The 72,089-nt window shown below is 41.7% G+C and overlaps 1 protein-coding gene across 1 annotated transcript; it reads left to right on the top strand.

Annotated features, from left to right (window-relative positions):
* The first annotated feature begins 31,638 nt into the window (after positions 1 to 31,638).
* Positions 31,639 to 57,097, top strand: LOC149219023 (serine/arginine (SR)-type shuttling mRNA binding protein-like). The gene is made up of 6 exons (XM_089384224.1): positions 31,639 to 32,096; positions 32,751 to 32,852; positions 32,965 to 33,249; positions 33,907 to 33,957; positions 55,854 to 56,150; positions 56,611 to 57,097. The coding sequence occupies exons 1-6, from the start codon at positions 31,728 to 31,730 to the stop codon at positions 56,665 to 56,667; spliced, it is 1,161 nt and encodes a 386-aa protein (XP_089240350.1). The 5' UTR covers positions 31,639 to 31,727; the 3' UTR covers positions 56,668 to 57,097.
* The last annotated feature ends 14,992 nt before the right edge of the window (positions 57,098 to 72,089 follow it).

Below are 72,089 nucleotides of genomic sequence, written 5' to 3'. Positions count from 1 at the left end.
ACTATCAAAGAGAAGACACTAATCAAATCACAAGCTGACTCATCCCCCTTACAGATATCTATATATGGATCCCTCATCCCAGAGATCCAGAGGCTGGAATTTTGCATATTGTAAGGAATTGTTGTTGGTTTCTAGAGACAAACATCAGATTGTTGGGTGATCTAAGCTTTGTTTGAGGTGAAGAGGGGCTTCTTTGCTGGGAGGTTGATGTTGGGTCGGAACAACTGGTTGTAACTCCTCGTGGCTCTTTTCTTGTTTATCAATAAAAGCTATTTGTGTTTTCCTCCATGCTTTTGTATCATTGATGCTTGTTACATTTGTATGGTCAATTTACATCTGATCCTAGATTGTTTATTATTATAGATCCATGTCTTTGTATAGTGCTATGCTTCTGTGATCTTACAGGTACTTTATGAAGTTGGGCGTGCAAGGGAGCAGGTAGCTGAGGACTATCAAAGAAGAGAGGGATTGAATCGAAGGATTAGCGCAAGACAGAGGTTGGTCTTTCTGTTCCACTCTATCTATAATTCATAAAGGAAAAACATAAGTAGTTTTCTCTATTTGTTTCTAAGGCAGCTGTCACACCTTAGTGGGATAAAGCAGTTCTAAATAGACACTTTTCCCTGTAACACCCCTCCATTTTCTATTGGATTGATTGGTTCTTGTTTGGGAGTTCTTTGTTTGTTTGTCATTGTTTTTAACATCATCACGGAAGATAGCCTAACAGTCGCGACGTCATCGCCATTTTCTAGCTTTGTACCTACGACGATCTCGGGTTGCTAGTTTAATTCCCGCGACGACTCTTGAAATCAGACCGTCGCGGAAAATAGGTGTACTTTCACGACCATCTCTAGTTGTTAGTGTAATACTAGTGACGTCAGCTCTAGTTGTCTGTGCATCACTAGCGATGGTCTCTAGTTTAGCGATGACAGCTCTAGTTGTCAGTGTAACACTTGCGATGATTCCTGTAAAGTTGTTTTTACAACTTTACCTCCTGAATTCATCAATCTTGTTTATCCCCTGTTGTTTCTTGTCTCTCATTAGCTTGTTTTAATTGCTTTTGGTTAGGGTACTGTCTCTTTGATTTCATTGAGTGAGTCTTGTGTTTTTTGGACCATGTGACCTAGCCCTTTAGAAGTTTCGTCGAGAAACCGTTTTCTTGGGTTACTTGTCTGTTCAAGGTTCATCCACAACCGTCTTATTGATTTGCTTGAGGCTTTTTCACTGCTTGTTTTCTTTCTGGTTGATTTTAAGTGTCGATTATTGAACCAATTTTTTTATGTTGATTCGATTTCTTCACTACCAAGCATAGATCACAATTGTTTGGATCGATCAGTTCACACTTGCTTATTTGTCTCTTTAAATTCAAAACAAAAAAAAATTAAAGGATTGCATTCATTTGATATACGGAAGTGAAAGTATATGTGCATTTCAAATTTTAATGTTTGAGAAATTGAAAAGCGAACTCTAAATCTTTCATTAGTAGTATCGATGCATCATGAGATTAGTGTATTGACGCATTGTGTTTCTTAGTGTTTTTGCTTGTCTTGGTTTGGGAATGAGCTCTCTACCTTTCTGTAAGTAGGTGTTCATCAAAATGAAAGATGCTTTACTCATTCTAGCTGCATCCTAGGTTTTTTGATATACATTCGGTAAGGCCTAAAAACTGAAACATAATTCAAGATCAACTCTAAAATGAACTGAATAAACCTAACAACGCATTGGAACATAACGCTCATCATTTAGAGGTCTAGGCTAGAGACATGCTCCAGCGTCGTTAAACCTAGTCACTATTGTTTGCACTCAAGGTTGGGTGATTCCTCCTTCTGTGACAGAATTGTGCTCCCATGTACCATCGAGTATATGTTGGGAGACCCCACTAGGTTATCATCCTATATCCTTAGGAAGTCGTGTCTGCCACCTTGCAAACCGTAATGCACCGAACACAGCATTCGGGAAGATTGATTGTCGTACGGAAAGTCCTTGGTTTTCATATCACTGCCAAGGTGTATATGCAGTTTTACGGGTTGTGTGGTAAACCTTTTGCCTAGTTCTCTAGAGTAGTCACTTTCATTCCTTTTCGGACTCCCTAAACGAAAAGGTCCATCTGAGCACTTGTCCTTTCAGGCTCATTAAACCTCGAAAGCGATAGAATCACCTTTTCATCCTTTTCTCGACTCTTGAAACATGAAAAGGTCAAGTTTTGTTCCTATGTCATAAAAATTTATTTGCCCACGAAATATTCCTGGTAATAGTTAGAGTTCTTCATTGCAGTTCGAGTGTTTTTCAGGCTCGTTCCCGATGGCAACATTCCCCGAGTCTACCGGCCAAGGTCTTTCCCCAGATATGAATCCTAGTCTGTTTCCACCTTTTGGAAATGCCGGTGCTCCGTATATGGCAACACTGTCCTTGCTTGGGTTAACCATCAGTTTACCCGTTTGGTTGTTTTCAACCTTGGTGGTCCCGAGTGTCATGACTCCTGTTCCACCATCTCCTTCGTCTGAACCACGACATGTTGATTCCAAGGTTGAGCCTACGCCTTCTTCCCCTGTTTCTTCCCCTTCATCTCCTCCTTCGCTTGGTGACAGTTTCACATCTAGTAACCAAGAGACTAAGAAGAAGAAGAAGAAGCTGAAGAAGAAGACGAAGTCCGATAAACATGAGGCCACCTGTTCAGCTACTGCTCCGAGTACATCTCAGGTCGGACCACCTTTTGCTCCTCCGCAGAAGGTTAAGTTTCATTGTAAATTGTGCAAGGGTGACTATTAGCACTCTAGTAAACTCTCCTAGGCTGTAGATCGGAGATGCCTGGTAACATATAATCTTCAATATTGTTCCCTGAACTATTGGAATAAATGATGGTTTGGATCAAGCCAGATAACCATTTCAACTATGTTTTTACTCAAGACATGCATGAACACCCCCAATAACACAAGCCTTTAGACTACAAATGCTCAATAGTTTGTAGATGTAATGGATAGATGGAGAATATTGACCATACCAATAGATTGCATACATGAACACATATGAATGGCTAGCTATAAGCAACAAAGAAGCTTGCAAATCTACTATATCAAAGTAGAGATAAGATGACAGTTATCTGGCCTTAAACACAGAAAAAACATGAACAACCTGTTCAAGTGCAAGCTTAAAACAGAAGAGAAAATGGACATTGAACGTATAACAGCAAAAGAAGCTTGTATTACTAATGAGTGAATATGAGAAGCTTGAGTAGCAAAGTCTCATGAGTCTCCAGAAGTTGAACCCCTTTTACATCTTACTAACAGCTATTTATAGCCTGTTTACAATGCTCTTGAGCTCTCTAGAAGGCTCAGAGTCTTAATCTTCCTGATCCGTTCCCTAACTGTTTGATTCCCTCTATCGGCAAGCATGGCTCGGTGGTTTCTTCTTCTAATAGAAGACTAACCATATTCAGATATTTTAGGCTGTGTTGGCAGGGAGCTCTCTTGTGCCAGATATGCTCCATAATTGATTCTGTTGGTTTGCTGAGCTGTGCTGTCGATGCCCATGATCGCTTCTCGGCCTCTGTCTCCCAGAAGTTATTTCCCGGCCTTTGTTTATGTGATAGAATGGGTCTTCGGGCCTCTATTATCTTTCTCGAGCAGGTGGAGTGTTGTCTGAAAGAAGCTCCATAACTGATAACTGCGCTGATCTGCTCGAAGCACGTCCTCTTCCCCTCAGCCATACTGTTCGTGGAGCGAAGTTGTTGAGGAGGAAATGCACCTGGCACTGGAAATTGACTACCTTCATCCTTTCGGGAGCATAGAATGGTTACAGTACGTGGATTGTACGGTGGGCGGAGTGGTTGGATGGCGGAGCAATATTGGTCGTTGGATTAAACGAATGAACAGCGGGAGGCATCGGGGGAAAGCGGGGGTGAACAATCGTGAGCCATTGGATCTCGGGCGGGCAGATCCAACGACTGTCGGGTGGCTAACGTGCACGGGTGATAGCGAGCGGGGAATGGGCGAGTGGGAGATAAGCAGTATTCCCCGCACCGCTTACGGGAGTCGGGCGGTATTCGTACACAGGGGCGCGATCGCAATAGGAGGGCGACGCGTGGCAGATGGGACAGGGCTGAAACCGCTTTCCTTGCTGGTTAATGCGCGTGCATCTTACGGGCGCAGGAGGTGCGAATGCCATCCCATCGCTTTGGTGGATGATCGGATGGCGGAGATTGGTTTGCGGGGCGCGGGCCGTTGGATCATGGCGGAACTGAAATTTTATACACGAGAGCGGTGAAACATATCGGGTCCGGCACCCAATATCGCATCGCTAAAATGGAATGGTCCACGTTAACGTTAAGCCCTGACCCTGTGCGTCTTGCGATTGCGATGAGGGAAAAGGGGCTTATGAAAAGTGCGTGGTCACGCGATCACGGTCTTATGGGTTTAAACTTTGCGCCCAGGGACCTAAGGGGAAGTCCGTTTAACTAGGTTTTAAAGGAAAACAGAGATAGTGAGGACTAAGAGAGTATGAGGAAAATGAAGGGGAAGAAGGAAACAGATTGGTGCGAGCCCCCTTTGTGCAAAAACACACGGCCAAGCTGGTATTTGGTCCTCCAAATGCTGAAGTATGTAGCAGAGCTAACACTGGCTCCTTCTGGGGATGAGATCCTCCTTGTGAGGTCTCAAGAACCTGCAGATCACTGCCTTTCTGATGAAAACAAATTAGCAAAATTTCCTAGTGTTCCATTGGGCATGGAGTCTAACTGAACCTACACTAAAACTGCTAAAATAAAATATTTACAAATTTTAAGGCCAAAAGCCCTTAAATCACATAAATTTTCAGAAAATGCCCATTAACTGGGCCATCAAAAACTGCTTCTCCCCCCATACTTTGTAGCATGAAGGTATTGTTCCCTTTGATCTGAGAAATGATAAAAGGCCCTGTCCAGAAAGCATCAAACTTCCCATGGTTGCCTTTCTTTTCTTTTAGTGCATCCCATTTAAGGACCATGTCTCCAACCTGAAAATTGTATGTTTTTGTCCTTTTGTCAAAGGCTTCCTTGATCTTTTTCTAATGTGTTGCATACTTTTCAACTAGCTGCTCTCTAATTTGATGTACCTCTGCTAAATCAATGATTCTTTTTGCCATATCTTCTTCCTCATCCTGTTCTTGTTGCAGGAACTTTGCCACAGGGAGAGTTAACTGAATTGGGAACACAGCTTCGGTGCCATACACCAGCTTGAATGGAGAATTCCCTGTGGATATTTTAATGGTCACTCTGTCAGCCCAAAGTGCATATTTGAGCTTAGAATCCCAATTCTTTTTGTTGTCCTCCAACAGCTTCTTAATTATCCTTATCAGACTTTTGTTGGAAGATTCTGCTAGACCATTGCCTTGAGGGTAGTATGAGGTGGAATGAACCAGTTTAATGCCCATTGAATTACACATTTCCACCAATTCTTTTGCTTTGAAGGTTGCTATATTATCTGTGACTAATTTATGTGGACAACCAAATCTGGTGAAGATATGCTCAATCAAAAACTTCATGACCACATTATGATCAGCCTTTCTGGCAGGGATTGCTTCAATCCACTTAGTAAAATAATCAGTGGCTACTAATATCCATCTGTGCTGGCCACTGGAATGTGGATTGATTTCTCCAATGAAATCCAAGCCCCATTGCTGAAAAGGTCCTTTTGCATGTATTGGTTTTAAGGGCAGGGACTTCAATTGTTGTTTCCCTTCGAATCTTTGGCACCTGTCACAAGATTTAACAAATGAAAAGACATTAGAAAATAAGGTGGGCCAATAGTACCCAGCTCTGAGGATCTTGTGGGCTGTAGTTTTCCAATAATGATGTCCTCCACACATGCTGGAATGAAACTGCTGCATAACTTCCATTGACTGTTCTTTGTCCAGACACCTCAAAAGCATTCCAGATGGGTCCCTCCAATAGAGCAGATTTTCATGGATGCAATATTTTGCTGCCTTGAGTTTAACAGTTCTGGCCTGACTTTGAGTAAGGCCTGGAGGGATTTCTAGCTTCAGCAAGAAATTAGCTATTGCAGAATACCAATCACAAGAACCTAGATTCTCTATCAATGACTGTTTTTCTCCTGGTTCAGCTGCTTCCTCTTCTTCTGTTTGACCATTTTCTGAATTCGAACACATGAGGTTCATGTCCAATGTTCTGCAATTTTCTTTAGCTAATAGTCTGGCAAGACCCTGACCTCTGACAAGCTTAGTGGGCTTCAGTTCTATATTAAATTCAATTAAATTTGCAATCCATTTAGCCCTTCTTCCATCAGCATCAGGTTGTGTTAAGACATCTTTTATTGCAGCAGAGGATACATATGCAACTATTTTGGAATGCAGAATATAAACTCTGAAAGCTTTCAAAGACTTGATAAGAGCATATGCTTGTTTCTCAATAATATCATACCTCAGCTCAGCATCCCTTAAGGTTTTACTGAAAAATGCCACCGGATGTTCTGAGCCTTCTTCATCTGCTTGCAATAAAACTGTTGCAAGGGTGTCAATAGAGGCAAAAGAAAATATATGGAACTCCTTGTTGTAATCTGGACTGATTAAAGTGGGAGCCTCCATAATAGCTTGTTTAATGGACTCAAAGGATTTTCTTACTGTGCTAGTCCATTTGATTTCTGACCCCTTTTTCAACATAGAGGTAATATGCTTCACAAGTTCTGCAAAATTTGGGATAAACCTCCTTACAAAATTAATCTTGCCCAGAAAGGACTGGATGTCCTTCTTCGATCTCGAGACAGACAAGGTCTGTATCGCTTTTACTCTTTCTGGGTCAATTCGGACACCTGCAGCAGAAACAATATGTCCCAACAACTTGCCTTCTTCTAAAGCAAACTGTGACTTCTTAGGATTTACTGAAATCCCAAACCTTCTGCACTTCAAAAACACTTTCTTCAAATGTTGCACATGGTCTTGATGGCTACTAGAGTATACTGTTATATCATCAAGGTAGATAAGGACAAATTTATCCTTCTCTCCCACAAATGCTATATCCATAGCTCTCTGAAAGGTGGCTCCAACATTCATCAATCCAAAAGGCATCTTGGAATACATAAAAGTGCCCCAAGGAGTGGTGAATGCAGTCTTCTCTTGATCATCTGGATGCACAACAACCTGATTATACCCAGAAAATCCATCCAAGAAAGACATCACTTTGGCTCCTGAGACTTTCTGCAGCAAATGCTCCATCTTGGGTAGGGGATAATTGTCTTTCTTAGAGCATTTGTTTAAGTTTCTGAAGTCAACACAAAGTCTGATTTCTCCACTTTTCTTCCTTACCACTACCAAGTTGGCTACCCATTTTGAATATCTGAGAGGAACTATGATTTTGGCAGCCAATAACTTTTTAATTTCTTTTTCAATGAGTGGAAGGAGCAAAGGATTTATTGGTCTCAGCTTCTGCTTGAAAGGGATGGTGTCCTTCTCTAAAGGGATTTTATGCTGGATGATCTTTCTGTCATAAGTTTTCAGGTCACTATATTCCCAGGCAAAGACATCAGCAAATTGCTTCATTAAATTGCAGTATTCAGAACTTTGGTCAACAGACAGATGAGTGGACAGATTTATATATCTTGGCTGACCTGGACTCCCTATATCATACTTACAGACTGCAGATTGGTCTTCTTTTTGTGTAGCCTTATAAGGCACATCATTCTGATCAAAAAGTCTTTCTAGAGGAATTAGACCCTTAGGTATATGATTGCTGGGAAGTTGGACAATGCTATCTTTACCAATTTTATTTCTAAGCTGGGATTGGGGGCTTTCTTCCAAGGCTTCATTCTCTTGGTCAATTCGCATTTCAGAAAATTCATCAATGACTTGCAGGAACCTATTCACCTCATCATCATCTTCAAAAACTTTCCAATGCTGGACATTATCAGGCAAGGATGGTCTATATTTCATTTGAACTTCATAAACTAGTCTGGGAGGCATGGGAGGTATGAACATGCTAGCAGACACAGCAAGGGAATCAACAAGCTGATTTTTGGCTCTAGGGATATATGAAATACAGAAATTATCAAAGGAATCTTTGAGTCTCCATACCTCATCTCTGTATGCTTTCAGCCTTGGGTGCTTTGCTTGAAACGTTTTGTTTACCTGTTGAATGATCAGATCAGCATCCCCAAACACTTTTATACTTCTGATCCCTCTGTCTTTAGCTGCGTTAAGGCCCAATATCAGAGCCTCATATTCTGCTATGTTATTAGTTACTTGAAAATCCAGCTTAAAAGACAACTGTGTGCTTTCTTGTTTTGGAGATACCAGCACCACCCCTGCTCCTGCAGTCTCCCTAGAACATGCTCCATCAAAGAACATCTCCCAAACCTGACTTCCTTGCTCTTCCTCAGCCTGATTTGCTGGTTTCTTGATCTGGGTTGAGGCCTTCTGAGATTCTTCTATTTGGAGTATACATGCTCCAAAATCAGTGTCCACAGCATATATAGGATGATTGGAAGGATTCTTCTCATCACTGATGATATATGCCAGTTGTGCTTCTCTGTACAATCTCCTGCTTTCTCCTCCAAAAACTGGGATAGTGGCATAAGATAGATCATTCTGTAATGTCCCACCTAGTCTCTTAATCCATCCTCTTGACAACAACATGCCAAATTTGGGAGGGACATCTGCTACCACAATGTCCATCACCATACTCTTCATGGGAAGTTGAGTTAGGGTAAAGACTAAATCTTTAATCAGTCCCAGACATTTCACCTTTCTTGAATCAAAGGAGAATAGATCATGATATGGTCTGGTGACATCAAGGCCTAATTCTTCCATGACTGCTTTAGGCATCAGATTGTGGCTAGCCCCGGTGTCTAGCAGGCAATTGTGAAGGATTTTATCATGAATGGTCAAGGAGACATAAAATGATGGAGAATTATCATCAGCAGGTTCAGTCATTGGGCTAAGCACAACTGCGGGTTTATCATCTTGCAAATTGACAGAGTCAGTGGAGGTTTGTGTGGCTTTCAGCTCAAGGGCTTCAAGGATAGGCTTTCTAAACTCTTCACTCTTTACAAGTTCTAACAGAGGTACAGATATTTTTAACTTCTGGACTTCTGCTTCAAAGCTGAAAGGGGAAGGGGACTTGTCAGAACTTCTTACCTCTTGAGCTGGTGCTTTGAGGATGACTTGATCAGCTGCCGGCCTTTTCTGTCTGGTGTTTTGTGGCTCTGTTGGGACAGCAGCTCTTTGAGCAGGATTCTCCTTGACATTGTTTGCCTTTGACCTCAGATTATATCTTTGTTGTTCACCAGTCTGCAGAACAGCTTCACCACCCCATTCTTGGTTAGTCTGGTCATTGCATAATGACTTTTCATATGCAGCTGCGGTCAAAAAGGAAGCATTGCCTTTGTCTTCAAGGCAATGGATCTCATCATCTTCTTCAAACTGCTCTTCCTCCATGACTACATTCTGGAAAGGGGTCTTGACCCTTTGGTCTTCATTGGCATCTTTTCTTCTTTGCAATATCTGCAACTGTTCATTAGCTCTTCTATATGGATTTGGATTTCTAGGAGCAAAGGTATTGGGAGCTCTCCCTTTCCCAGGGTGCTGCTCAAACTTTAATTTGGAAATTTTGGAGGCTAATGACTCAATCATTTTGGTCATTTTATCTATCTTTGGATCAGAGGAGGATGAAGACTCACCCCTCTGTCTTCTTCTATCAGCATTTCCCTTGAGTTTTTTCTGCAGCCATGATGTTTGATTCTATTTCCAAGGCTGCGTCCTGCATGTCAGCCAAAGTAGCACACTGCCTCTCTCTCAACAGTAGGCAGAAGTCAAAATCAAAAGCATTAGCATAGGTGAGTTTAGTAGAGGTAGTAGTGGGCTTCACTTCAGCTGGTATCTTGTTGTACATGCGGTTAAATCTTTTATTAAAATCAGACAGTAGTTCACCATTTTCTCTCTTTAAGTTCCCAAACTCAGTGTGGTAATAGAGGAGATCCTTCTTATCCCCCCAATGCTTTAGGAATGCATCATCTAAAGCTTTGATATCCACTATAGATCTTGGGGCTTGTTCTCTAAACCATTTCCTAGCCTCCCCATCTAGGCTTTGGACAAAGACTCTCATCCACACATCATCTTCACTAAGATCTAGATTATCAGCATAGCTATAAAATGACTCAAGGTGTTCTTCAGTGGTGACACCTTCAGTCCCAGTGAACTTAGGTATATACTTCTAATATTCTCCAGTGGGCATAGCATTCAAAGGAGTGGGCAGTATCAGAGGTCCATACCTAGCGGCTATGATTCTTTCCATTTTGGTGGGTGCTTGCAGACCCGCCATAACTGTGGTGACTAAAATAGTACTAGAAATCTGAATGACAGAAGGCGGGGGAGTGATTGACGAGACTAAAGGAGTATGGTGAATAGGAGATGAGGTTCCTTTTGGGCTAACAACAAAAGGAGAAACTAAAGAATAAGGAGCTTTATGAATTTTTTAGAGCTTTTCTTCACTGCTAGCATTAGAATCTGTACTCTCAACATGTATTTGTTCTATTGCAGGACCTTCTTGAAGAGATATAGAATATTGTTTAGGTTTACCTGAACCCAATGCTCCTTTCTGCAATACTTTCTTCTCCTTGATGGTCTTTTCCGGGTCAGGTACTGGGTCAGCTTGCGATTTCTGAGGATTTCTCCGAGTATGCCTCACAAACTGAGCCAAAATTATGAAGTGGAGTCGCCAAGAGGTTCGGCCTCCAGTAGAGTCGCCAGATAGATGATTACAACCAAAAATGTGCCCAGACTTTGTCTATCATCAAAGCTGGGTTTGTGTTGTTTCCCAGGGAAGCTGAGCTTCAGTTTCCTCTCCCCCGCAATGGCGCCAATTAATGTTAGCACTCCAGGAAACTCTCCTAGGTTGTAGATCGGAGATGCCTGGTAACATATAATCTTCAATATTGTTCTCTAAACTATTGGAATAAATGATGGTTTGGATCAAGCCAGATAACCATTTCAACTATGTTTTTACTCAAGACATGCATGAACACCCCCAATAACACAAGGCTTTAGACTGCAAATGCTCAATAGTTTGTAGATTTAATGGATAGATGGAGAATACTGACCATACTAGCAAATTGCATACATGAACACATATGAATGGCTAGCTATAGGCAACAAAGAAGCTTGCAAATCTACTATATCAAAGCAGAGATAAGATGACAGTTATCTGGCCTTAAACACAGAAGAAACATGAACAACCTGTTCAAGTGCAAGCTTAGAACAGAAGAGAAAATGGACATTGAACGTATAACAACAAAAGAAGCTTGTATTACTAATGAATGAAGATGAGAAGCTTGAGTAGCAAAGTCTCATGAGTCTCCAGAAGTTGAACCCCTATTACATCTTACTAACAGCTATTTATAGCCTGTTTACAATGCTTCTAAGCTCTCTAGAAGGCTCAGAGTCTTAATCTTCCTGATTCGTTCCCTAACTGTTTGATTCCCTCTATCGGCAAGCATGGCTCGGTGGTTTCTTCTTCTAACAGAAGACTAACCATATTCAAGTATTTTAGGTTGTGTTGGCAGGGAGCTCTCTCATGCCAGATATGCTCCATAATTGATTTTGTTGGTTTACTGAGCTGTGTTGTCGATGCCCATGATCGCTTCTCGGCCTCTGTCTCCCGGAAGTTATTTCCCGGCCTTTGTTTATGTGATAGAATCGGTCTGCGGGCCTCTGTTATATTTCTCGAGCAGGTGGAGTGTTGTCTGAAAGAAGCTCCATAATTGATAACTGCGTTGATTTGCTCGAAGCACGTCCTCTTCCCCTCGGCCATACTGTTTGTGGAGCAAAGTTGTTGAGGAGGAAATGCACCTGGCACCGAAAATTGACTACCTTCGTCCTTTTGGGAGCATAGAATGGTACAGTACGTGGATTATATGGTGGGCAGAGTGGTCGAATGGCGGAGCAATATTGGTCGTTGGATTAAACGAATGAACGGCGGGGATCTCTCGGCGGGAGGCATCGGGAGAAAGCGGGGGCGAACAATCGTGAGCCATTGGATCTCGGGCGATAGCGAGCGGGGAACGGGCGAGTGGGCGGTAAGCGGTATTCCCCACACCGCTTACGGGAGTCAGGTGGTATTCGTACACAGGGGCACGATCGCAATAGGAGGGTGACGCGTGGCAGATGGGACAGGGCCGAAACCGCTTTCCCCGCTGGTTAATGTGCATGCATCTTACGGGCGCGGGAGGTGCAAATGTCGTCCGATCGCTTTGGTGGATGATCGGATGGCGGAGATTGGTTTGCGGGGTACAGGCCGTTGGATCATGGCGGAATTGAAGTTTTATACATGGGAGTGGTGAAACATATCGGGTCCGGCACCTAATATCGCATCGCTAAAATGGAATGGTCTGCGTTAACGTTAAGCCCTGACCCTGTGTGACTTGCGATTGTGATGAGGGAAAGGGGCTTATGAAAAGTGCGTGGTCACGCGATCACAGTCTCATGGGTTTAAACTTTGTGCCCGAGGACCTGAGGGAAAGTGGGTTTAACCAGGTTTTAGAGGAAAACAGAGATAACGAGGACTAAGAGAGTATGAGGAAAATGAAGGGGAAGAAGGAAACAGACTGTTGCAAGCCCCCTTTGTGCAAAAACAGATGACCAAGCTGGTATTTGGTCCTCCAAATGCTGAAGTATGTAGCAGAGCTAACAGTGACCATATTCTTCGTGATTGTCCTGGCATTCCTAGGATTTTAGAAGTATGGTCTCGCGATCCGGCTCATCCCTCATCGTACTTTAAAGCTCATGATGATGCTGCCCTATCAATTGGCAGCGGTAAGAAGAAAGGGAAGATTCGATTCCCCTATAGACTATGTGAAGGCAATCATCCCCTTCACCTTTGTCCACTCATGGATAAAGCTTCCACCGTTTTGGAAAGTCTTACAGCTTATTCACCCCAAATTCCCGTTGGTTATTAGAGGCTCTCTTCAGACCCTCTCCCGATTGACCAAGAGATTGACTTAGATTCTTCTCTTTTCCGTCCTCCTCTTACCGAACCTGGCTATGTTAAGCCTATTCCAGACCAACCATTGGTCGGAGAGAGTGTCGACTTGGGTTTGCCACCTTTTGATCACTCTGTTTCGGAAGAACATCATGCTCATGTTCTTCTCGTCTCATCTGATTCTCCTGAGTCCAAAAACGACCCTCCTATTCCCGCTGATCAAGGGGGTCCTCCTTCAATTCCTGTAGAGCAGGGGGGCAATCATACGATTCCCCCACCAAGTAGTTCGGTCGTTTCCTTCGACTGGAGTCATTTGACTGCATTCCGCCTTCCATCCTATGTGCCTTTCCAGATTACAGTACATGCCTATGATAAGGCAGTACCTGGCACTATCTTGGATGAGGGTGCGTCTGTCAGTCTTATGCCTTCCACTACTTGGCAAGCTTTGGGCTCCCCATAACTTGTGCCAGTCATGCAGAATCTGCTGGCGTTTGATGGAGGAACCAATCAACCTTTAGGGATCCTCCCGAAGCTTCCTGTTACTTTGGGGGACAAAACCATCTATATAGACATCATGGTTGTCCAAGGTGCTTTAGATTTCAGTCTTCTCCTTGGCCGTGACTATGTTTATGCCATGGGGGCCCTCGTCTCTTCACTTTTCCGTGTGGTTTGTTTTCCACACGATGGAAGAATGGTGACCATAGATCAATTATCGTTCTTTAGTCCCCCGGTGCCTCCTGCGTAGCCATCGTCCCCTATCGGTTCTTGCTTGCAAGTAGTACCTTCCTTGCCACAGGTCAATTATGTGGCTACCCGTTCCGTCTCCACCTCTGTTGATGATCATGCAGATGGTCTCGTACATCATGTACTGGGGGCATTGGAACCTGATCTATCATTGGTGCATCATGACATGTATTCCTCCCATAGTGTGTTTCTTCCATCCCGCGAAGACCTCTTGGGAGCAATGTTCTCGTATGGCCCATGAAATAAGGAGTGCCGAGGATAGTTTCGATCTTGTGTCGACCTTGTTAAAAACGGAACAAGGTGTCCAAGGATAGTTTGTCCCTATGTCAACCTCATTAAAAAATGAAACAAAGGGTGTCGAGCATAGTTCCTAATCTTGTGGCAAGCTCGTTAAAAAATGAAACAAGGGTTATGAGGATAGTTCTTTTCTTGTGTCAACCTCATTTAAAAAATGAAACAACTCCCCTTTCTAAATCGAGTCTTTGATTAAGATCTCGTAAATTCCAAGTCGAGTCTTTCCAAGATCTCGAACGTGAACCTGCATTCCATCCACCTCGTTGAATGCAATGAAGCTTGGGGGGCATGTACCTCGATTTTTGTCATTACGCTGGGGGCATGCGAATTTATAACAAGCATAGTTTTTCGTTTCAAGCTTGTGTAAACATGAAACCGAATCCAAGCAGAGTTCTCCATGGTTCAAGCTTGTGTAAAAATGAATCCATACCTGATTTACACCTCGTGATTGTCGTTGTTATCTGCTAAATTATGCTAGATGAGCCTTGGTTGTTTCATTCCATCGCCACCATCTCTTTGGCCGATCATATGCTTTCACTTGGTTGTTTTTTCCTTTCTTGAGGAACCGCAGCAATGAGTGGTTTTATTAGCCAAGCTCTTGACCATTACATGTTTTGAGCAGTTCCACCATTGCCGGAACCAGTTTCTACCCTTGATACCACTTGTTCCTCTAGGACGAGTCACCTTTGAGCTCTTTTCTAACTCATAAAATATGAAAAGATTGCCGAGTTATTCCTTTTGACTCGTTAAAAGAAATAAGAGGTGGTCGGCTTTAAGCTCTTTTCCGATCGTGTAAACACAAAAAGATTGCCAGGCCTTTGTCGTTTCGGGTTCGTTACTGGTTACGAAACGACGTGATTTCGATCACTTTTCTACTTTTTCAGGTCGAGGTCACTAATCACGAAAAGTACTCCTCGATCGTAATGGTCGAGCAGTTCTTTCGAGTATCGTTTTATACTTTTTCGGGCTCGAGAGACACAAATATACGAAAAAGGACCCCCCTGGAGTTTTCTTTTCCGTGTCTTTTTCAAACTCTCTAAACATGAAAAAGACTCTGAGTTTTACCTATGTCGGACTCGTTAAACCCTGACGACATTGGACTCGTCACCATGACGAGACTCGAGCTTCTCCTCCCTAGGGCTCGTTAAACTATTACTAGGTTGGATTCGACCGACAGTCGAACTTATATTACAAGCATATGCTATCCCCTTCAAGCTTGTTTTCAAAAATAATTGGGGTACTTGCCAGCAATGGTGGGGGAAAATTTGGAAATCATCATTTGGCAGCTAGCCACTCTTGAACATCGACACTTTTGCTTCTTGTCGGGTTGGAACATCCATACATCGTCATTTGGCCTTCCGCGGGTTTGGCTTGCCGTTTAGCCTCATTCCATCTGATTCGTGCCGCTTCTGTCAAAGCCTCTGATCCCTTGGTACCTGAATGTTGCCACCCTCCGGAGTCGTGTCGCCGATATGTTCAAGAGTATAATCCTTCTGCAGTTTACATCCTTGCCTCCTCCTCTGATACTCTATTTCGCCATCTACCACTTGTTCCTTATCTCGTGTCGTTGATGGGGGAAACATTATGGCCCTCCTATGACGGATCGTATCCTGTCGACATCAGCTCTTTATCCAGGAGATTGATCTAGAGATCCCCTTTGGTACCTTAGAGCTTGCATGCCTCAATGGCAAGTTCTTTGCACCTGACGGTCGACTTTCATCATTGGTAGTCGATTGGTTGATTCCATGAGTGTTCGACTTCAACTCCTTCTTCACACTCCGTGGATTGTGCTAGATAGTACCTTGAGAACCATTGGCATTATTGGCGGTTTCTCTCGCTCTTGTTAACGGTTTTCATCATTGGCCGGTAATCAAGCGACTTTCTGTCATGCTCGACCTTAGCACATCTATTCGCATGTTAGAATTTGTACTATGCTCGGTTGGGTTCAAGACCCCGAACTTAGATTACATGTGTTTGGGCTGCATGGATTGGTTCATGATTACATGACTCCTTGATGGATGGCTGCGACCATACCTGAGTCTTCATGGATGGTTGCGACCATACCTTTATCACTATCATGGTCTTATTAGCTGGATGGTTGTGTCCATACCACAAACCTAGTTCGTATGTCGTTTGGATGGTTGCGCCCATGCCTAGACTACATGTACTTCATTATCAAAGATATCAGTTGTACTTGCGTGCAGGTTCCTCTAGATGGTGTTCCAGCTTAGTCAGTTTTGTAAAGCATTTCACCCCTCCCACTCTCTCGGGCTTCATACTTTAGGGGGAATCTATTACACGGTAATTTGTCATTGTCTTCACTCCAGTCCTTCTACTGTGTCATGTGTACAAGTCAAACATGCTCATATTGAACAAATGCTCTCTTGTGCTGCCAAATGACCCACTTTTCCTAAGCTATCTGCCTCATCGCGACTATGGACTTAATACAAGCGCTGAACGGTGCTCATAAACAGTCCAGCTGCGCTTTCAGCGCAGAAGTACATTTGATCCCGCGATGGACAGATTTCATGCTCCAACGCGGGGAGATTTATTATCTTTAGTGATGATCTGACTGGCTACATTGCTCACTAGCGATGTCAGCGCTAAAGCTCAATTATGCACTCGCGATGATCCAGATTGGGCGAATTCGTTCCAACAGTCAGCCTTTTGGATGTCTCCAGACCTGGTTGTTGGCATAGTTTGTGTCGCCTTTCCTCCTCTGGTATGGTTGTTTCGTCATTTGTGCTACCTTCCTTGGAGATAAGCTCACTCTTCCACCTTTCATGGAGACTCCTTCTCCTATTTAAACTCTCACCATTGCTATGCTCTACTAGTTGGATAGTTGGCTAGTTGGTAAATTCTTGGATTGAGCAGTGCTGTTAGTGTTTGTGAGTTTGCTAGATAGCTGGTGTGAGTGTGACAAGTGTGGGATTGTTGATAGCTTGTGGAAGGTTGTGAAGTGCCCTTAACTTTGTGTAAAACTTATGAGTGAGAGAGAATCTTGTATGTTGGGAGATCCATCTTCAAAGAGTGAATGCTTGAAGAACATACTGGTTGGATCCCTCTGAGAAGGCTTGCGACATCAAGACTTTGGTTGTAAGCTTGCTCTTATTTCATTATTAATACAATCAATGATGTTTTCCTATGTCTTGTATGTAATTTACTTGATAGCTCATGACTTCTTGACTTTGTGAGTAAACAAATCATTGTTGTTTTCTGGTTACGTGCTTTGTTGTATTTCCTTTGCATTGTTTCAGGTTGATCACTCATTGGGAGAAGGAAGCGGAAGCTGGAGCAGCGCAATGGAACTCCATCGACCACCGGTTGAGGTAGGCCTCCAACTATGACTGTTTGAGGAAAGGTATTGTTGATCTGTCCTTGTTTGTGACTAGACCCACTCTTGGGCTAGAGGGGTTGCCTCTGTCCACAGAGGGAACACTTTCCTGCATCACACTTTTGTTCGGCGTCATCATCACTGTGTAATGCCTTACAGGGAGGTGGCCACCTATTTCATAATGAACTGAGTGTCAGTTCTCGTGAAAGTGTTTGAACGGTCGTTATTTCCGTTTAACTCCAAGATTGCCCATGAACATGATTCCTCTGTCAACTCATCATTCATGCCAGACTTCAAACTTTATACACTCAGCCTGTTTACCCCGTTGAATCCGGTCATCTGTCGGATCGTATGTCCACCGTCAATCTGGAGCCTCTAGATCCTACGGTCGCCATCCATATTAGGCGGGTAAATTGCATGACGTTTAACCGTTCGATGTGAGCAGTTTTCTCTTTCTTCCGTCGGATGTGTGGCACCCAGTGTGTGGCATCGGGCGAGACTCGGTTGAAACCGCTTATCGCTCGAAGCCCATTCGATATCCCGCTGGTTTTCATGTGGGACCCACCTTTGACGGAATCAACAAATTCCGTACGGTTTTTGACTTTTCGGGTCTGGGTCGCTCGGGGATTTTTCTTCTCTGAGGAGTTTGCCCGGCAATATGCGATAACGGGGGAGGTTTCTGATATGCGATTAGCGACTTGTCGCTAATCGCATATCAGAAACCTCCCCCATTTCTCAAAAAGGCTTCCCGTTTTGTTGTTTCATGGCAGCATGCGTTACCATGGGCCAACAGTCGGCGCGCTTGACCGAGGGTCCTTGTTGCTTGGTGCTGCTCACAAATTACAACTGTTCGAGGATATTTCTGATAAGCTCGACCTTTGTAAGTCTTTGAAACTTTGGCATGAATTTTACAGAGTTATGAAAACTTAGAGAGTTCTTTAGGATCCAATTCGGATCAATGATGGGAAGACATCACCATCATCCCATGGCAGTGCCCATTGCAGGGAAAGAGCTGAGGCAAACTCTCATCGCCATAATTACACCAGAGACAACTAGGAAAGGTATAAATAGTCTCAGTATTCGAGAGTTCATTTTGATTACAATCATGTTGTTTATGATGAACGTAGATCATGGCATCGAAAAACGTGTAGTTTTTGTGGTTCACATAGCCATGTGTTTGCTGAGTGCTGGAAGAGAATTGTAGCATGAAAGAGGATGAGGCTTGAAATGCCTTCTCCACAACAGGAAAAGAAGCAGGTTAAGCAAGTATGGAGGAAGAAGACTTATTGCAGTCATTGCAACAGAGGTGGTCATCAAATAGCCACGTGTTGGAGGCTTCATCCAGAGCAGCGCCTTAAAGACAAAATGCCCATGCAGAAACCAGTTGAAAAAGTTGATCGACAAGCGAATCCACCACACGGAGATGACCTGTTCACTTTGATAAGTGAAAAATTGTTTTTCTAGATGTGTTAGCATGTCACGGCCTTATTTTTGTAAATCATTTGTTGCGACTTTAAATTGTAAAAGTGATGATGTGTTTTCCATCACTTGTTTAAGCGATAATGATATTTTGGCCTTGTTTTGATAGCTGGGGTATTTGTTTCCATTTTGATGTAAACTTGACCACATAGTATGTGTTATAAACTCATGGCAAGTATGGGATGCTTGGGTCATTAATTGGTCATGTAAATTAAGCATGTAATTTGCAAAAAAGTACTTTAGGTTTACAGAGGATGCATGTGTTGACTCATCACTTATGGCTCTGAAGGACAAAGGTGAAGGAGAAGGAAGGGTGACCTATCAGGACACCTATGGTGCAAACAAGGTACACAACAGTTGTAGATTATTTTCATGATTTTGGAGGACCAAAAGCTCCTCAGCGGGGAGGAATGATCCAGGTGGATCTCAAAGTACAAGTGGCATGAGAAATGGCTCGAAATTCAAAGTGGTCAAATTACAACAAACTCAGCATCAGATCGAAGTGCTCGTCACCTTGAATCCAACATTGTGAATGACACTCAAATTCAAGCTCGTATGGAGGAGATAGAGCCAGTCAAAGTTGAGGGTTGAATTGGATAAGTGGTAGACTAAGGAGGCAGCGAATTGGCCAGTTCCAACATCGGATTCCGATCAACTTCCGGGGAAATTTGTGGGATCGTTAAATTGCCTAATATCACCTATGGTTCTAGAAAATGTTTAAGTGCCTATAGTTGGAGAAAAACCAAAAATAATGTTAAAGTTAGTGGGTCAGGTTGTCACCCCCGCCACCCCTGGGACTGTCAACTATCCACATACATATGACCATTTACAATGGACAGGGGGATGGCCACCCCCAGCGGACCCGATGCCCATGGTGGAATCAACACACCTCACTATAAGGACGGGCTGCATAGTAATACAACTCATGGTGTAAGGGAGTCGGTGGGGGTCGAACCCGCTCGACCCATGTGGCCGACCCCCAAGTGGTCGGCTCCAAAACAAAATAACCAATTAATGTAACCGTGAACCATTCACTGGGAAGGGAGGTAACCGCGACAAAATTACAAACTGTGCGCCTTTTATGAGAGGGGCAAGATTTGATCCCCCGACCACTCTCCAACCATTTACCAAGATTTCCATTGCGCCAACGGTCAGAACCTTGGCAACTTTGCCCGCCATTGGATATTTAAACTCACAGTCCGCAGTTGCATAGAGGAGGAGCCTGCGCAAAAACCAAAAATAATAATATTTTATTGCAGGGTAGCGGAACCCTGATTCCAAAAATTTGAGTAGTGCGGAACCATGACACAATTCCAAGAGGTAAATTTATGGCACGAATTTCAAGACAGAAAATCTTTTACAGAAAATAATCCTTGATGCTTGAAAGATTCCATGGGGAGGTAAATTTTCATTTTATCAAAATTGTATGAAGTTTACAGCCATTTTTCTCAGATTTTCACAGGGAACGCGATGGTGAAATCAGAATCACCATCTGAGGAACATATTTGCAGATTCCCAGCAGAGCAAAATCTTTGAAGAATCTTGAGGGAGTCTTCCAGATTCCTTGAAGGCTGAAATTCGCCATAGTCAAAATGTAGACAAATTTATACTCAAAAGTCTCAGAATATTACAAGGATCATGATGGTGAGATTAGATTTGTGATCTGAGTTACAGATATCCAGTCAGTCTAGAGAATAGAATCTTTAGAGAATCATGGGGAATCTAAAAGATTCCTACAAGCCCATATTTTGACGGTGTCAGAATTCGACAAATGGATAGTCGATTTTACACCTCTCAATGATAGAAATTCAGTGGTGTAGTCAGTTTTTGCAGCTGAGACTTCCATTTTTTGGCCAACTTTAGAAGTGCAGGTACATGAATCAGTCATGTCATGTTTTCCTTCATAATTAATGAGATGATGTATTATGTTTTAAGATCCCTACTTGAGGTTATGTTGTGGAATAGCTTTTGCCACATTATGTGAGATGTATTTATCTTGTCATGCTATGTATTGTTGTTGATATCCCTGTGTAACTATGTTGAAGGGATACTCATTGCCACATTGTGTGAGATCATGTAAGTTGTCATGCTGAGAGGAAGCCTTCTTGAGTGAGAATTCCTGTAAGCGGAATGTCTCGTGGAGAGACAAGCCACTCCTGTTTGAGGGTGTATGTCCTTGTTATGACATAGAGTCTTCCATGTACATCATCATCTCTTTCAACATTATATGAAGCGACCTCCACCATCTTGACACCGCCAGGCCCGGAGACATAGTTCAAACTGGATGAACTCTATTATCAAATGTGTCATGTTCATGATTTGCTGATCGTTGTTATGTTTCCTCTTGTTTAAGCATTCACATGAGTTATTTTTTGCTCTTTTAACTGCAATTCAAACAACATCACAAAAGTAAAAGATCTTGGTTAATTCTAGAAGCTGATGGAACCTCGATCAACGGTGCACCCTGTAAATTTACAGGGCACATCGCTATCAGTGCGAGCTGAACATATAGAATGCAACATGCAATGTTTTTTTTTTTTGAAAAACCTTGGCAAATTTAGGCTAATTTACAATTCTTATTCGCTAAAAAATTAAATTACATAGAAACATAGACATTACCTGGACATTTTATCATCGAGGAGGCATTATGGATACGTAATGGAGATTTTTTTTAGGACAATTTGAAAAAATTGAAAGCTCAAATAGTAAGCATGGTACACAAGGATGGTGAGCAAGAGAAGCACCAATGTTAGGGCACTTGCATGTGGCAAGAGTGGCACTGATGCTTAAGAGATCTCCCACACTGGAGATTGTAAAAATGAAAATTACGGTTGGTAGAGTTTTTTTATTTAACCCTACTTCGGTGTGAGATATTTCCGAAAGCACCACATTTTTTTAATTAAAAAATATCATGGTGCTTTTCTTGAGACACCATGTGGCGTTCCTCTATAAGTAACACACCGGCGTTGTGTTTCTACTATAGCACCACTATTTTGTTTAGAAGATGCCCCAGGGTGTTTTGTTAAGATTTCCGCACCAAGGCGTCATTGGAAAATAGCACCGCATTTCCACTAAAATTTAAAACTATAGTGGTGTCCTTACTGGTATGCACTGAGACGTTTTACTATGTGAAGGGCAATGGTGTTATCGGTTGTTCAAACACCGGTGCGTTATGTTATTTAGCGCACCATGTTTTTATTTTATTTTATAAAAATAAAATTTCGATGGTGCACCATGTTATCGCAACATCGTTTCTTGCATGGATAGTAAAGCACCAGTGCATTTGTGTATTTTAGACGCATCGTTAAAAAAACATCTGACCCCCCACCTCTGCTAGTGACCTCCGCTAAAAACATATTTTTGGGCTATTTTTATAAGGGCTTCCATAAAAACCTCTCCTAGAAGGTCTTTCCCTTGTATTGTTACAAAGGACCATCATACAGTTGAAAAGGAGACAATATAGATGAATGCTTAAAATTTTGGATAGCTGCAAAATACAAGTCACAACACAGAGGTCTTCCCCTAACTATAACTTGGGGGATTTGGATTGAAAGGAACCAATCCATCTTCAATAACCAAGGTCATTCCTTCTTAAATGCAGCACTGAACAATTTGGATCTACAAAATATCATGTTTTCTTCCCTTCAACCATCCAATCTTGTTTGTGCTTTATACTCTTTGAATTACAAGGATTGCCCCTAGGCCTTTTTTTGATGGTGCAACAAACCTCTCATTGTCCATGGGAGGGACGGGAGGAGTCATCTACTTGCAAGAAAACTTCTTCATAAAATTCTCATGCAACATCAGCCTGACAACCAACAATTTCACATAACTCTTTGCTGTCAAGCTCCTCCTTCAAATTACTTCTAGGCTTCATAATATAAGCCAAATCCATATCTACAAGGTCTCACAAGTGGTCATAAATTGGATGAAAGGAAAATCTAGGTTGAGGAACTACACTCTTCTATCTATCATTCAACGAATCTTGCATTGGATAACATCTTTATCATCCATTAATTTTGACCATATTTATAGGTCAAGAAACATGGAAGCAGATACCCTCTCAAAGGTTGGAATGGAAATGGATGAAGGCTTTTGGAATATTTCAGAATACAAAGAAGTCCAACTCTTTGAATATTTTCTTGACCCTTGGGAGGAACTAAATACTATAAACTATTTCTTTGCAAATTAAATTATTAGGCATACATGATATGGCAAGAGTTTTTTGTTGTTTTCGCTTTGTATACATGTGGCAACACCTATAGGTTCCTAATTAGTTGCATCATACAATTACTTTTTGATGGAGCACACAACTCAAACTATCATGGATAACACTAAAATTATGCCGAAACTTAAAAGAATATAGTATTGTTTGTCTATGTTTCTAAGTACTTGATAGTTGAATAATAAAATTTTGTAATTTGGGCTACTTTTTGGGCTGAAAACAACCACAAACATTTGAAAATGTAGTTTTATTACCCCACACATGCGCGCACACACATATATATCATGTTAAAAAATTATAGAACAAGTCAAAGAAAAATGTTTTAATTATAAGTCAAGTCAAAGGATTATACACACACACATATAAAATCAAGGTTTTGATAAAATTAAAAATAAGAATATTACTATATAGAAAGATGTGAAATTTATATTAATACAAATAATACTATTAATAATCAACATATATCCATTTTATCTCGAGATCTACCAAGCATCTAGAGGAATCAAATCTCTTGAGGTGCAAAACTTTTCTTAAGTTTTGCACTTAAAAAGAAGTTTGCATCTTGAGAGATTTGATCCGTATCGACACTTGGTAGACCTCGAGTTAAGATCGATCTATATTTATTTTAATTTTGAATTTATGATTTTTTTATCACTATAAATAGCCATACGATGTAAGAGATTTGTGTTTATTAAATTAAAATATTATCTTTTAAATAATTTGAGAATTTAAACTTTTATATTTACTAACTTTTAATTATTAAACTTTAAGTAAGGATGTGCCTTATTTCGTACCCTTGTACATTGATAAGTTAAAAGAGCATTTGGAAGATGCTCTTCTCCTTCATGTTGATAATTGTCAAGCAACTAAGAAAGCCACAAGGGTCTTGTCAAGCAACTAAGAATGCTCTTCTCCTTCATGTTGACGATTGTCAAGCAACTAAGAAAGCCACAAGGATCTTGTCAAGCAACTAAGAATCCTGCACAAGATGGGTATGATTGTTAATATGGGCAAATCTAAAGTCATGATAATTAAATCCAAAAAGATCACACATGATACTTTCATATATGACAACTACTGGGAGGAAATCCTTCATACATATATCTTAGAATCAACACATATCACAAACTTAGTTGGAATTATACCATTGCAAAAAGGATAAGTGGATGATAGAAAGCTTATTATGGGCTTGAAACAATTGCAAGTGAGTGAATCATTGGATGCGGGATAAAAAACTCTTCTTTGAGAGTCTCATCGCTCCTGTTATTTTAGATGGATGTGAGGTTTTAGGTTGCAATATCTCTAGAAAATCGTGGAGGAAGATTGAAAATATTTAAAAATAGTTTATAACCTACAATCCCAAGATTAAAGAAAATACCCCCTACCCTATACCAAAGCAAGTTTTTTCCCCCATTGAAAGCATGGAAATGACTACGCATCTTATGTATAAGAAGAAGTTGTTGAAAATCAAGAAATGCTAAAAATAGCACTGCTATAAATAGCAATTCAGCCAGTGTTGAACATAGCAACAAGGAATGAAAAATGGAAGTGCTAAAAATAACATTCTATAAATAGCATTTCAGGATACCTTCCTATTTTAGTCAGTCCCTAAACTAAAATAGTGAAGTAAAATTCGAATTTGATCTTAGCAGCTGTTTGTAAAATAATTAATTAATTCATCTTGAGTTAATTAGTTAAGGAAAATCAAACATGAAGTCTATGTGGGGACATGCAACAGTTTCTCCATTAATTGAGGAATTTATCCATCAGTTAAAGAGATAAGGATGAGTTGTAATATTGATTTGTAATTAGTTGGCTCAGTTAATTGAGTCAAGTCCAGTTAGATTAATTCAAACAGTTTGTTGAATTAATGTAATTTTAGTTAGTTAATGCTTGCATGCATGTAAATGTTGCACTTCAGATAACTGAATATTCTCTCATAAATAACTCATGCATGTCAGTTCAGACAGAGACCCAGTTGAGATCAGATGGAGGGGCAGTGTACTATCAGTTGCTAGAATATTCCATTGCGAATATTCCTGGCATGCAAAAGGAATTCTTTTCTTGAGGATTGCACAGTTACTTCTTCAGGTTTTGTGAGTGTGATGAGGCCAATTCACACATGTGGCTTCACTGGACCCCAAGAAAAACTGTGCAAGGAAATAGGAGGCTTGGAGGGCTTGAGGAGGACATATACAGTTTCTATTCAGTCTGTGAGCTGTATTATTCGATTGTAGAGAGAGCGGGATAGATTGAGAGCTGATTCTTTTTGTAACTTGAACAAGATTTCCACTTGTATGATAATACAGAGATTGGGGTTTTAGGCTGAGGCTTTCCCTGGGTTATTTCTTCTGTGTTATGTGTGATTGATTTCTCATTCTCAGTTATATGTGTTCTCTTGATCTTGCTCAATTCGATTAAGCTTCCGCAAAGTGTTGTAGAAGTAGATCTTGTATTGTGTTTTAGTATATTGCATAATTTGTTGATCTACAGTGGGAATTTCTACATGGTGTCGAAGCAAAGGTGATCAAGGTGAAGAACAATATACAAGAAGGAGAAGTTCGAAGTTTGTGATTCCTGAATATAGAAATCGATTTCTTATCACATCTCAATTTCACTAATGGTGTTCAGTGATTTAAGACTCAAGTATGCCCTTGATGACAGCTTGAATTATATAGCCTGGAAGGATCGCATGGAGGCAGTATTAGAGGATAACGGTTTAAAGGACTTCATTGATCAAGAAGTCCCCAAGCCGACTAATGCTACTCAAATGGCGGAATGGAAGAAATGTGTGGCTAGAGCAAGGAGAATTCTCCTGGAGGGAGTTCGAGACCACATTGTCTAGAGCGTCCATGGGAAAGAGACACCGTTTTCGATGTGGAAAACATTGAAAGATTTATATTAGAACAACAGCGATCAGAGGAAGTTGGCGCTGAAAGACAAGCTTCGTAAGATCAAGTGTGAAAAGGGCGACACGATCTCTACATATCTGAACAAGCTCACCACATGCAGGGATGAGCTTGGAAGTGTAGGGATCACGACCGCTGATGATGACATGGTGATTCTTGCACTCCTTGGTCTTCCTAAGAGCTGGCATAACTACCAAGACTCGGTTAATGGAAGAAAAAAACTGCCAGATTGGGAATGACTTTGGTCGGATCTGATGTAGGAGGAAATAAGAAGAAGCACCAGAGATGGATCCTCATCGAAACAAGATGATGAGGATAATCTAGCCTTAACAAATAAGGCGAGGAAAGGGAAAGGGAAGGCATCCCATCCCAAATTCGGTTCTTCCCATGGTGGGAAGAAGATTGACAAATCGAAAGTGCGATGCTTTCATTTTCATGAAGTGGGCCATTATGCTATGAATTATCCACAGAAGAAATCCAAGAAGGGTTCCTTGAAGGGATCTGATGGTGAGGCATTGGCCTCACAGTTTGAGCTAGATTTCTCGCTTATCACATGCATGGTTTCATCCATGCTGGGATGTGTGTGGTACCTGGACAGTGGAGCTTCATTCCACATATCAGGTGACAATAATCTTTTCAGTTCCTTGGAGGAGAAGGATCTCCAGATGCGGATCGAGATGGGCGACGATGGAAAGTACCGTGTTTCAGGTGAAGGTACAGTTGTGTTTCAGAGGGAGCATGGAGCTCCCCTCACCCTAATTGATGTAAAGTATGTACCAGGTCTGAAGAAGAATCTTGTGTCTGTCGCTATGCTAGAAGATAAAGGCTATGATGTAGTCTTTAGTAAAGGAAAGGTATTCCTGAGGCATATCGGTATTGGACAGACAAAGCGAATAGGGATTCGAGTTAAGAATCTCTACAAGCTGGAGGTAGACGACTATGCTGCTTTGAGTTCCAAAGCTGAGATGGTGCAGAGCCAAGATGTTGGCGAGCTATGGCATAGAAGACTGGGCCACTTGCACCATGGAGCCCTGAAGATCATGCAACAGATTTCTACCGGATTACCCAAGGGAAAACTTGAGCAGACGACTACATGCAAAGGTTGTACCTTGGGTAAGTATGCGAAATCTTCCTTTCCGGATTGAGACAGTAGAGCTGGAGCAATCCTGGAGCGAGTTCACTCAGATGTTTGTGGACCTTTCTCTATAGCCTCCACCGCTAAACAAAGGTACTATGTTATTTTTATTGATGATTTTTCTCGTAGATGCTAGATCTACTTTATGCAAAAGAAGGATCAGACCTTCTTGAGGTTTTGTGAGTTTAAAACCTTGGCAGAGAAAGAATCTGGAAAGAAAATAAAAGCCTTGCATAGCGACAATGGTGGAGAGTATGTCTCCCAACAGTTTAAAGACTTCTGCGTTGTAGAAGGAATTAAACGGGAATTGACGGCACCCCATAACCCACAGTAGAATGGGGTGGCCGAAAGGAAGAACAGATCGATTGTGGGAGCAGCTCGAGCGATGTTGCATGACCAAATCCTACCATTGCATTTGTGGGCTGAGGCATGCAATACAACAGTATACTTGCAGAACAAAAGCCCACACCGTATACTGGGAATGAAGACACCTATGGAGGCCTATTCCGGGAAGCGACCTGATGTAAGTCACTTCCGAATCTTTGGATCATCAGTTTACTGTCATGTGACCAAAGATGCCAGGAAGAAGCTAGACCCAACAGTTGAGTTGAGAATACTTGTGGGGTACACAGCTACACTCCACAACTATCGGGTGTACCTGCCTTCCACTCAGAGGACTGTGGTACGCAGGGATCTGAAGTTCGACGAGCAGAAAGCCATGCAAGTGTCACTTGAGAGGGAGCTCAAGTTGCATGCAGAGGAGGAACTTTCAGTTCCTAAGGAGGAGGAGCCTCAGATTGATGCAGAGCAACCGCATGCAGAGGATCTGGGAGTGGATACATCCACTCATGTTGAGACTTCCAGAGATGGGCGGAAACGCTCAAGGGAAGCTGACAGGTTGATGCTGGATGTGTGGGAGAATGTGGGACAACCATCTTCTCAGCACAGACAAAGGAGGTCACCCGAGCGGTACACTGGGTACATGGCCCTGGTTGGGGAGTGTGTAGATATCGAACCTTCTTCATTCGAGGAGGCAGTGCAACAACCAGTTTGGGTTGATGCAATGGTAGAGGAGTACGACTCTATCATTCAAAACAGTGTGTGGGATGTTGTCCCAAGGCCTCAGGGCAAGTCAGTGGTGAGTTCCAGATGGCTTTACAAGGTAAAGCAGGCAGCTGATGGTAGTGTTGAGAAACATAAGGCAAGGTTTGTTGCTTGGGGTTTCTCACAGGTCGAGGGGATCGACTACGATGAGACTTTTGCTCTCGTAGCAAGGTACTCATCAATTAGATCGATGTTGACACTATCAGCTCAAATGGGGTGGAAGATCCACCAGATGGATGTGAAGAGAGCATTCCTCAATGGGAAGATTGAGGAGGAGGTGTACATTGAGCAGCCAGACAGTTTCGAGACCTTCAATCGTGAGTCGCATGTGTGCCGACTCAAGAGGGTTTTGTATGGGCTGAAGCAAGCACCCCGTGCTTGGTACACCAGGATCGACAGCTATTTCACCGGGTTGGGATTTACCAAGAGTGAAGCAGATGCGAACCTTTACCACATCATGGTAGAGGGTAAACCATTGATCATTGTTCTTTATGTCGATGATTTGATTTTGACAGGTGATGATCAACTGATACAATCTTGCAAGGAGGACCTTGCAAGAGAGTTCAAGATGAAGGACATGGGCCTTATGCACTACTTTCTAGGCATGGAGGTGTGGCAAAAAGATGGTGAAGTATTTGTGTCTCAAGGCAAGTATGCCAATGAGATACTCAGGCACTTTCACATGGAGAAGTGCAAGCCCATGCAGACTCCTCTAGCTGGGAACTGGAGGAAGGAGGATGCTACTTCAGGTGAGGTAGTAGCTGCTACTGTTTATCGGCAGCTGGTGGGTTCACTTATGTATCTGGTGAACACACGACCCAACTTATGCTTTGCGGTGAACCAACTGAGTCAAGCTATGGTTCAGCCTACCAAGCTGTTTTGGAAGGCAGCGAAGCATGTGCTGAGATACCTCAGAGGCACATCTCAATTCGGATTGTGGTACAGACAGACAAATGAAGTGAAGCTTCAGGGTTTCACAGATGCAGATTAGGCAGGGAGTCCATCAGACCGGAAGAGCACTTCTGGAGGAATCTTCAACCTTGGTTCAACTGCAATTTCCTGGTATAGCAGGAAACAGAGATCAGTTGCACTTAGCTCAGCAGAGGCTGAATACATGGCTGCTAGTCAGGCTGCATGTGAGGCCATTTGGATGCGGAAGATTCTAGTGGGATTGTTTGGTCAGAGGATGGATCCTACAATGATCTACTGCGATAACTAGAGTTGTATCAAACTCTCTGAGAATCCAGTTTTTCATGTCAGGTCTAAGCACATTGATATCTGGTATCACCATCTTCGAGACTATGTGGTCAAGAGGATCATGTTGCTGTTGTATGTTTCGACCAAGGAACATGATGCAGATATTTTGATGAAGGCATTGTCAAAACGAAAGTTTGAGTTCCACAGAGACAGGATTGAGGTTACTGATAATCCCTTTCTTGTTGAGAGGGAGTGTTGAAAATAGCAACAAGAAATGCTAAAAATAGAAATGCTAAAAATAGCACTGCTATAAATAGCAGTTCAGCCAGTGTTGAACATAGCAACAAGGAATGAAAAATGGAAGTGCTAAAAATAACATTCTATAAATAGCATTTCGGGATACCTTCCTATTTTAGTCAGTCCCTAAACTAAAATAGTGAAGTAAAATTCGAATTTGATCTTAGCAACTATTTGTAAAATAATTAATTAATTCATCTTGAGTTAATTAGTTAAGGAAAATCAAACATGAAGTCTATGTAGGGACATGCAACAATTTCTCCATTAATTGAGGAATTTATCCATCAGTTAAAGAGGTAAGGATGAGTTGTAACATTGAGTTGTAATTAGTTGGCTTAGTTAATTGAGTCAAGTCCAGTTAGATTAATTCAAACAGTTTGTTGAATTAATGTAATTTTAGTTAGTTAATGCTTGCATGCATGTAATTGCTGCATTTCAGATAACTGAATATTCTCTCATAAATAACTCATGCATGTCAGTTCAGACAGAGACCCAGTTGAGATCAGATGGAGGGGCAGTGTACTATCAGTTGCTAGAATATTCCATTGTGAATATTCCTTGCATGCAGAAGGAATTCTTTCCTTGAGGATTGCGCAGTTACTTCTTCAGGTTTTGTGAGTGTGATGAGGCCAATTCACACATGTGGCTTCACTGGACCCCAAGAAAAACTGTGCAAGGAAATAGGAGGCTTGGAGGGCTTGAGGAGGACATATACAGTGTTTATTCAGTCTGTGAGCTGTATTGTTTGATTGTAGAGAGAGCATGATAACTTGAGAGTTGATTCTTTTTGTAACTTGAACAAGATTTCCACTTGTATGATAATACAGAGATTGGGGTTTTAGGCTGAGGCTTTCCCTGGGTTATTTCTTCTGTGTTATGTGTGATTGATTTCTCATTCTCAGTTATATGTGTTCTCTTGATCTTGCTCAATTCGATTAAGCTTCCACAAAGTGTTGTAGAAGTAGATCTTGTATTGTGTTTTAGTATATTGCATAATATGTTGATCACAGTGGGAATTTCTACAGAAGTGATACAACATGGAAGCCAAAAGGTTTCTTAAAATTGCTTCTAACTCTAACCAAAACCTCCACCTTTGGCTCAAGCAAGAATGACATAAGGATGCCCACTCTTGGGCAAACCATTTGGGGGGATAAAGGAGAAAATCTTCTAGCAAAATAAGGATAATATTGTTTGAAAATTTAAGAAGAGTTGTGGGACCTTAAAGAGTTAGAGGGACAAAATAAACTAAGATATTACAGGAAAGTGATCAACTCCAATATTGAAAACAAAAACATCTATCTGTATTGACTAGTGTTAAGAAGAAAATGAACATTTCTAAAATTAGACCTAATTCTCATGAGCTTCATAGTGAAAGACTGTCTCATCCTTGTGATACTAAGAGGTTGAAAATGAAAAACAATTTCTTAAATTGCCCATTGTATAATCACATTCAATCTAATTTTCGAAATATTTATTATACTACCAACCTTCTTAACCTTTTAAATCAACTCAACTATAATCAACTATAATGACGTTGAAATGATTCTCTAGCTATTTAACTAATTTCCATACATTAAAATAAAATGTTAAAAAATTCCAATTTCTTTCTTACTTTCTTAAAATACAATTAACAATGAAATTTTAATAAATGTTAATAATTATTATTTTATATATATATATTTTTTAATTATTATTACCATTTCTCATAAATGGAAAAGAAACTTCTGAAATATTCATATTAACATTTTAGTATTCTCTAATTACATAATTTAAATATATATATTTTTAATACTTAAAATTATTTGTGCAACACAACTATATCGATATCTTTATTTATTTATTCTTAATCCAACACCCCAACAATGTTTGGACTGGAATTTTTCTGCAAACCCAAAGATATCTATATTGCTATTTATATCTTCTTAATCCAATGCCGCAAATTTACATTTTATGGAAACTGAGCATGAAGTTCAGTCCCATCGCACATAAATCGCCTTATCCTCTTCCATTTGTATAAGAACTGTCTCCATAGTTACACTGCTGCTGAGGAGATGGCAGCTTCTTCATATTATTGTATGCTAACAAACACCCATCTCAATCTTAATCACCAAAGCACTGTTCTTCCTCTGAGATTCTCCTCTGTGAAACTATCAGCGCGAACCCATTGCTCTCTCCAACGCTCCCATGTTGTCGTGCGAAGAAAGGTATTCAGAATCACAGCAATAGCTCAAGAAGAAACGCAAATTACGGAGCAATCAGTACCAGAGGAAGAAGAAACAAATAAAGAGCAACAGCCAGAAAATGAAGAAGAGTTACCACGTAGAAGAACTAAACTCTATGTGGGCAATCTCCCTCGGAGCTGTGACCATGCACAGCTTACTCAGCTGTTTCAGGAATTCGGAACCGTGGAGTCTGTAGAGGTACTTCTCATTTTCATAACAGAATGGGCACATATATGTGAAAATATATATGGATTTAGGTGTGTTCTTCACCTTTTTAAGGGTGCGCAAGACCTCCTCCTGTAAAAAAGAATCTTGATGAAAGAAGCCCAGCTTTAAACATCTTATTTAACGCTGTTTATAATATTTTTGGAGTAAATTGTGTCAAAAATGTGAAACATCCCGTGTTTAGGGTAGACAGTCCACCCATCCTTATTGTCATGATTTTTTTTTTTTGAGTAGACACTCTACCATTCTCAATTCCATGGAGTAAAAAAAACATGATTCACATTTACAGTGAACACTACACCCATGATAAGTGAACACTCCACTCATGATAGTACTCATGAAATAGAAAACATAACTGTCATGGTCAGGGATTATGTTTCTAGTCTTAACTATAGGTCCACTGGAACTTTTCAACATTTCACACATTTTACTCCAAAAATACTATGAACAACATTATTCCTAACCGTATAAATCTTCAGGATCTCATTTGATTTCCGTGGTTGAACATCTAGGATTCAGTAGGATAGAATATATTGAGAGTTATAATTGCAAATCATTTTGTTGATGGATTCAGGCGCTGAGGAAGTGCTTTTTGTCTTTGATGTCTAACAAACACATTGGCCACAGATTGTTCGTAACGAGGAAACTGGGATAAGCAGAGGATTTTCTTTTGTCACAATGAGCAGGGTTACAGAAGCTAAGTCAGCCATCGAAAAATTGCAAGGCTATGTAAGTGGCAGTTTTGTTCTTGGGTTTTTTTCATCGTATATGTTTATACGGTTCAGTGCAAATGCATCTTATAGATTGAATTCCAGGTGCTTGTTGTATTTTGAAAATAAAGGACTTGGATGGACGGGATATGATTGTCAACTTTCCAGCAAGAGTAATATCCAAGAAAAAGGAAACCGATGACTCCTATGTTGAGACTCCATATCAATTGTTTGTGGGTAACCTCGCTTGGTCAGTGAAGAAGGAAATCCTCAAAAGTTTGTTCAGTCAGTTTGGGAATGTGTCAGCTGCGAAAGTCATTTATAGTGCTAAAGGCGGAGTGCCTCGGGCTTTTGGCTTTGTTTGTTTATCCTCACAATCAGAAATGGAGGATGCCCTTGCTGCACTGCACGGGAAGGTAATCTTTCATCCTTTTCTTTTCTTTTTTTAATTGGAAATGCTTTGAGAAACATGCCCCAAAATGATCCAAAGGGTGGTCAATCCTTCAGTTTAGGTGTTAGGTCTGAGAGGTATCTGTTGTGCCAAAGTCGTCTGGGATTTGTCTTGCACAATACATAGGGTTTCATCCCTTTGAAACTCATGCTATGCAGGCAGGGCAGATCCAAGCCAGAGGGGAGCACTCCATTTACCTCATTAGTGAACCAATGTCCCGTTGGCACAATTTTAGACTTTGATTTTGTAAATTGACAGGAGATGAATATACTTCCCATATTAATTCCACCCTGTCAAAAATTGCTCCTGTGAATTAAAAGTAACAAGAAAGATACAGGAATTATGGAGAAAGGCAAAACAGTTTCAATAGTTCAATCACAACCTTTGTTGCTTCCTGTAATGGGCAATAGAACTTACTGTTGTTCTTTGCGTTCCATCAATCTTTTGTCTATGCTCCTAAGAAACTTTTAACATACACTCTTTCGGTTACCTAGCATAGTTAGGATGATATTATGCAGAGGGACAATCTGCTTTTTCTAACATTTTGTAGCCTTCAATTCCAGTATATGATGCTAATCGCCTCTACCATTTTCATTGAACTACATGTTTTGTGATGATGTAGGAGTTTCATGGACGGAATCTGATGGTGAGACGAGCCAAACCAACGAGCAAAGTATGATCACTTGCGCTGAATCCTAAAGAAGTACTGCATTTCATCAGACACTCTCTTTGTAAACATTATAATATATATATTAAACTAGAATCTAGAGAAGATGGTGAATAGGATCATTCGGTCCTTGTGATTGCAGTTCATGTTTTAGGCATCTACATGATTATCAAAGGGAAAAGGTCTGGTGTGTATTCTTCTTCCATTGCATTTATTCCTTAAGAATTCCGCTCATCAAATACAGTGTGGAAGTCTTCCACAAGCAGTAGGCATAAATCTACAACTAAAGATTGTTACAATACTGAAACATGACATGTTTGAAGATAGAATAGTTCTTCAGAATGGCGGCCGTGGTTTGTTGCGTAACCCCACCAGAATTTCAGCAAATGCTTTCTATGTAATATCAGCATTTACCTTTCGAGACATAATAACTGAATGCCTTTTCACACATGACTTCTGATATTTTTCATAAAGGTGTGGAAATTCATGATCATCTCTGCCAGTCAGTCTAAAGTTTCATCATAGCTTGAGCTTTGGTGCTGCCCTTCTTAAACATTTTTTTTGGACTAATTTCTATTACCCTGATGTGACAAGTTCACTCTTCCGAATCTGGGAATATGACAATTACTAAAGACAGCTTGAAACATCCTAGAATCCTTTGGCTAAGAATCAACAAGTGGGATGATCTATTCTGTCAAAAGTGGCCCAGGACTTGCACCTGGCCGCAACTGCAAACCAAGCACAAGTACAAGCAGTCCACAAGGGGAAAACATGTCTCTACGAAGACTTATACTCTGGTGGGAGCATTAGCAACACCCTGCTTTCATCAACCAAGCAAACCCCCATGGACCTGTTACCACAAAATCTGGCAGGCCTTGGAGAGGGAAACCCTACAAGACAAGAGCTAGACAAAGTGCTAACAATGGGGCAGTGTTGTAAACATCCCAATAACATCCTGATTTTATCACGATATCACGATTTTTTGGCCTAGCCGATATTTGTCGATTTTTAACAATATTTTGATGGTGTTGTCACTCATTGAAAAATGTGTTTTCAGCTGTCCAAAGTGCAAAATAGCAGAAAAGTTTGCTGCCATCTTCCAAGCCACACAAGCACTCAAAGCTAAATCGGACCCTCTCCATTGAAAGGTTCTAGAAAAAGCGACAACATCTTTTTCCCTGGGTACGACAAATTTTTACATTTCCTTTGTCAGGTGAGCAAGGGAAGTGTGGGTTGAAGATCTCTCACCTTGGCGACTCCACTGTCTGAATTTCATTATAAACACCCTGGCTACTCCACTGTCCGAATCTTATGGTAAACATCCTGGCGACTCCACTGTCTATATCTTTATTTGATCATCCTGGCTTTCAAGCGGCCTCATATTCGCTCTGATGCTAAACAACAAAAAACTTCCCCTACATCTGAACTTGAGATCACTCACCTAAAGGGGTTTTCAAAATGGCCATTCCTGCATTCTTGGCCAACAAATTTGCCCCACTAGATTTTTCTTCTATTGCTGGTTATCCCAATCATGTCCCTTCATTTCATGAATGGAATACCTATTTGCCTAGATTCAATGGAAACATAGATAGAAGGCTGGACCAACACCTCAAGGACTTTCATGAATGCATGGAACAATAGGGTATTGTTCTTGAAGATGTACAAATGAAATTGTTCATGTATTCTTTAGACGAGGATGCTAGAGTTTGGTATAGAACAATACCTCATGGCAACATATCTTCCTTAAAGAGCTTTCACATAGCATTCAATCATTATTGCAAAAGATTATATCCACCGGATGCTCTGTTTGAAGATTGTTGTGCATATTTCAATGATGAAAATATTTCTAAGGTTACTGATCCTGCTGAATATGTTTGTGAGACTCCATTCCAAGAAGATATCTACTTGCATCAAGAAGCATTGCCCAATGATCAAGAAAGCGAAGAAGGAGACAACATTGAGCTGCAGACAAACCCTCAGAGGTCTTACTCTGCCGAATTGTATGATTCTCTTTCTTATGATTCGTATGACTCCGATGGGCAGTTGAGCAATGCAAAACCACAACAGTCTCAGTCATGGGACGCTGCACAAAAAGAGGAGGCCCACCAGGAGGGTAACAAAGAGGCTCCAGTTCACGATTCACATCCTTCAAATGGAGAACAAGTTCAAGAAGCAAGTAATGAAGCTGTCGGTTTCACTCTTATTCATGGTTGTATGTTTGTTGCTAAATAGTGAGAAGTACTGTTGATTTTTGGTAGCATCAGATATGCTCTAGTCGTGAAAATTGGTGGAGAGGCTAAGGCACATGAGATTTCCAAGACCCAGGAATTGTTTGGGGAAATTCCACTTGGATGGAGATATATTAAAATAATTAATATTTTTAATGGGGTTCCTAAGTATAAACTTAGGAAGATTAAAATATTAATGTGTATTAATATAATATGGGTGAAAAAGTTCTAAATGACGAAGATCAAGCCAAACCTAATCCTAGCCGTTGATTAGGGACTTAATCTCGGCCGTTGAATCGTCAACAGGAAAAGTATAAGAGGAGGCTTGAGGGTCAGTTGGGGATACACCAAGTTGATTAGTCAATTCGATTTTCTGGGGCAAGGTTTGCTGAGAAATCGAGTTAGTGATTTGTTGCAGCGAGGGGCAGTCGACAGAAGGCCGATAATACATAACAGAGAGGCAAGGAGAGTGTCGGAGAGATAGCGCAGAGCCTAGGAAGGCTGACGCAGAGGCTGAGGAGGCCAGCGCAAAGGACGCAGAGGGCCAAGAGGTTGACGCAGGCAGCGCAGAGGGCTGCAGAGCTGATGCTGGGTTGAAGAGGCAGCACTGAGGAATTTTCGTGGGGCAGACTGAGAGCTGGTTAGCTGACGCAGAGTCGTAGAGGGTGACACAGTCTCTGGAGGGTGACGCAGTTCCTGAGGGTAGCTTGGAGCAGCTTTCACTGTCCGACTAAGGGAACAGTCGAATTCACTGTGAGGCTATTCATCTGGTTGCTGATTAGCCGGAATATCTATCTCCGAGGAAAGGTACTTCTGCCAAGGAGAATCTCTGAAGGGTGAGCCATTTTTGGCACCCTAGTTGTATTTAGAAAACTGCATAATAATAAAACCCTCATATCTACTGCACCGGTTTTCCTACATTGGGTTTTTTTGGGGACGATTGTCCAAAAATAATGGTGTCCCTTGTGTTGTCTCTGTTTATTTCAGTTACTGATCTGTATATTTGTGAAGGCTGTTGTTGTGTTTATTTCGATGTTTATATGATTAAATAACTTGTTAATGTAAAGAACAAGTAGGAGATAATAAACCAGAAATAACAGTAGGGATTTCTGATGTGTCAGACTTAGAAATTCCAACATGGTATTAGAGCATTGCGGATCACAGGAGGATTGAAGGCATCAACAGAAATCTAAAATTTGTAGTAGTAGCAGCTGTCCCGACAGACGATGTTGTTCCAGAGCAGAAGCAGCAAGAGAGAAGTGACACAGAGCCCGCGTCATCATTTTTGAGCTAGGAGGAGGGTCAACGGAGAGGCAGAGAGGGGCAGATCAAACCTACGCAGTGCCCGATCATCTTTCTCAGCCAAGAAGGATCGACTATGTGGCTTGGAGGAGCAGACACTGCCTTTGCCGGGATTGCGCAGAGTGTGAAAGGCTCAGTTTCTTCAGTTGCCAGGGCTTGGGGAGCTGTGGGTAGATTGTGATTTGAGGAGTTGGTGGGACGTTGTTTCTGTCGAAGCAGAATAATGTCTAGGGAGACGGAGCCAAGGTAGAGGGAATCACTACCTCAATGGATTTCTAGCCAAGCAATCCAGATTCGTGTTGCAACGACAAAGGAGGATTGGAGAGGAGTAGTTCGACAGTTGGCAGGAGGATTTCCAGGAGGGAAGTCGAGACTCAGAGGGAGTCTAGAAGAGGAGCAGAGATGGTAGTCAATGGATTGAGGGATCAGGACAGATTGGATGGAGCTTCCAATTTTGTCATCTGGAAGGCCAGGATCCTGGCAATCCTGGACAGACATCGCATCAAGGACTTTGCCTTGAAAACCGTAGCTGTCCCAGTTGATCCGAATGCTAATGAGAAGTATGAGGAGGCTGAGGCGAAGGCAAAATGCTTGATCCTCGACGGGTTTAAGGATCATGTCATACCACATATTGCTGAGAAGAACACAGCAAGGGAGATGTGGGAGGCGCTGACCACCTTATACCAGGGCTCTTTCGTGCAGCGGAAGATGCTATTGGAGAATCAACTGCGGTCATGTCAGATGCAGAAGGTAGAGCATATAGATCCATTCCTTCTCAAGTTGCAGGAGATTTGCGACTAGCTTACTTCCGTGGGGTCTACACTGGATCTAGAGTTTATGGTCAGGACTGCCCTGAATGCAGTCTTCGAGGAGTGGGAGACATTTGTCCAAAGTATTTTGGGTAGGGCTACTCTTCCTAGTTGGGAGGAGATGTGGGTAGCTCTTTGCCAAGGATAGATTAGGAGGATGACCAAGGCGGGGCATAGTGGCAAGGGAGGCCTAATCAAGAAAGAGGAGGAGGAGGATGCGACTCTAACATCTGCAGGACAACAAGGGAAGAGGAAGAAAAAGGACATCTCCAAGGTTAAGTGCTTCCATTATGGGGAGCTGGGACATTATGCATCCCAGTGTCCCAGGAAGAAAAACAAGGGAGAGACTTCCGATTCAAAGGCAGCTCTAGCTAAGGCGGAGAAAGAGGTCGAGACTGATGACGGTTGTGCCATGAGTGCTCATGCACCTCTAGAGAAGAGGTGGGGAAACATCGAGTTGTAGTTAGGTGGACTATAAACTAGGGGCAGGATCCTTGAGTTGCCCAAACTCTTGGATCACATCTGGCTACGGGAGTCCTTAACGACAGTAGCATGATGACAGATGTTGGGTGGAGCAAAGTGTGGTGGAGCAACAAGGCAAGGCTAGAGTGCAGAAGTCTATAGTAGCGCAGCAGTGTGAGAGGCACAAAGGTGTTTGCAGTAGCGCAGTGGCAGCAAAGGGAGCACGGGTTAGCTGCAGAGGCAGCTTCAACATCACGAGGCTACCAGACTGACTGGGATGTCAGTATTTGGGAGAAATCAGTTACCTACTTCTCGGTAACTGAGTTGTAGCGCAATAATTAGCAGTGGCAGTGTAGGGGCAACATGTTTAGAGGGAGTTGCAGTACAGATGTGGTAGTGGCAGTGGCAGTGTCTTGAGCAACAGTACAGGAAGCAGCAGTGCAGGGGATGTGAGGCAGTAGTGCGGAGGATCAATATGATGTTTCTGTGGTGAAGCATTACTAGAGCACATTCCTTGCTAAGAGGGAGTGTTGATTTTTTGTAGCATCGGATGTGCTCTAGCCATGAAAATTGGTGGAGAGGCTAAGGCACATGAGATGTCCAAGACCCATAAATTGTTTGGGGAATTCCACCCAGATGGAGAGATATTAAAGTAATTAATATTTTTAATGGGCTTCCTAAGTATAAACTTAGGAAAATTAAAATATTAATGTGTATTAATATAATATGGGTGAGAAAATTCTAAATGACGAAGATCAAGCCAAATCTAATCTTAGCAGTTGATTAGGGACTTAATCTCGGCCGTTGATTCGTCAACAGGAAAAGTATAAGATGAGGCTTGAGTGTCAGTTGGAGATACACCAAGTTGATCAGTCGATTCGATTTTCTGGGGTAAGGTTTGCTGAGAAATCGAGTTAGTGATCTATTGCAGCGAGGGGCAGTTTGGCAGAAGGCTGAGAATACATAGCAGAGAGGTAGGGAGAGTGTCAGAGAGACAGCACAAAGCCTCAGAAGGTTGACGTAGAGGCAGCTAGGACTGACGCAGAGGCTGAGGAGGCCAGTGTAGAGGACGCAGAGGGCTAAGAGGCTGACGTAGAGGGCCAAGAGGCTTACGTATGCAGCGCAGAGGGTTGCAGAGCTGATGCTGGGCTGAAAAGGCAGCGCTGAGGAATTTTCATGGGGCAGACTAAGAGCTGGTTAACTGGCGCAGAGCTGTAGAGGGTGACACAGTCTCTGGAGGGTGACGCAGTTCTTGAGGGTAGCTTGGAGCAACTTTCGCTGTCTAGCTAAGGGAACAGTCGAAGTCACTGTTGCAGGAAGCAGAAGTCGGTTGCTATAAGCACCGCCAAGACTGAATACATGGCTACGAGTATGATCTCTTATGAAGCTGCATGGTTGCGGAAGCTCTTAAGTGCGCTGTTTTTCTCTGTGACAACCAAAGGTAGGATTCAATTATTGAGGAATCCTGTATTCGACAATTGCTCCAGCAGACAGACATCCGATACTGCCGTATCTGGGATATGGAAAGTCGATGAGCAAGGAGGCTTCATCGCACTGAGATGATGTACAGGTCGCTAAAGCCCCGGGGGAAAGATCAAATTTGTGATTTTCTCGAACGACTTGGAGTCGTCGAGAGACCTTTGTAAAAAGGTCTTGCATGTTGCATACATTGAGCTCTGGGAGCTCTGGGGGGCTTGCGGTTCTTACTGGAGCAACATACGACCACAGGGTGACTCACCCTCCCCTGGTGGTGCGCACTGGAACAAGATGATTCGCTCTCTTGTGGGACAAGATGATTCGCTCTCTTGTGGAACAGGATGATTTGCTCTCCTGTGTAGCAGGATTGATGTGTTCTCCTGTGAGGCTTGGATTGATGTGTTCTCCATGGCGATTGTAGCAGGATTGATGTGTTCTCCTGTGAGGCCTGGATTGATGTGTTCTCCATGGTGGCCTGGATTGATGTGTTCTCCATGGCGATTGTAGCAGGATTGATGTGTTCTCCTGTGAGGACAGGATTGATTATGTTCTCCTGTCGAGGCATCCTACCCACGCTGTCTGGGACTCATGGGAAGTACCTCTCATCTGATCAATGAGCAGGGAAATGAAGTTAGGGACCATAGTAGTACCGATGGACGCATCGTTGTATCTACCGTACTCCCTACGCTAAGATGTCCTCCATTGATCTGGGATCAATGATACTGGTCTGGGACCAGTGGTAGGAGTTGTACATACTATGACGCTGACTTCGGGTCGGCTGAGACTGGTCTGGGATCAGTGGTACATACTCCGAGACTAACTTCGTGTCAGTGCAGGACTAGTCTGGGACCAGTGAGAGTCGTACATACTATGATGCTGACTTCGGGTCGGTTGAGACTGGTCTGGGACCAGTAGTACACTCTCTGAGCCTGCGATACTGGTCTGGGACCAGTGGTAGGAGTTGTACCTACTATGACACTGACTTCGGGTCAGTTGAGACTGGTCTGGGACCAGTGGTACATACTCCGAGACTGACTTCGTGTCAGTGCAGTACTGGTCTGGGACCAGTGAGAGTGGTACACACTATGACGCTGACTTCGGGTCGGTTGAGACTGGTCTGAGACCAGTGGTACACTCTCTGAGACTGCGATACTGGTCTGGGACCAGTGGTAGGAGTGGTACTTACTATGAAGCTGACTTCGGGTCAGTTGAGACTGGTCTGGGACCAGTGGTACGCACTCTGAGACTGACTTCGGGTCAATGGAGAATGATATGACTCATTCTCGATCAATTCTTCTTCTTCATAGTTCAGCAGAGCCAGCAAAGCAGAGTTGAGCAGAGCTAGCAGAGTTGAGCAGAGCCAGCAGAGCCAGCAGAGCAGAGCTAGCAGAGCTGAGCAGAGCCAGCAGAGCAGAGCAGAGCCAGCAGAGCTAGGCAGAGCAGTGCAGGGCACTAGTGGCCGAGAATCGAGATAGTACAGTCGGACATATGGATCAGTGGATGGAGTTCTCCCTAGTTGAGAGGGAGTGTTAAATTGGAAACTAGGGCCAAACTCCATGTGGGTCGGCTTATTTATGGCAGCTGATATATTTATTGGATCCCTCTCGTCGAGAGGTGTAGGATTGATCCAAAGATCATCCAATTCCGATAAGTATTTATGGAGATATGAATTTATTTTGTTTATATAATTATTATCAAGCCGACCAGCTCTTATGTAGGCTCTAGAAGCCCAAACGTCATGTCTATTCAATCATCCGCCTTTAGTATAAATAAGAGAGGATTTGGAGTCATTAGCACAACACATTCTTGAGTAGTCTCCTCCTCTCCACGTCTGGGTTTTTGGTGAAGGAGAGAGACATCATGAATGATACGCTGGTCACTCAAGTAATGCCCTAGCTGCTGTACGTTGCCCCAGCCGTAGATATCTAGCCGCAGTGAAGGAGGCCTCATACGCAGTCAAAAGAAAGGCCCTATCCGAGACTCTAACACGCTGTGCTAGAAACCTTTATACACAGGCCCTAATACGATATTAACACGCTGGACATGGAGAAATTAGCACGCTGATCACAGAAATATTAATACGCTGTCCAAAGAAGATATTATACGCTGGTCATGGAGAAATTAGCACGCTGATCACAGAAATATTAATACGCTATTCAAAGAAGATATTATACACTGGTCATATAACACAGAGAGCACCCATATGCTGAAGCCCCTACGCGCAGTCAAGGGATAAACGTTATCAGTGTAACAGTGTCATATTATGGGACGCAGATATATATATCCGCTTCAATATATGGAATGCAGATATATATATACAACCCCGTCATACAGCCCATCATATTCATTACGTGATACCTTAACATACGCAGCAAACATTACAGTGATGTACGCAGTGATAAATACACTGTCCAGAAGTTTCATGCGGAGGCCCTAATACGCTGACCTGTAGACTTATACTCAGGCCCTCATACGCAGCCTAATGCAGTCCATCTTCGCTGGCCTAAGGAGGCCCTAACCACAGATAAGAGAGGCCTTATATGCACTCCCAGAATAGACACTATCACAGCTAAAAGGAAAGTTCGAATTGCTGTTGGTAACAACACTGTCATAGAGACAGGACTGTTTGTATATTCTTTTGTGACTGCATGAAGTTGTTCTCTTCTTGTAGGAGAACCAAGTTAGAGGAGCTAAGGGATAGATCTGTTGGGATCTTGTTGGAAGGACAAGAAGCAAGGGTTATGTTGCTTGGAAGCCACAGAAAGACTGTGTGTTAGGCCGCAGGCCATAACACCACAGTCTAGGATTGTGTAGGAGTTTTGAGGACTTGTACATATGCCCAAATCAACAGCATATCCGAGTAGTGTCCTAGTTTGTTTGAAGGACTGTTTCAATAGTGCTTGGTACCCTAACCAGTCATCATGATGATAGCAGCAAAATATGTACAACATGATGATGGAGGGCAGTAAAGTTGTGTACAACAACTCAGCAATAAAACAGTATGATGCGGCTTGGACAGCATGAAGCTTGGCAAGATCATGGGCTGCACAGTGATCATGAGCAGCATGAAGATGCATGATGCAGCATGATGATGCTACATGGTAAGGTGCAGTAGATGAACAAAATGGATAGGTGAAGTCGTCACCTAGGAGATTCAGTTGAAGCAGAATGTCTTCAACTGATCTCATCATTATAGGAAATGATCTATGCTCAGATCCAGATAAGTCAAAGTGTTGACTTTTGTTGTAAATGTATTATCTCTCTCTCTCTCTTTCTCTGCTGAACTTTGAAGATAAAAAAAGATTTGATCAAAGGGTTTCCCCACACGTTGTGGGGTTTGTCCCTGGCTCGCACCATATCTTGTGTCCTCTTGCCTTGGCTTGTCTTCTGCGATTTATATTCATGTTCTATCTGCAGTTTACTTTATGCTAATGTGATTGCTAATATGGAAAAGAAATTAAATAAATTGCTCTAGCATAGAACATACCTAAACTTAACACTTTCTATGGACTGTGACTTGAGTATGCCCTTGAGGGTAACTCGAATTATGTTGCTTGGAAGGACAAGATGGAGGTAGTGTTGGAAGATAATGCGCTAAAGGAATTTGTAGATAATGATATCCCAAAGCCTCCAACATTTGATGGTCACGATCTAACAGAATGGAAGAATTGTGTAGAAATGGCGAGGAAGATCATATTGGAGGGAGTTCGAGACCATATTGTCTTGAATATCCATGGGAAAAAGACTCCATATGCAATGTGGCAAGCCTTGACATATTTTTTCCAGAACAGTAGCGACCATAGGAAGCTGGCACTGAAGGACAAGCTTCGGAATATCACGATGCAGAAGGGCGACACAATACCACAATACTTGAGTAGGTTCACACAATGTCGTGATGAACTTAGGAGTGTTGGTGTTACGGTTGTAGAAGATGATTTGGTAAGCCTAGCACTTGTAGGACTTCCCAATAGTTGGCATAGCTACTGGGATCCAGTAAATGGGAGGAAGAAGCTGCCAAATTGGGAATGATTGTGGTTCGATTTGGTGCAAGAAGAAATAAGGTGAAACACCAGAGATGAAACTTCATCCAAGTGTGATGATGAGGAGAACTGTGCCTTGGCTGGAAAGGCAAAGAAAGGGAAAGGGAAGAAATCCCAATCCAAAGCAGAATCTGGTCAAGGGGGCAAGAAGAAAGACTTGTCCAAAATCAAGTGCTTTCACTGTCATGAACTGGGACACTATGCCATGAAATGTCCACACAAGAAAGCAGGCAAGAAGAGTAGCAGGTGAAGCCTTGGCTTCACAATTCGAACTTGATTTTACCCTCATTGCATGCATGGCAAGAACAATGATGGGTAGTGTGTGGTATCTTAACAGCGGTGCCTCATTCCACATGACGGGCAACAAAGAATTTTTCAGTGACTTGGAGGAGAAGGATCTCCAGATGCACATTGAGATGGGAGATGATGGAAGGTATAACGCGATCGACATTGGTACAGTTACTTTTCAGAGGGAGTCTGGCTCCCCTCTTAGGCTCAAGGATGTGATGTATGTATTGGGTTTGAAGAAGAATCTAGTTTCTGTCGCGGTGTTGGAAGACCGTGGCTACGATGTGATATTCAGCAAAAGGAAGGCTTTCTTGAGACACATCGCCACAGGACAAGTGAAGCAGATTGAGGTTCGAGTGAAGAACCTCTACAAATTAGATGTGGAAGACTGTGCAACATTGAGCACAAAAGCAGAGAAGGTGCAGAGTCGAGATGTCGGCGAATTATGGCATAGAAGACTTGGCCATTTGCATCATGGCACTTTGAAGATCATGCAGCAGATTTCTCGAGATGTCGGTGAATTATAGCATAGGAGACTTGGCCATTTACATCATGGCGCTTTGAAGATCATGCAACAGATTTCTATAGGCCTCCCCAATGGAGCACTAGAGCAGTGGGATACATGCAAAGGGTGTACATTAGGGAAGTACACAAAATCTACCTTCAATGATCGGGACAACAGGGCGCATGCAATCCTTGAAAGGACCCACGCTGATATATGTGGACTTTTTTCGACAGCTTCCACTGCCAAGAACATGTATTATGTTATATTTGTAGATGATTTCTCACGGAAGTGATGGATCTACTTCATGCAGAAGAAAGACCAGACATTCTCCAAATTTGTTGAGTTTAAAGCACTTGTTGAGAAAGAGACTGGAAGGAAAGTGAAGGCTCTCAGGAGCGATAATAGTGGTGAGTGCATGTCAAAGGAAGGCATTCAACGGGAGTTGACAACACCTCATAACCCACAACAGAATGGGGTGGCTGAGAGGAAGAACAAAAGTATTGTGGGAGCAACACGGGCGATGTTGCATGACCAAAGCCTACCTCTACACTTGTGGGCTGAAGCATGCAACACAGTGGTCTATTTGCAGAAAAGGAGTCCTCACAAGATTCTTGGCATGAGTACACTAGAGGAAGCTTTTTCAGGGAAGAAACTAGATGTGTCACACTTTAGGATCTTTGGATCATCAGTTTACTGTCATGTTTCCAAGGAAGCAAGGAAAAAGCTAGAGTCGACAATAGAGTTGGGCATATTTGTGGGGTACATAGATACACCTCACAACTATAGGGTGTACTTGCCATCCCTTAGGATGACAATGGTCAGACGAGATGTGAAGTTTGATGAGGAGAAGGCAATGAGGTGTTCTCTTGAGAGGGAGCTTCAGTTGCAGCATGATCAGGAGCTTTTGGCTCCAAAGGAAGAACCTTAGGAAGTTATGGAGCAACCACAAGTAGAGGAGGAGAGAGTGGAGACATCCACTCAAGCAGAGACATCTAGAGAAGGAAGGAAGCAAACCAGGGAAGTTGATAGATTATTGCAGGATGCTAGAGAGAATGTGGGAGCACCCACATCACAACGCAGACAGAGGAGGTCACCAAATCGGTACACTGGGTACATGGCTCTGATGAGTGAGCTAGTTGAGACAAAACCATCCTCATTCGAGGAAGCAGTGCAACAACCAGTATGGGTTGATGCTATGGTAGAGGAATATGATTCCATTGTCAGAAATAGTGTTTGGGAAGTGGTCCCAAGACCAATAGACAAATTAATGGTTGGTTCGAGATGGATTTACAAGGTAAAGCATGCAGCAGACGGGAGCATAGAGAAACACAAGGCCAGATTTGTGGCCAAGGGGTTCTCTCAGGTGGAGGGAATTGACTATGAGGAGACATTTGCTCCAATAGCAAGGTACTCATCCATCAGGTCAATTTTAGCACTGTCAGCGCAGATGGGGTGGAAGATCCACCAGATGGATGTGAAGACAACATTCCTTAATGGAGTTATTGAGGAGGAGGTGTATATTGAGCAGTCAGAGGGGTTTGAGACCTTTGACAAAGAGTCGCATGTGTGCAAACTCAAGCGAGCGTTGTATGGACTCAAGCAAACAACCTGTGCTTGGTATACCGGGATTGATAGCTATCTCACCGGTTTGGGCTTCACCAAAAGTGAAGCAGATGCAAACCTTTATCACATTGTGGTAGAAGGTAAATTATTGATTATTGTTTTATATGTCGATGACTTGATCCTTACTGGTGATGAGCAGCTGATCAAATCTTGCAAGGAGGACCTTGCAAGAGAGTTTGAGATGAAGGACATGGGACTCATGCATTATTTCCTTGGTTTGGAAGTATGGCAAGGAGATGGGGAACTATTTGTCTCTCAGGGCAAGTATGCCAACGAGATACTGAAGAAGTTTCACATGGAGAGTAGCAAACCCATGGACACTCCTCTAGCAAGTAATTGGAGGAAAGAGGATGCCACTTCAGGTGAGGAAGTGGAGGCTACCATTTACAGGCAGCTTGTGGGTTCACTTATGTATTTGGTGAACACACGACCGAACATGTGTTATGTAGTTAACCAGCTTAGTCAAGCCATGGTTAAGCCAACCAAATTGTATTGGAAGGTAACAAAGCATGTGTTGAGATACCTCAGAGGCACTACTTAGTTTGGTCTTTGGTACAAACGGACAGAGGGAGTGAAGTTGCAAGGCTTCACAGATGCAAATTGGGCGAGGAGTCCATCAGATAGGAAGAGCACTTCAGGAGGAATTTTCAGTGTTGGGTCAGCAACAATTTCTTGGTATAGTAGGAAGCAGAGATCTGTGGCACTCAACTCAGCGAAAGCAGAATACATGGCTGCAAGTCAAGCAACATGTGAGGCTATCTGGATGAGAAAGATTCTTGTTGGGTTATTTGGTCAGAAGATGGATCCTATAGTGATTTACTGTGACAATCAGAGTTGTATCAAACTCTCTGAGAATCCAGTATTTCATGATCGATCCAAGCATATCGACATCCGGTATCACCATCTACGAGATTGTGTGCAGAGGCGGATTATGTTGTTGCAGTACATTTTGATAGAGGAACATGATGCATATATTTTGACAAAGGCTTTTTCAAGAGGCAAATTCGAGTTCCATAGAAGCAGGATTGGGGTATCTGATAATCCCTTTCTTGTTGAGAGGGAGTGTTGAAAATGCAACAAGAAAATCCTAATTTAATTTTGCCTTGATTAAATTAGGAGAAATTCGAATTTCAATTTCAGCAAAATACTTGGAGGTAGTTAACTGAGGTGACATAGCTCTTGTCACTTAGTTAACTTAGTAAATTCGAGTTGGAGACACTTGAGTTCAGTTCTACATGATTGATTGCTAATTTGTAGCAATCTATTTCAGTTAATTTGAGTTATTGTCAGTGTAACTAGTTCTCACTGTTAGTAGAACTAGTGGAGGTTCAGTCAAGGGTGTGTAACTTTTTTCACACTAAGTGATCATCCAGTTAAACTGATCAATCAACTTAAATTAACTCATACATGCAGAGAATTCGAGTTACCCAGTTGAGATTGGAGTTCAAGGGCAATGTACTATCAGTTGTAGAATTTTCCAAGTTGTAGAGGTGGTGCATGTAGACAAAGAAGGGCCTACAGGAATTGCGCTATTCTCAATGAGTAATTTCCCTAATTAATAGGGGCCTAATTCCTCATCAAACAACGCAAGGAAATAGGAGCTTGGCAGACTGTTGATTTGGGGTAGCATCAGATGTGCTCCAGCCACGAAATTTGATGGAGAGGTTGGGGCACGTGAGATCTCCAATACCCAGAAAGGGTTTGGGTAGATTCTAAACAGATCAGGAGATATTAAAATAATTAATATTTTTAATGGAGTCTCTAAGTCTAAACTTAGGGAAAATAAAATATTAATGTGTATTAATATGAATCTGTGTTAGAATGGTCCAAAAGACATGGATCAAGCCAGATCTATTCTTAGCTGTTGATTAGGGACTTAATCTTGGACGTTGAGATGTCAACAAGAAAAGTATAAGAGGAGGCTTGAGGGTCACTTGGAGAAGACACCAGAGTGATCAGTCATTCTATTCTCTAGAGCGGGGTTTGCTAAGAGAGATAGAGTCAATGATCGGGAGAGCCACTAAGGGGCATTGAGTACAGAGAAGCAGAGAAGACAGAGATTGTGTCAGGAGAGCAGCGCAGCAGCCAAGGAGAGTGACGCAGAGTTAGCAAGGGCTCACGCAGGGCCACGCAGAGGTAGCCAAGTGTTGCGCAGAGCACAAGAGAGGCTAGCGTGTCTGACGCAGAGGCCCAGAAAGTTGACACAGGGCCTCCTGCGGTTGACGTAGGCCAAGAAAGGCTGACGCAAGGCTAGCGTGAGACAGAGAGGGGTTGACGCAGTCTAGATTGGGCAGACACTGGGGTTGCAGAGCAGTTTTGTGCTGAGGAGCTGCCAGAAGGATTTTTCGGGGTTTCAGCTAGGAGATTTCTCTCAAACTGTGAGGTATAGTTGCTAAGGAAATTCTCTGTTGGGTAGGCCAGTTGTGGCACCCAGATTGTACTCTGATATTGCTTATAAGAAAACCCTCAGATACCTGCACCAGTTTTCCCGCATTGGGTTTTTCCGGGGACATTGGTCCAAAAATAATGGTGTCATGTGGTGTGTTTGTTCTTGTTTCTTTTAGTTGTTGATCTGTAATATGTTGAGCATGCACTAGTGTTTATTTTCAATATTTACTTTGTAAATAACTTGTTAAAGAAAAATAACAAGTAGGTAGGAATAAATCAGAAAAGGTGCATGAAGGGTTTCTAAATTAAGTAAACTTAGAAACTTCAACATGGTATTAGAGCGTGATTGCAGAGCACAGGAGGACTAAAAGACATCAGCTGAGCGGAGCAATAGCAGCAGAAAACAATTGTCCCGAGGTGACAAAAGCTGTTTCTAGCACCGCAGAAGCCAAGAAGTGTGACGCAGAGCCAGCGAGAGCCACGTAGAAGAAGCCGGGAGCTACGCAGAGCCTCAGAGAGGCCAACGTTGTTGACGCAGAGGGCCAGAGGGCTGACGCATGGCATCCCAGGGCTGACGCAGACCCATCTAGGGTGACGCAGAGCTAACGTGAGGCAGAGAGGGGCTGACGCAGTTCACAGAGAGGCAGATGCTGGAGTCTAGAAGGCTGTAGAAATATTGTAGCGTGGAGCTGGTGAGGTATTGTAGTCAGAACAATACCTGACAGTGCAGGGCCAGAGGAGTTGTTACTGAGGGTTTCTAGTCGAGGACCCTGGATCAACAGTGTAGTTGCACAAGATAATTAGAGTAGGGGGCATCTCGACAAGCGGCAGAAGGATTTCGAGGAGGGAAATTAGGACTCAGAGGGAGTCCAGAAGAGAACTTCCAGACGGGAAGTAGAGACTCAGAGGAATCGAACAGAGAACTTCTAGGGGGGAAGTAGAGGAGTGTCATGGCACTACACGGGGTAAGAGACCAGGATAGACTGGACGGAGCATCGAACTTCGTAGTCTGGAAGGCCAGAATCTTATTAGTGCTTGACAGGAACGTGTCAAGAACTTTGCCTTGAAGGTTATAGCTATCTCAGTCAACCCCAATGATAACAAGTACGAAGAGGCGATGGCGAGGGCCAAGTGCATTATCCTTGACGGGGTCAAGGATCATGTGTTACCACATATAGCCGAGAAGGAAACAGCAATTGAGATGTGGGAGGCTCTCAAGAACCTGTACCAGCATACTTCTGTGCAGAGAAGAATGCTGCTCGAGAACCAGATGAGGTCGTATCAGATGAAGAAGGGTCAATCGATTGACACCTTCCTCGGAGGACTGAATGAGATTCGAGACTAGTTGACTGCTATAGGAGCGACACTGGATCAGGAGCTTATGGTGAGGACAACCCTGAATGTTGTCTCAGAAGATTGGGAAGTGTTTGTCCAGAGTATCCTGGGCAGAGGGACTCTCCCACCTTGGGACGAGATGTGGGCAGCTCTTCGCCAGGAAGAGATTAGACGGCAGTCGAAGACAGGTAGCAGCAGCAAAGGGATCAAGGTCAAGCAGGAGGAGGAGGATGTGGCCCTAGCATCTGAGGGAAAGCAGGAGAAGAAGAAGAAGAAAGATCTCTCCAAGATCAAGTGCTTCCACTATGGGGAGATGGGTCATTATGCAACCCAGTGCCCAAGGAAGAAGAGTAAGGGAGAGTCTTTCGAGACTAAGGCAGCGCCAGCACGTGCAGAGAAGGAAATTTTGACAGATGATGACTGTGCCATGAGTGCACACGCACCACTTGAGCGGAAGTGGGGAGACATCGAGCCGTAGTCAGGCGGACTACAGGCGAAGAGGGGCAGGATCCTCGAGGTACCCAACCTCTTGGATTAGACCTTGCTACGGGAGCCCGACAAGGAGTAGTAGGACTGGATGGGTGGGTAGGGACGGATGCGGATGGAGCGACAAAGAGAGCTATAGTGCAGGAGTCCTAAGACAACGCAGAGCTAGCAGGCTATAGCAACGTGAGAGGCACAGGAGTGTTGCATTAGTGCAGGAAGGCACAACGAGGTGTGCAACGGTGCGAGATGCAGGGAATTGTTGCAGCGGCACAGAGGTTAGAGAGAGGGAGCACTTGTCAGCGGCAGAGGGAGCTTCAGCATCAGTGGGTGTTTCTAGCCCAACAAGGAGGTCAGTTGGGAGATCAGTTACTTACTTCTCAGTAACTAAGTTGCAGTGCAGTAGTGGGCAACACGATGCAACATGATGAGAGGAGGTACAATGTAGATGTAGTGCTGGGAGGAAGGACCAGCGACAACACTGATGCAGAGGGAGCTGTCGTACAGATGCAGCAGTGGAAGTGGCAGAACCATGGGCAATAATACAGGATGCAACAGTGTAGAGGATGTTGGGTAGGAAGGCCTAGCATCAGCGCAGATACTGATGCCGGATGATTAGAGTAATACTCAGTGAAGAGTATTGCTAAAGCACAGTCCTCACTAAGAGGGAGTGTTTATTTGGGGTAGCATCGGATGTGCTCCAGCCACGAAATTTGGTGGAGAGGTTGGGGCACATGAGATCTCCAATACTCAAAAAGGGTTTGGGCAAATTCTAAACAGATCAAGGGATATTAAAATAATTAATATTTTTAATGGAGTCCCTAAGTCTAAACTTAGGGAAAATAAAATATTAATGTGTATTAATATGAATCTGTGTTAGAATGGTCCAAAAGACATGGATCAAGCCAAATCTAATCTTAGCTGTTGATTAGGGACTTAATCACGGCCGTTGAGATGTCAACAGGAAAAGTATAAGAGGAGGCTTGAGGGTCACTTGGAGAAGACACCAGAGTGCTCAGTCATTTTATTCTCTAGAGCGGGGTTTGCTAAGAGAGATAGAATCAGTGATTGGGAGAGCAGCTGAGAGGCATTGAGTACAGAGAAACAAAGAAGGCAGAGATTGTGCCGGGAGAGCAGCGTAGTAGCCAAGGAGAGTGACGTAGAGCCAGCAAAGGCTCACGCAGGGCCACACAGAGGCAGCCAAGTGTTGCGCAGAGCACCAGAGAGGCCAGCGTGTCTGACGCAGAGGTCCAGAAAGCTGACGCAGGGCCTCCTAGGGCTGATGCAGGCCAAGAAAGGCTGACGCAAGGCTAGCGTGAGACAGAGAGGGGATGACGCAGTCCAGATTGGGCAAATGCTGGGGTTGCAGAGCAGTTTTGTGCTGAGGAGCTGCTGGAAGGATTTTTCGGGGTTTCAGCCAGGGGATTTCTCTCAAACTGTGAGGTATGGCTGCTAAGGAATTTCTCTGTTGGTTAGGCCAGTTTCGGCACCCAGGTTGTACTTTGATATTGCTTAATAAGAAAACCCTCAGATAGCTGCACCAGTTTTCCCGCATTGGGTTTTTCCGGGGACATTGGTCCAAAAATAATGGTGTCATGTGGTGTGTTTGTTCTTGTTTCTTTTAGTTTCTCATCTGTAATATGTTGAGCATGCACTGGTGTTTATTTTCAGTATTTACTTTGTAAATAACTTGTTAAAGAAAAATAACAAGTAGGTAGGAATAAATCAGAAAAAGTGCATGAAGGGTTTCTAAACTAAGTAAACTTACAAACTTCAACACAGACTGAGAAATTGGCTAAGTATTGGCTTGAGTTAGTTTGTAAGGAAGTGAGATAGATTATACTATTGCGGAGGTTGCTCAGGCTTGAGCAAGCATTGTATTTCTTCTCTATTTTTTGATTAATGCAATACATATAGTAAGGGGTTTTGAGTAGTTGCTTTCCCCTAGATAAATCTTTTTGTATGTGTGTTCAATCTTGATGCATGTTAATGATTTGTGTTCTCGATCGTGATTTGGTTTCCGCAGATGAGTAGAGTAGCTTCAAGTCTTGTGATCTAGTAAATTCCATGAGCAGTTTTGAATCTACACATTAAATTTCTACAGATGCTCCATCAATGAGGGCTAAAATATCATACGTGCCCTCCTGTGTCTCTTTGGATGAGACAAAACCCCATCTGGGCCTTGGATCAACTGCCAAGCGTTGAGTGCAAATGTGTCGCCGGTTGGGCAACATGGTCTAAGTGTATCATCATCTTTGTATGGTTGGGGCGCGAATAAGCAATGTGTTGTCCTGAAAAAGCCCATGGTATAACAATCAATGCTTTGTTGTGGTGGAGGCCCATGGCTCTTAACGCTCAACCTACAAGTGTCATTATGACCCTTTGAAGGGCTTGTATCCCGTATAGGGAGGCCAAGTCCAAGATGGATACCCACCTGCAATCTTGTATAAGATCCAATGCATGTCTTCACCTTCTAGTACAACCAATCATTAGTGAAATTGAGTAAATAAGCTTGCTAATCAAGGGCAAAAATAGACACTTCATAGTGGCATACCCTTCCAAATGGGCTTTAGAATGTACAAATGTTTTCTTGCTTGACAAGAGAGGTTAATAAAGGACCCTATTAGGTGGTTTCAACCTCTAAGGGAGTGACGGGTCTATGGTACATCCATCAAATGGCAGTTGTCATGTGAAATGATGATAGAACGATGTAGGGGCAAGAGGGAAGGTTCCGAGCCACATGCCATGGTACAAGGGTATCTATAATGAAGGAAGCCCACACATTAGGTGTATAGATCTAGGAGGGATCAATCATGGTACATGAGTTACCCCGAACTTTGTTTTTCCTCCCTTCTTCATATGCCTTTTGCCTTTTATTGATTTTTTCTTTCTTTTACTGCTTGGGGCTCCAGGGGATGAGAGAATGATGTATATGATGTAGCAGTGATTACCCCCCCTTAAGTTTGGCAGTTCATCGCCCACGAGGGGTTGGGACAATCATGGGTTCCTTAATGATGTAGGAGGCACTCATAGGGGCCCTAGGAACCAGGGTGATGGTCATAGTAATAGGGGGTAGAGTTCATGTTTGGCTTTTGCCCACGTGCTAAACTTTTGTCTTGACCATCTTTTACATTTTGTGGTACATTTTCTGTTGTAAGTGGCCAAATTATGCTTTTATCTTTCTTTTTAGCTGCATCGACCTCCTAGGCATCGTTCCAAGCCCGACCCAACGTGTGGACAAGGGGAGGGGGGGCTAACACCTTGTGGACCCAGATGAGAAAAATGTGAAAGGGATTGTAATGAGCAGAGGGGAGTGAAATATATGGTGTTGGAAGGCGGGACCACGTAACCAAAATTAGGGTTTCCCATGTAGTGCCACTCCTAAAGCTAGTAGCCAATAGAGGAGATCCCATGGGACTAGGATACAAGATTAACCCCCAGGTTGAGACAAGGGAACAAGAGTACAATCCAAGCCCATTCTTTCTGTCGAATCCCCTCACTAATCCATGTCCAAATGTGCCCAAGAAAAGCAAGCATAAACACCCAATTACATAATGAAAAGTCATACCTTCAGGGTTGGAAGGCCCACCTTCAAACATATGATCATAACAGATGAGCGAGGGCACACAATGGCTATCTTAGGTGGCGGAGAATGGTGGCACATCAAGCTATTCAGTGGCTGAAAGGGGCTGCTCGTTGTCGACTGAAGACAAATCTAGGAGAAACTTTCTCCTATAGGGGTCACCCACTAGTGGTGGGTAACAGGTACCACTGACCCAACTGGTCAGTACTCCTAACCTAGACTAGTCTTGGTTCACCAACCTGGTGAAAACTCCAAAGGCTACACTCCATCTGAGCAACTGGGCCTGGGGTTAAATGAGCTTCTCATCCAAACTGGAGAGACTAACCCTGATGCTGAAAGTCACACACTCAACTGAGTGAACCTGGGCTTCTAGGACTATTCTCCCCTTCTGGTCAACATCTTTGACACAGGGAGAATAATTGTCCGTGATGCTATTATATCAGCACCCCATTTCAATGAGAGGGGTAATCGCCACAAGCCCCATCTTGTCCGTAAAGTATCCAAACTTTAATCTGGACAATGGCTTCGTCAAAATATCTGCTGTCTGCTCATCAGTGGAGATGTATTCGAGCCTTACTGCTCTCCTCCGACAATATTATCTTTGTATACAGAAATCTGTTGCTTGGCAGCATATGTGGTTTACTATAGTATAAATCTTTTTAATGAATGTACTGCATTTATAATTGTAAGGATCCTTTTATTGGCTAAAAGGATTCTCTATGTTCTCTCTTTGTTCCTTCTCGAGTAAAGAAAACAAATATTATAGTAAAGTCAAGAGAACCATTGTTAAAGATCTTTGCATTCATCTTCATCAGTGATCCAGGGTAGGGTTAGGATCAGGATCCCCGGCACACATTTCTCTTCAATCTGTCAGAAGATTGGTCAGGAATGTGACTTGTGTCACACTGAAGCATTGTATCCAAGCTAGTTGCGATGTGTCAGTCACAACAGGCAGGCTAGTCCCTGTAAACAATAACTCCACTGAGCATAAACTTGATGCAATTTATCGGTAGAGTGCAGAAGTAGATTTGTGATTGGTGAAGGCACTGACACAATGTCACAATTAATCGTTTTAGCCTTTTTTCCATATTAAAATCAACTTGAGACATCCAAATATGTTATTGTTTCCTTGTCTCATATTTAGCCCAACGTTGACTTTAAGGGTACAGTCATTTGAATGCTTGATGACCTTCCCAAAATTGCAGTAGAGATTTTTTTGCATTTTCTACAAGAAACTTCTAAGAAGCTGATGCAACCATTCTAAAGCTAGATGGCTCTTAAGATGATGAAATTTTAACTGTGTTGAGTGCATGTTGTTTTTTTTAGAGGCTGTGCTGACCTAATGTATCATACTGATATATTTAGTTTGATTCATCACAGGATATGGTGGTAAGTAATGTTGAAGAGAACACTGCAAAACCTTCAACCATGGAGGAAGATAGCAGGACTGAGACAGTCAATACCACTTTTGTTGGAAGTCCATATGCAGTATATGTAAGTAATCTCTCGTTTCAAGTGAAGAACAAAGCTCTCACAGAATTATTCAGCCAACATGGAAATGTGTTGGATGCAAGAGTCCTTTATGCTCGTAAAGCTGGAAGATCCCGTGCCTATGGTTTTGTTAATTTCTCTTCACAGGCAGAAGTTGAGGCAGCAATTACTGCATTGGATAAGAAGGTAATTTTGATACACCTAGTTTGGACTCATTAATAGATGGACTTATTCTTTGCATTTATCAAAAGAATAAAAGAAATCCAATTCTATTGTTGATAAACATGACCCAAGGTCACATTTAAGATTGTTCAATGCTCAGATATCATAGGAACAAATAAAGAATTGCACAAGGGGAGAAGGGAGAATGAAAAAGTAGTTCTCAATGCCACTCAAAAGTATCAGAGTATTCTAATTTCTATGATAGACCATTGTAATACACATTTTCCCTCCCATCAGCATTAGTTGATTGCTGTTTTTCTCTGTTTCTTGCAGTTGAATATATTGTGTTTTGTCATCTATGTAGTGTAGGGATGCTTTTCTTTTGGTGCTGCTTTCTCTTAATGGTTTATGCAGTGCAGATATCAATACCATATGTAAATGTAGACCTTGTTTATTGAATTGACTCCTTTTTTCATTGTTGTAGGAATTTTATGAAAGAAAACTAGTAGTGAAAGAAGCAAAGTTGAAGAGCCAATTATGATCATCGATGAAAATTTGCAGAAGCCAGGATGTTCCGTCCTGGATCTCATCTTTACAAGGGCTGTACTTAAGCCAGACCTGTACAAGATGGCAAATTGCTAGTTATGGTTTGCGACTGCAATTTTTTCTCAAGGATTTTATCCAGCATGACCAGAAGTATGGTTTGGTGAAACGGCTCCTTTGCGTTCCATTTCCCTTGGAATTTATATCATATTGTTGAAATAGTTTGCAAGGGTAGTAAAGGAGCAAAATATGGTGGGCATAATGGTAAATTATTTTCTTTTTCTCTTTGGATTAACCCATTAGAGCATTTACAGGTTTTTTCTAAAGGACTTTAGCAAGCATGTCTAAAATACGGTCTGGTGAAAATCCTCCTATGTATTCCATTTTCCCTGGAATTTTTATCATTATCATTGAAATCGTTACATGAGTAGCTGGGTGTAATGGTAAAATATTTTCTGTGGCTCTCTCAATACATCCATTAGAGCTTTTGCAAGTTCGTGCATTCTCAATACAGTTTGTGTCTTTTACAAACTGCATTTTAAATAGAAACCGTTCTTTTCCAAGTTGTCGTTAGTTGATTTAATCTCACGAAGAGCATTGCTATAAACATGTGAGGCTGTTGACACTCTTAATTTATCCCATTGGACTGTCATATGAGAAGTAGAACATTTAAATCATAAACATGAAGTCTTCTAAACTTAAGTCTTGTATCATTTTCTTCCTTTATCAAAATTGGTTTGAATTTGCTTGGAGCCTGGATTAATGTCCTATAGAAATTGTTTTGAAAACCAAGTACCGTCTGGTGCGATGCATGTTTCAGTTTTGAGTAGTTTAGAAGTTTATTGCTTTGCTTTCTGAAAGCAATATAGGTTCCTCTACAAGCCTTTATTAAGTAGATAGTTAAGGCATTTGCCATTAACTACCATGTGATCTTAAGTTTAGTATTAATAAAATTTGTTGCCAATTAAACTATAAACAAATCTGTTACATGTGAAAAAATAAAATAACAAGAGCATCGTAATGACTGAAAATGGGTAATCATCATCTCTCTGAGAACCTTCTTCCACCATTTATGACTAGGGCACCGAAAATTCTGTTCAAATTTCTCTTACTAACCTTGCACAGTGACAAGAATATTCCTGCAAAACCAAAAGTCAGTTCAATAGTAGATACAAATGGCACCTTCTTCAGTTAACATACCTGTCCTTTCAATGTAAAAAGGATTTTAGACAGGAATATTCCTGCAAAATCAAAATTTAGTTCTGTGCTAGACAGATATGACACCTCCTTTAGTAAGCACAACTTGAAATCCCTTTCAAAATAAAGAGAATATTAGGAAGATTTTGATTTTTGAATGTTCCTTTTCCCAGCCTTAAATCTCTCCCAGCGGAGTTGTGAAAGAATCCACTCTACAGCGTCAGACCTTCAAGAAAATTGCAAGTGAAGCACACTAAAAAGCTGGAAATCCGAAAAGGCATGTTTCTCATATTCAAGCTGACCGATCACATATGTGATCAACATGCACCTCCATAGAGACAAATCTGACCAATGGGGTTGTGTTTCAGCAGTGAAGATGGTGGCATGTTAGACCACTCACTGAGGTTCAATTGTTATGGAGACGCTAACAAGTGGTTGGGGCTAGGTGCAAGTCATAGGCAATTTTCATGGAACAATGCCCATCAGCTGAGACAGCTTTACAAAAGGAAACTACTTACGATTAGTGAGTCACCTTTACAAGGTTGTCTCTCACCGAGAAAATGCACTAGTTGTGATGTCTACCATATTGAGGCCAATTAATGTTAAATATTTTTTTTAAACAAGTTTATACTTGATCATCAAGCTGTTTGAATTGTAGGGAATTATGTTACACCCAAGGCTTCTTGGAAGCGGGAGCGGGAGAGGGGAACGACAATTTTAGAAGCTTTTGGGTAGGGAGCGAATTTAATATAATATATATTTTTATATATTTTGATGCATATATGTCAACAAAAACATGTAGAATGATGAATTAGTTATAAAAAGCATAAAAACATGGATTAAACCATATAACATCAATCATCTAGTAGACATGGGATCATCAACATGAGCTACATAAACATCATCTGGCTTAGAGTCTAAGGACTCCTTAGACTCCTCTGCAACCTTAGTAGTAGTAGTAACAACAAAACTAGACATCAAAACTACAAATCATTGATCAACATGATTACTCATGAAACTCATCATTGATTCAGCACTACTAGAAATGGGATCATCAACAAGAGCTACATAAACATCATCTAGCTCAAAGTCTTCAGACTTGGATTGCTCAACCTTATAATATGGTAGAAATTGAAAAAGTTTAACATGCCTAACCAATGATTTTGGTTTGAGTGAAGGGTTCATCTCCTCAACCTTATAATATGGTAGAGAAAGCTTAGCGTGCCTAACCAATTATTTTCCATTGAGTGAAGGGTATATTTTAGTTAAGGCCATGGTAGAGGAGTTCAACAAGCAATACCACCAACATCAATGAAATTAAACAATCAATGACACCAACATCAAGGTACTTAAAGGGCTTCATGCTCTTTATCATGTTAAAAATTAATAGAAATTTGCTACTAATGATGAAATCGAACTGAAATCAAGAGATTACAAATTTCCTCTATTATTATGCGGAATGGAAATCACAATTTAGAAACACATGCAATGACATGCAACCATCAAAACCACAAGAACACAATGATTTACAGGGGAACCCGACTGGGAAAAACCCCTCCATTGTTTCTCATTAATCATATGATAATGAAAAATATTACAATGTCTTGCTTCAACTTTGAAGCACACCCTGCACTGTAAACCTGTTCTCTTGTTGACTGTCTTGCTCTGGCCAACACTTAGCCAATTCAAGCCTCCAACTTCCTCCTATTTCCTTGCACAATTCAGGAGAAATTGAGCTCCTAAATAATAAGGGAATTCCCTATTTCCTTGCGCAATTCCCAAGGAATTGATCACTTGCTTAACTGCCAAGCCTGTACACTCAACTAGTATAATTGATGAAAACTATATGCCTTTTCCTCCACTCCAGCTAGGCAATTCGAATTCCATGCATGTTTGGGTTATTTTTAGTTGATTGACTAGTTTAACTGAGAGATCATTGAGTTAACAACAATTCTACTACTCAACTAACCTTCAACTGACTCAATTAATTACTTGAGCTTAGTTAACTGAGTTCAACTAAAAATAACTAAACTAGATTGCTAAATTTTAGCAATCACTACATGCACAACTCTACTCCAAGCCTATAACTTGAATTTACTGAGTTAACTAGTATACAAGGCCATGTCACTCTAGCTAATTGCAATCTAAGTCATCTTGCTGATGTGGAAAATCGAATTACTCAATTTGACTAAGGCACAAGTCAAATTGAGTCTTTCTTGCTACAATTCTAATACTCCCTCTTAGCAAGAAAGGGATTTTGCACCACCCCTATCCTGCACCCGTGGAATTCGAATTTGCCTTTTGAAAATGCCTTTGTCAAAATATCTGTATCCTGATCCTCAGTTGGAATGTACTGTAACATCATAATTCCCATTTGCCTACAAACCCGCAAGTGATGGTACTTGATATCAATGTGCTTGGACCTGTCATGAAATACTTGATTCTCATTAAGTTTAATACAACTCTGATTATCACAATAAGTAACTATCAGATCCATCTCCTGAATGAAAAGACCCACAAGTATTTTCCTCATCCATATGGCCTCACATGCTGCTTGACTTGTAGCCATGTATTAAACCTCTGTTGAGTTGAGTGCCACAAACATCTGTTTCCTACTATACCAGGAAATAACTGCAGATCCAACACTGAAGATAGTACTTGAAGTACTTTTCCTGTCTCATGGACTCCTTGCCCAATCTGCATCAGTAAAACCTTGGAGCTTCACTCCCTCTGTCCTCCTGTACCATAGCCCAAACTCAGTTGTGCCTCTAAGGTATCTTAACACATGCTTTGCTGCCTTCAAATACAGCTTGGTAGGCTTCACCATAGCTTGAATCAACTGATTAACTACCTAACATATGTCGGGCCTTGTGTTCACTAAATACATCAAGGAACCCACAAGTTGTTTGTAGATGGTAGCATTTACTGCCTCCCATGAAGAGGCATCCTCTTTCCTCCAGTTTGTAGCTAGAGGAGTGTCCATAGGCTTGCAGTTCTCCATGTGAAATCTCTGAAGTATTTCAGAGGAATACTTCCCTTGACTCACAAACATCTCACCATCACCCTGCCATACTTCCAGCCCAAGAAAGTAATGCATCAAGTTCATGCCTTTCATCTCAAACTCTCTTGCAAGTTCCTCCTTGCAAGAGTGGATCAACTTCTCATCCCATATAAGTATCAAGTCATCAACATACAATACCAAGATAAGCAACTTGCATCTACCACAATGTGATATAGATTGGCATCTGCTTCACTTTTGGTGAAGCCCAATCCACTGAGATATGTGTCAATCTGAGTGTACCATGCTCGGGGTGCCTGCTTGAGACCATACGGGGCTCTCTTGATTTTAGACACGTGTCTCCCTGTCATATGTCTCAAATCCCTCAGGTTTCTCTATGTAAATCTCTTCCTCAACAACACCATTGAGGAAGGCGGCCTTCACATCAATCTGATGAATCTTCCACCCCATCTGCGCAACTAATGCTAGAATGGTCCTGATTGAGGAATATCTTTCCACAGGGGCAAATGTTTCCTCATAGTCAACTCCCTCTACCTCTGAGAATCCTTTGGCCAAAAATATGGCCTTGTACTTCTAGATGCGCCCATCAGCTGGATGCTTCACTTTGTAGATCCATCTAGAACCAACCACTGACTTGTTCTTTGGTCTCAACACCATCTCCTATACACTGTGCTTGATAGAGTCATATTCCTCCACCATGGCATCAAATGAAGATGGCTTGAGAATTTTCTTCCTCGCTTCCTCAAATGAAGATGGCTCTGACTCAATGAGTTCTGTCATGAGAGCCATATAACCAGTGTATATGTCTGCTGACCTCATATGCCTGCGCAAGGATGTAGGAGCTCCCACATGCTCCCTAGCATCTTGCACCAACCCGTCAGATTCTTTGGTTCTCTGCCTCTGCTCTCTGGAAGATTATGATTGAGTGGGTGCCTCCACTTGACCTCTTGTCTACTCCTCCATTTGTGGCTGTTCCACAACATCTTGAAGCTCTGCATGAGGCTCCTCCTCTGGTGGGATACTCAACTCTCGCTCTCGAGAGCTTCTCATAGCCTTCTCCTAATCAAATTTGACATCTTTCCTCACCACTGTCACCATGAGTGAGGGAAAATGCACCCTATAGTTATGTGCAGTCTATGTGTATCCTACAAACACTCCCATCTCAGTTGTAGGCTCCAATTTCTTCTTGCTATCCTTAGAGACATGGCAATACATAGTAGCTCCAAAAATTTGAAAATGAAATACATTTGGCTTTCTCCTAGAGAAAGCTTCTCTAGGTGTGATCATGCAAAGTATTCTATGAGGGCTCCTATTCTGTAAATAAACTGTGGTGTTGCATGCTTTTTCCCATAGATGTAATGGCAACCCTTGATTATGCAACATGGCTCTTGCTTCCCCCACTATGCTTTTGTTCTTCCTTCCAGCCACCCCTTTTTGTTGTGTGTTATCGGGTGCTATCAGTTCTCTTATAATACCCTCTTTGACACAAAATTACTTGAAGGTGTTAGATACAAATTCTCCTCCATTTTCACTTCTCAGAGCTTTCAATCTTTGACTAGTCTCCTTTTCAACCAATGCTTTGAATTCAACAAATTTGGAAAATGCTTCATCTTTTTTCCTCATGAAGAAGATCTTGCATTTTCGGAAAAATTCATTCAACAAAAATCACATAATACCTATGTTTTGTTGTAGAGGTTGTCGAAAATGGTCCACATACATCAGAGTGGACTCGCTCCAAGATTGCTCTGGCTCTGCTATCTCAGCCCTGGAAGGTGAATTTGACATGTTTCCCCAATGTGCATTCTTTGCAGACATCATGTTGGTCAAGGGTGCATTTCAGAAGACCGGTGGTAATCTGCTACATGATTTTTAAGGCCTCATGATGTAAGTGTCCCATGCGCCTGTGCCAAAGTTCTCCAACATCTCAACTCTGCACATTTTTTGCCTTGCTACTTAGTGCAACGCAAGCTTCCACCTCAAGTTTGTAGATATTTTTCACTCTAACTCCAATCTATTTCACCTACCTGGTAGTTACATGTCTCAGAAAGACTTTCCCTTTACTGAAAACAACATCATAGCCTCTATCCTCCAATACAACAACATAGATTAAGTTCTTCTTCAACCCAGGTACATACATAACGTCTTTCAGATGAAGATGGGAGCCTCACTCCCTCTTAAAGCTTACGGTTACAATTCCTTTGGTACTGTACCTCCCACCATCCCCAAGTTCTATGTGCATCTGGAGATCCTTCTCCTCTAGGCTACTAAAGAATTCTTTGCACCCTATCATATGGAATGAGGCACCATAATCTAGGTGCCACACACTTCCCATTACAGTGCTTGTCATGCGTGCAATTAGGGTGAAATCCAATTTGAATTGTGAGGCAAGTGCTTCACCTCCTGCTCCTCCTGAAGGCTTTCTTGTTAGACTTCTTGTGCGGTCACTTTGTTGCATAGTGCCCATATTCGTGGTAGTGAAAACATTTTATCTTTTTTAGGTCCTTCTTCTTGCTATTGTTCTGGCTGGGCTGTGGCTTGCTTTGTGCCTTCTTTCCCTTCCCAACCAAGGCAAAATTCTCTTCCTCCTCAGCTTTGGATGGCACTCCATCTTTAATGTTCCTTAGAATTTCTTTCTGCACCAAATTGGACCAAAGTCTCTCCCAATTTGGCAATTTGTCCCTTCCATTTACAAAGTCCTAGTAGCTGTGCTAGGATTTTGGAAGGCCAAGGAGAGCTAGGCTCACTAGCTCTGAAGATGGTATATTTTCTCCAACTCCTCCAAGCTCATCTCGACACTGAGTGAATCTGAAGAGGTAATGTGGAATGGTTTCATTTTTCTGCAATTAGATGTTTATGAGCTTGTCCCTCAATGCCAATTTCCCGGCATCACTGCTATTTTAGAATAGATTAGTGAGGGTCTTCCACATAGAAGATGGAGCTTCTTTACCATGTAAAATCGAGACTGTGGTTTTTGACAACCTCTAGGATGATTCTCTTGGTTTTTGCAGTATCCTTCTTCCACTGGGCTAACTGACGTACATCCGAGACTGCTAGTTTTGGAATGTATGTTTTGGTGTACTCCAACACTCCATTATCACCGAGTACGACTTCCAGCTGTCCTTCCAAGCTATGAAATTCAAGGTTCCCTCCAGGCATACTCTAATCTCAATCCGTTGAAAGACATTTTCCCACACAGAAGAAAACCTGCTTCATTGAATATGAAAATCGGAATTTCTAAGGAAGAAGATCTATTAACTGGTTTCTATTGTGATTTCAAGCTCTGATACCAAGTAGAAAATTAACAAAAACTTGCTACTACTGATGAAATCGAACTGAAATCAAGAGATTACAAATTTCCTCTATTATTCAGCAGAATGGAAATCACAATTTAGAAACACATGCAATGAAATGAAACCATCAAAAAACACAATGATTTATAGGGGAACCCAACTAGGAAAAGCCCCTATGCTGCTTTTCATTAATCAAATGGGAATGAGAAACTGTTAGAATGTCTTGCTTCAACTCTGAAGCAAAACTTGCATTGTAAACCTGTTCTCTTACTGATTGTCCTGCTCTGGCCAACACTTAGCCAATTCAAGGCTCCAACTTCCTCCTATTTCCTTTCGCAATTCAAGAGAAATTGGGCTCCTAAATAATAAGGGAATTCCCTATTTCCTTGCGTGATTCCCAAGGAGTTGATCGTCTGCTTAACTTCCAAGCCTATACACTCAACTGTATACAATTGATGATCACTGTGTGCCTTTTCCTCTACTCCATCTAGGCAATTCGAATTCCATGCATGTCTGGGCTATTTTTAGTTGATTGACTAGTTTAACTGAGAGATCACTGACTTAACAACAGTTCTACTACTCAACTGATTGAATTAATTACTTGAGCTCAGTTAACTGAGTTCAATTGAAAATAACTGAACTAGATTGATAAATTTTAGCAATCACTACATGCACAACTCTACTCCAAGCCTATAACTCGAATTTACTGACTTAACTAGTAGACAAGGCCATGTCACTCTAGCTAACTGCAATCCAAGTCATCTTGCTAATGCGGAAAATCGAATTATTGAACCTTTCTTGCTACAATTTCTAATAGATCAAATGCCAATCTCATACCCTCATGCATGACAAAATCAATTGGAAACATTGTAATTCCCTAAATCTTGAAATCTTGATAAACTATTAATTCTACTGGATTTTGAGTGATATCTAAAAATCTAGTTTCTCCATATGAAATCTGTTAATTTATGGTTCTATTTTTGGCGCAGTTTACTTCAATTTCTTCTTATTAGCCATTGTTTAGCAATCACATTAACATTAAGTAAAACGCTGATAGAACATTAATAGATCGATAGAAAACAAGCCAAGACTAGAGATACTAGATGTGGCGGCTAGCCAGGGACAAACCCCAATGTGGGGAAACCCTTTGATCAATTCTTCTATAATCTTCAATAGTTAAGTGGAGAGAGAAATAGTACAAATACATAAATTTGTAATTTTATGATAGTAGCAATAAACCCTAACCAACAAAGTCAAAGTTGGTCAAAAAAGATAGAAATGACCTTCAATTTGCTTGGTCAATATCCCAGTCAACTAGGCCTCCAACAACAAGAAGAGGCAACCCATAAACAGTCTGAAAAACCCAGTCAAATGTAGTCAACTGAACTCAACCTCCTGCCACAAACTAGGGCAGTCAACGCTGGTCAAACCAGAGGTCAGAATGCCTCGGTTTGTGTGCCAAAATCTGCAGCCTGCCTAGGAGAGACAACCACACCAAAAGCGCAGTCAAGAAAGGTCTTCGCTTGGTCAACACTGGTCAAAATGTCTTGCTGCAACCCCAATCAATTTCGGTCAACACAGTCAAACAGATCTGCGTCCTCTTTCCTGCGTCCTCCAACTTCATCCTTCCTTTTTCCCACGTGTGTGCTGCTCCTTGTGTGTAAACCCAATCAACTAAGGAGAGAAGAATGTGAGAGATGAGATGAGTGAATAATGCCTCAACCTATCTTGTATTTATATGAAACATTGAGCATGTGTGCCACACATTTAGCTGCTGGCCGACCTTGACAATTTGTCAAGTAAATACAAATAAATTCATATCTCCATAAATACTTGTCGGAATCGGATGATCGTTAGATCAATCCTACACCTCTCGACGAGAGGAATCCAAGAAAAATATCAGTTTCCATAAATAAGATGATCCACATGGAGTTTGGCCTAGTTGCCAATTTTAACAAAATCAAATGAGGTTGAAACCACTCTCAAACATCTTGAGTCATTTCATGGTAATATTAAAAATTTAAGTAAAAGGATGAAAATGAAAGATAAAGGAAGTCTCACTTTTATTTTAAGAATTTAACATCACCATTGATTGCCAACATTGCTAGGGTTGAAAACATTAACCACCTGTGAAAGCACTAGGGAGGGATCAATTTTTTTTGGTAGGAGTGCACTCCCGAAAATCGCTCCCAAACAAGAGCAATTCGGGAGCACACTCCCTGGGTCGCTCCCTAAGTACTTTCGTTCGGAGCGCACTCCTTGGGTCGCTCCCTAAGTGCTTTAGTTCGGAGCGCGCTTCGGGAACAAGTGTGAGGGGGTGGTGGTGGGGGGGTGGTGCTCCTTCAGAACCAAGTTTGCGGGGATGCATACCTAGTATGTCTGGAGACCCCTTCCACCACAAATGCCTTAAATTTCAACAGAAAACAAGGTTTTCGAGGGTAGGGCATAGGGTAGTGTGAAAATATGTTTCTTTTGATGTCTGTCTGCCATATTGAGGCCATTTGTAAAGTTAAAAAGAAATTGAACAAGTTTATACTTGATGGCCTTACTCTTCAAAGTGTAGGGAATTATGCTACGAGTTTTCATTATGTGGGGATGCGTACCTAGTGTATCTAGAGACCCCTCTCCCCAAATTTCAAGGGATAACAAGGTACTTCAAGTGTGAGACATATGACACCTTACTCCCAATATATAAATATTGGAAGTATATCAATATTTGAAATTTAAAGCTTTCATAATGTATATGCTTTGTTTAGAGAAAAATCATCACTCTCTCTCTCTCTCTCTCTCACACACACACATAGAGAAAAAGAGAAATATATATATATTAGCAAAGCAAAATGGTGAAAGGTGATATAAAATGAAACTTATATTCTCTTCCTTGATATTATTAAGGTGGAAATGAAATCAAAATATGTTATTACATCTAGGGATTTGACATCCTTTATCACCAAGGCACCTTTGGCCAATAAATACATATGTGCCTCATCTCTCCACATGGAACATAAGGCACATGAAGCATTGATCTCATGAATGAAAGCACATCTACATTGGATCCTCCATATGGTAAATAGACTAAAGACCCTCAAGTTATCCCAAATACCAATAAAAGAGGTATTAACCAAGTAACTATGATCACGGAAAAGTGTTATCATCCAATGATTACTCACTTGACAATATACTCTTCCCCCTTTCACACTATCATCCTCTTATAAAACCACATTGTGGAAATATTTCTCAGAGAAAATAGACTTCTAGAATCAAGCCAAAGCCTGACATCCCACATCATCTTTCACCTTTTACCAGCCATGGTTCTGCCTCGCCCTCTCATGAATTTAACCATATGGGAAACAAAAACCTCCCACTAAAGAAGCCAACCTTGAGATCCTAAAGGTTGGGGAGAGATTCTTAACCCAATGTCCAAGTGCTTAGAAATATAGTGGAATTTAATGCAACACATTCAACTTGAGCAAAGTGGAAGATTTCAAATCTATCGCGTGACCAATAGAAATCACTGTATAAATAGGAAAGTGGTTTGAACTTGTAACATCTATCAAAACATCCACTATGCATAACCTCCCTAAAAAGAAAGCAGCCTCTTTGGGGCAATGAACACTATCCAACCTAGCTTGCACCTTGGCTCTTCCCTACTAAAGTTAATCCATGTGAACTAATAACCATAATCCACTCCCTTTTCCTTCCAATTAAGATCATACACTTAAATAATTTCCTAACACTAAGACCGCAATTGCTTCTCCATGCCATGAATCACTGTCCCTATATCTCCACTCCAATCACCCTTCCATTTTACCATACTAAAATTCGCCCCACAATCTAATCCGTAGTCAGGAGAGAGGAAGCCAAATAAACCGAAAACCCATTGTTAGAAAATAAAACAATAGTATGAGAGAAATAAACAAATACAACATAAACACATAAACATGGGCACATTGTTTTTAACCTTAGAAACCCTTATGGGAAAACCAACTCAGAATGGAAAATCTCCATTCTTGGCCCAAAGGAAAATTTGCAATTGAGTATTTATGCCTTTAAATAGGCTACGTAACATATAAATACCATGGGCTAAAACATGTGTTATCAAAACCTAGAGCCTGAAAATTGCCAATAGTAAATTGACTCTATGACCGAGTCAAGTTTGCTTGAACTACTCTAACCTGGTCTCAATCTCATTGTTGAATTCCATATAAAAAAGTTACCATCCATTGAAATATATGGGTAACCAAACATTGTATCCTCCAATTTTCTAGGACACTTTTTCTGGTATATGGTTCTCAACCATCTCACTTCTTGATATTTTACATTGCCCCCCTCAAGCTAGCATACGAGTACACTTGCCACCCTCATTCCTATTCATGTGGTCCATTCCAAAAGTTGAGCTCCATATACCACTACACTTAAAACAAACTAACCTCAAGTTAGCATATGAGTACACTTGCCACCCTCGTACCTATACAAGTGGTTCATTCCACAACTTGAGACATCAAGTGCTACTACACTACATGTATACATTAATAATAGGTCTTACAACAACCTTGGGAAATACAACTTTCCTATAGCTAAGATTTACAACTTGGACAAAAAATCCTTTTAGGGTGTTCACACACTACTATGGCTCTCTATCAGATGTAGGCTCTTTCACCAAACCTTAGCACCATTGACTCAATCTTCGTTCTCTATTCCATGCCGTCTCTCTCTCTCACTATATATCCACCCATGCCAATCCATACCTTGACTTGGCCTTCCAACAAGATTTTCACTTAGTAGAGCCACACAATCTTTTATCAACATAGCATGTGTCCTTTTACTGGGTATCATTTCTCTTATCACAATCGTAATAGTCTTCGATTCCTCTTGCCAACTACCTTGTCATGGACAAACTTGGTACATTTGGTACACTATCCACTAGCTTTTCTTTTTATCTATTTTGATAAGCGTGCCATCTAAATCCACTACTTAACAACCAATCTACATTTCATCCCAACAAACAACAACTCATATGGTTGCAAATCTGTGGAATCCACTCTTCCTCATCTTCATCTTTTGATGCGGGGCATCCAGCTCATCAATTTCATTGTATTTTAGTAGACATAGGGGGTCATGTGTTTTCAAGGACGTTGGTTTCCTGAGTATTAAATTAATGTAATTGTTAAGGTTTCTAAGTAAGTTTATGAGAGATATTAAGAATAGGAATTAATTAGATATTGTGAGGAATATTATAAATGTTCCTGAATGTTGGAGAACATGAGAGATTTAGGCTAGTTAAGATTCCATAGGGATTGAGAGATTTGGAATCAATTGTAAATCTTAGATTAGGAGTTGGTTTCATGGTTTGTGGAACTAGAGAGGATCCTTAGGGATTAGTTGAGTCAAAAGTGGACTTATAGGATATTCGGGATTTAGTTCAAAAGATTAAAGATTTGAACTGAAATGGGTTATAGAACCTTTTGTATAAATGTAAGCCTAAAAGGAATAAAGAGAGTGAGTTAGTGAGTTAGAGTGAGAATCATAGTTCAGAGATTAGATAGGGTTTGACTGTAAGCCTACAGGCAGGAAAGGAAAAAGGCCACTGATTAGAAAATCAAGCCAAAGAGAGAGATTCATTATGTAAATAATTGTTTATAAAGATAGAGAATTCGATTCCCGAGTTATGTGGTGTGTATTGATTAATGGAATTATAAATTGTGTGTGAATTAGAGTAATTTCTGCATAGTATATGTATGCAGGTGGAATTAAAGCAGAACGCAGAGGTGGAGAATGAAGGATAGTGGTCTGATCGTTTGAATCCGATTGAAGGATCAAAGTTGAAGTTAAGATGTGATAGCGCTTAAAAGTACGTAGAAGTAAGTTCAGGAGGAAGTTGCACTGAAGAACAACCAAAGAACAGAAACCCAGGAGAAAACCTAAACCATAGAAGAACAGAGAGAGGACAAACAAAGAAGGAGTACAACAATTAGAAGTGATTGAATAATCTCAAAAAGGATAGATGCATAAAGAATCGTATAGGTGAGTCGGATGAATAGACCAGAACACTGAGGAATTGTATAAAGACGAAGAAAGGAAATGAGTCAAGCGGAAGAACAATCAAAGATCGAAATCAATGAAAGGAATAAGAAATCCTTGCTTCAACCTGGTTCTGTGGTTGAAGTCTTTGATGCAATATATGGATTGGTCGAGCCTGGAGCAAAGTCATTGAACAGTCAAGTCGCACACAGAAGATCAATGACGTAGAAAGAATTAAACAACAAAGAACGGGAACCGTCGGATCGGCCAGATCGACGGATAATATCGACGAAGAGGAATGGCGGAGATTAAAACCACGTGTTAGCAGAAGAATGGAGCAGTCTTCGCAAGTGGTCAGCAGTATCTTGCGCACCCTAAAAGTTGTAAATGGTATTCTACAATTTCACGCGATTAACCTGAGGGGTTGACACGTAGCATGAGAAAACCACTTTTCTCGCGCGCTCTCCATATAATATCGGTCGTGCATGTAATCACGCGATCACCATTGGATTGAGATAGGAGAAATAAACAGTGGAGATTGGCCAGGCTAGTTGGCGCGAGTTATTGCGCGACAACCGCCAAATTGAGGAATGAAATCGACGACGAAGATTTAATGCGCTAAGGATAGCATCGATATATGTGCAAAGGTTTGTGGAATGGAGGAAAGGTAAGGTTTAGGTGTGGTTTATGAAATATTTCTATTGTATGGGAATTATAATAGAAATAAGTGGTATTAATGTATTATGGTTTAAGTTGAGTTTTAACCAAAGTTTAAAATCCATGGTATGGTTAATATGTGCGGGTAATAAGAATTAACCAAAGATTATGAAGGATTTATAAGGTTCCACTCAAAGGTTTATAAAGGTCCAAACTTTAGACAGTTAAATCAAACGTTTCCGCATAGAGTTTATTGAAGGAGCATTAAACCTTCACTTGTGAAGGTTTTACTAAGTAGGAATATTAAAATTCTTGGGACATAGTTTGACATGCAGTTTTATTTGCATAATGTGGGTAGATGCGGCTTTTGCTGCATCATTTTTGGTATCAGAGCTGGACAAGGAAATTTTACGTGAAAAATTCTTTGAGAAAATTTAGAATAGAGTTATGTTTTGGATTTATGTATACAGGCAAGAGGAGATCAAATTTTAAATTTGACAAACAGTAGGCACACAAAGATAAAGTGTAGCAGAATTTGCAAATGCAAAGAAATAGAGAACAATGCATTCGAAGTACAAATGAATGGGAGAACAAGATCATTCAGAGATCTTGAAGGTGAGATGATATGTTTTTGTTTTAATTTGGTTTGAAGATTGTGGTTGCAGAATTCGGGTTGTAGATAAAATAAGGTATCTCAACAAAAGAAAAGAAGCAATAATGAAGGAAGCTGGTAAGAATTTATGAGTGAAAGAAGAGGTGGCCAAAACCTAGTATTTCATTTGTGATTGAAATACAAGAGGACAATTGTGTTCTCAAAAGGTGTAGATGAGTTGAATCCTAGAAGGAGCAGAGAGAAGTGCTCAAAGAGGTTAGAGAGAATAGAGAACAAAGTGCTTGCCAAAAGACCAAGTACAGAGGAAAGCTTGGGAGGTAAGTGGTAGCAGGGAGGACTTGCTGTTACAGAGGCTTTGGTACAACTCATAGTAAGTGAGTGAGGAACTCATGAAGATAGAGAAAGATATGACTACTGATATTCATACTAAGGGTTCTAAGGAAGACCACAATATAAGAAAGGTGAAGAAAGAGGATGCCAAAAATGGCCTACAAAAACAATTAAGTGAAGAAGAATATGAGAGGGAGAAGGCTGAGATTGCAGTTCATCTTGAGATATTGATGAAGATGTTGCAGATGAATAAGGATGACCAGAAGCATGGTTGTGTCATGAGGAAGAAAGTA

This window comes from Pinus tabuliformis, chromosome Q, assembly GCF_031772625.1.
Source record: "Pinus tabuliformis cultivar Carrire ecotype Pingquan chromosome Q, CPIR1, whole genome shotgun sequence".
In the NCBI taxonomy this organism is placed as follows: Eukaryota; Viridiplantae; Streptophyta; class Pinopsida; order Pinales; family Pinaceae; genus Pinus; species Pinus tabuliformis.
Note: the sequence above shows the minus strand (reverse complement) of the source record. Positions and strands in the feature narration are given on the sequence as shown.

What these genes read in the sequence shown, in the direction of transcription:
- LOC149219023 (XM_089384224.1), top strand. Translation starts at nt 31,728, where the DNA reads ATGGCAGCTTCTTCATATTATTGTATGCTAACAAACACCCATCTCAAT. An exon ending in TTGCTGCACTGCACGGGAAG is followed by an intron (nt 33,250 to 33,906) that starts GTAATCTTTCAT and finishes GTGATGATGTAG; the next exon opens with GAGTTTCATGGACGGAATCT. An exon ending in TTACTGCATTGGATAAGAAG is followed by an intron (nt 56,151 to 56,610) that starts GTAATTTTGATA and finishes TCATTGTTGTAG; the next exon opens with GAATTTTATGAAAGAAAACT.